The sequence below is a fragment of the Chanodichthys erythropterus genome, chromosome 19, assembly GCF_024489055.1.
Source record: "Chanodichthys erythropterus isolate Z2021 chromosome 19, ASM2448905v1, whole genome shotgun sequence".
Lineage (NCBI taxonomy): Eukaryota > Metazoa > Chordata > Actinopteri > Cypriniformes > Xenocyprididae > Chanodichthys > Chanodichthys erythropterus.
Genome location: NC_090239.1, coordinates 20844688 through 20912567, shown reverse-complemented (window position 1 = coordinate 20912567; position 67880 = coordinate 20844688). Strand labels below are relative to the sequence as shown.

The following is a 67880-nucleotide window of genomic DNA, read 5'->3' as shown; positions in this document are numbered from 1 at the left end:
CAGCATCTTGCCGCACAGCCGGGTCTGGCCACAACGCCTCGTCAACATCACAGGCAATATCTTCCCTTGCCAGACATCGAGGGAAGAAGCGCCTTGAGTGCCTTATCCATCCCTGAATTGCACCCACATCAATCTCATCACATGCCTCTTCCATGGCCTGCACAAGAGGCATGCGCACAAAGGGCTGCCGGTCGTATACCTTCCACCGCCATGCCGAAAAGAATTCTTCTATGGGGTTCAGAAATGGTGAGTATGGTGGGAGGTATTGCACGAGAAATGTTGGGTGGTCAGCAAACCAGTTTTGGACTGGGGCTGCACGATGAAAGCTCACGTTGTCCCATACTACAATGTACCGGTTTCTTTGATGGTCTGCATCATTCATACGCTCTGGTGGTATGAGAATGTTGTGAAGTCTGTCCAGAAATGTGAGAATATGGGCTGTGTTGTATGGTCCAAGTTTGGCATGACGGTGGAGGACACCATGCATATTGGAGATGGCAGCGCACATTGTGATGTTCCCACCACGTTGGCCAGGAACATCTATAATGGCTCTGTGGCCAATGAGGTTTCTCCCTCTTCTTCTGGTCTTTGCTAGGTTGAACCCAGCCTCATCTATAAAGATGAACTCATGTGGGATTGCATGAGCATCCATTTCCAGTACTCCCTGAAAACAAAGAACAAAAATCACTCAATATGGTGTTATCCAGTACACTGGGAAACAATGTTGTGTGTAGTGTACTGCAGTCAATATAGTACTTACATCCACATATGCTCGTCTGAACTCTTTGTTTCTTTGAGAGTTTCTCTCAAACGGCACCTTATAAAGTTGTTTCATTCTGATTTGGTTTCGCTTGAGAATGCGAGCCAATGTGGACAGACTAACTCGTTGAATGTTGTTGAATAAGGTGTTGTCTTGGATGATGTGGCTTTGAATTTCTCGTAATCTGATTTCATTATTTTCCAAAACCAAGTTTACAATGGCAGCTTCCTGTACCCCGGTGAACATTTGGCCCCTTCCTCCACCATGGTGTCGTCTCTCAGTCCTTTAGAAAAAATAAAATAAAAATATATATAGGGCTTGGACAATGCAGCCTAAATATTTTCCCCCACAGTAGAGTACATTGTACAGGAAACTTGTACAGTTCATGAATGGCTGATGTCATACACTAAGTAAACAGGTGTCACCCAACTGATACACTATGACATGGGGTATACTACATGTGTACTACATGAAATTTTGGTTACATACCTGTTCTCCAGTCTAAAGGTCCGGATGACAGAGGCGACAGTAAAACGGCTCAAGTTTGGCTGCACTCTCTGTCCAGCCTCACGCATTGTCAACCCATGGTTGATGACATGATCTACTAAGGTTGCTCTGATTTCATTTGAAAGTGTTTGTCTTCTTTGGCCATGAACTCCTCTACCTGCTCTACCCCTACCTCTCACTCTTCCTCCCCCTCTTATTCTCAACCTCCCTCTTCCTCTTCCTCTCTCTGCAATGTGTTCCATTGTTGTTGTAAAAAAAAAAGGTTCTCACCTGTGGTCTTTTCATAGTGCTTACATCCTGATTGAAGTGTTAACAATTAACCACTGAGGTGTTTGGCCAGGTGGCACATGTAATTGGCCAATTAGCTCATGTAGTGTCATTTTGAATGGCAGTGTTTTGAAATGGCAAACATGTGACTTTATGTCAGATTGTTGTGTCTTATGCAGAGAACTGTATTTAGTGAATTTAAAAAGTGCTATTTTGAAATGCAAAATGTGTGTAAAACAGAAAAGGTGTTTAGACTTTTGGAGACTTGAGAAGAAGTTTTGCTCTCTGTGTGTCAGTTTAAATAATTGTGCTGTGCATGTCATTTTAGTGTGTTATCAATTGGAAAAAACTGTAAACTTATGTTCAAATCAATAACATTATAGAAAACTGAATAAGACAGAAATATGCTACATTCCTACAGTAATATTTTAATAAAATATATTTTAAATCTTAAAATTAAATGCTATAAAAACAATTGAATTGTATCTGTATCAGTGGATGGTGTGTACACAAATTCTTGTATTTTGGAATTACTCAGTGCAAAAAAATAAAAATAAATAAACAACATAAAATGTCGCCGAATTCTGCATTGTGTCTGATTTATTCCAATAACATTATTGCAGTGAATTATAAACAGAAATGTGTCCTTGTTTTACACAAGAAAACATTGTATAATGCTACATGTTGTTAGTGTTTTTTAGGTAATTGTTTTGTGGGTGACAAAGTGTGTTTATCGGCTGTCAACCTTTGCTAGTGTTCTGGAAGAATGAGTTGATTTGAGACATGAATGAAGTGTTTTGGTAAATTTAGTGCATTTTGAATGTGAAATGAACTGCTTTGCCAAGCTGAAAGTTGGTTAGGAGAACTGTGTGAAGAGTTTTGCAAAAGTGACCTAAGTATTGAGAAATGTGTCCTAGCGTCTGTAAAAAACTGTAAATGACTACATCTCTCAAATTTCATGAATTCTTTTCTCACTCAGACACAACAACTGCCAAAACTCTTTGTACGTACAGGCCAATTTGCACATGCTTACATGCTATTTTCAAAACTGTTAAACTTATGTTCAAAACAATAACATAATACAAAACTGAATAAGACAGAAATTTGCTACATTTCTACAGTAATATTGTAATGAAATATATGCTGAATCTAAAAAATCAAATACTATCAAAGCAGTTAGATGAAACTGAACATCTACACAAGCATTCGTTTTTCAATTTCATTATCATTTCATTCAAAGAGGAAAACTTCGGAATAATTTTGTACTGTTATGTAAACATGGTTCATGTAACAAACTGCAGTGAATTATAAACAACAGAGAGTGTCATTCTTGTTTTATAAAGAAATTTAAAAAAAGAAAACATTGTATAATGATACCTGATGTTAGTGTTTTTAGGTCATTGTTTTATGACTGACAAAGTGTGTTTGCTGGGTGAAAACCTTTGCTAGTGTTCTGGAAGTATGAGTTGATTTGAGACATGAATGAAGTGTTTTGGTAGATTTAGTGCATTTTGAATGTGAAATTAACTGCTGTGCCAAGATGAGAGTTGGTTAGGAGAACTGTGTGAAGAGTTTTGAAGAAGTGGCCTAAGTATTGAGAAATGTGTCCTAACGATTGTAAAAAACTGTAAATGAAACTGAACACCTACACAAGCATTCATTTTTCAATTTCATTATCATCCATTCAAAGAGGAAAACTTCGGAATAATTTTGTACTGTTATGTAAACAAGGTTCATGTAACAAACTGCAGTGAATTATAAACAACAGAGAGTGTTATTCTTGTTTTGTTAAGAAATTAAAAAAAAAGAAAACATTGTACAATGATACCTGATGTTAGTGTTTTTATGTCAGAATTTTATGACTGACGAAGTGTGTTTGCTGGGTGAAAACCTTTGCTAGTGTTCTGGAAGAATGAATTGATTTGAGACATGAATGAAGTGTTTTGGTAGATTTAGTGCATTCTGAATGTGAAATTAACTGATGTGCCAAGATGAAAGTTGGTTAGGAGAACTGTGTGAAGAGTTTTGAAAAAGTGACCTAAGTATTGAGAAATGTGTCCTAACGATTGTAAAAAACTGTAATTTAGCAAACCAATGTAACTTGTGCATTTCAGTGTCACTAGACATAATAGCCATAATAGGTATTACAATCTGATTGGACCAATTGCCACTAAAATTTAATTGGACCATAGCCACTAAAATCTGATTGGACCAGTAAAAAAAAAAAAAAAAGAAAGAAAATCTGTAATTTCAAATACATTCTGCCTAACTCTGCTTAATGGGCTATACTTTTATATTTGAGGGTGGATCTTTTAAAGTAATTTAACCAACTGTATTAGAGTAGTACAGGGTGTAAGCAATCATAAGCATTACTAAAACATACTATATTGATCTCTCTTGTCAAGGCCCATTTTACTTGATCATTTTGAATATTGTCATTTAGGGGAAAAGGGGGGAAAAGCATTGTCAGGATGATGGGTCATAGTTATGGATCATCTGACTTAGTTTCCTAAAAAAAAAAGAAAAAAAAAGTACAACTGCAACACCTGAATGAAACAACCCATAACGTTTCATTAAAGATGTTATTTTTTCCTTTCTCCAGATCACATTTATCACTTTAATTCCCTTTAAAGATGAATACTCTTTGACAAAGATCACATATTGCACAGAATTCTACAACATGGATTTTATATCTTTTATTTGTTTGTTTTAATAGATTTTAATACATTCTAGTCTTTTGAAAGACAATGCAAAGACTGAAAAAACATTTTTCCCCACATAACCACAGTATCCTATAATTGTAAGAACTGAAAAAAATCAAACAGATCTGCAAGGTAAAAAAAAAAAAAAAAAAAAAATCAGAGAATCAATTATGCAACTTTACACATCGGGTCTTGGGCACTAACATTTTTATGCAGAAATCATGATGTATAAATTTTAGAACCAGCTGAAACAACAAGTAAGCAACAATCACATACAGTTGGTAGTCTTACAAATGGAATTTGTTAATCCAATGTATTATAAATATATACCGTATCTTAGCAAATCAAATCAAATCAAATCAAATCAGTAAATGACCCTATAAACATATTTACTTCATTCTAAGTAAGAGTAAATTGAAAAAAGTTATGGAGACTCACATTGTCATCCATCATCCACACTGGAACAAGGGTAACAACAAGTTAATTATATGTGTATGCACCAGTTTTCTGTGCATATAAATTCACAAATTAGCCCCATTTGTTTGTTTTTTATCACTAGTTATGTATCCTTGTAAACAGTTAATTTTTTATTACAAAGACATAAGCTCACAAAGATTACTCAGGAACTCATCATTCTCTTCATTTTCTGAAATGTTTGTAGAACTCTCGAACATCTCACCTTTCTTTTGATAAACAAATGCCAGTATTTCATTGGCTTCCCAATCCTCTTGGTTAACCTTAAGACGTTTACTGGCAATATTCTTCAGTTTCTTTGCACTTCTAGTCCCATCAATGGTTTGTGGAGCTAATGACAAACACTCCTGGTAGTGCCGGATTGCCAAATCTTCGCGTCTGTTACTGTACAGCTGGAACTGAGCATAATAAAAATGGACTACATGTAAATGTTCATTTTTCTCTTTTGCGGTCTTAAATGTTTTGTCAAACACTTCCTCTGCCTTGAGTAGATCACGACTCTCTCCGTAGTGAAATGCAAGCTCACACATTGCAAAGATAAAGGAAGCTTTTAGGGATGTTGCCTCTTCTAAATGGTATATTATTTGTTTTCGAGCCCTATCCACTTCCACCTTGCCCTTTTTTTCTACCTGCAAATTTATTTTCTTGGTCTTGTAGCAGATAGCCAGCTGATGATGTATGAAGCCTGAGTCTGGTGATCTTTCAAGTGCTTTCTTCAGAAGTGCAATGGACCTGTCTACAGATCCTTGATTCCTAAGGAACATTGCAACATATCTCATGATGTGCGTATGTTCTGGAGACCTATTCAAGGCGTTCTCAACCAGTATCTCAGACTCTTTCATCAAGCTCTTGGAACATGACAAAAGTTTAAGTCCTAGAAGGACTTTCATAACATCATCATCTGGGTTGATGTCAAGGGCTTGTCTCAGCTGTTTGATCGCAGGTGAATCCACAGTGCAAGATTCAGTGCGAGAACTAGTTTCAATGCGATACAGAGCAATGGCATAACCAGCATTCCACTCGCTATTTTCTGGATCCAATTCCACAGCCTTCTGGAAAAATTCTACGGCTCTGTCATAATATTTGCAAGAGAATTTAAGATAGGCCCATCCTTTCTCACCAAGCACCTCTGGAACAGATGAAAACTCAGTTGGAAATGTTTCCTTTATCTTCTGAAGCTTCATCAGGTAACTTTCACACTCTGTGTAGTTCTTCATGTGGTAGTTTATCCAGGCAAAATTTCCATAGGTGACAATTAGAGTCTTGTCACAGTTTTCACCAAGGTTTTTTCTAATGAGTGTCTCAGATTTCAACAGATGGTTTAGGGCCTTTTCTTTGAGGCCAAGAAGGAATTTGACATATCCCAAAGAGCATTGTGCTCGTGCTGCTCCTTCGTCCCCCCCTAGATCCAGCTTGTCCTGTTCTTCAAGTCTGCTGATTAGATTATCTGTGTCTAGTTCATCTTTTTTAATATCCCATGTGAAGTGACACTCCAGGTGATCCAGTTTCATTTTTAAACTGTCCAGGATTGAACTGACAAGATGAAATAAATTAAATTTAATATGAGCTAATTTGCTCTTAAATGCTAAAAATGTTAAAACATGCTTTGCTATATTACATAAAGGTATTTATATTAAATAAACAATAATTATTTTCTTTTTACTATATACCTTAATCATGTACTGATTACTTACCACACATTTTGATAAAATTAAATATAAATTAGCCATATAGTCAATGAAATATTGGGGGGTTGGGTGTTGGATTTAGCACTGATACTGTAGAGCTGTACACACAAAGGTTCTTTCCACCACAACTGTGTTATAGTTGCATTTGTGGTATTCAATTTAATTTAGTTTATTTGTATAGAGCTTTTAACCATTCACATTGTTCCAAGCAGCTTTGCAGACTTTATTTTATGAATTTATTGTTATTGCAAACACTGTTGCTTTACTACTTGTCCTAAACGATCAAAATAGTCAAATCCTCAGAGTGAGATTCAGAAATAAAACAGCACTCACCTCATTTCTGTCATCCTTTTTCTCTTTGCTTGTGAGAAATGATAGCCTACACAAAATTCAGTACATCTAGTGCCGTATAGGCTACTTTCAGTTTTTATTTCCTGAATTGCTACAACAGAAACTAACCCTAACCTTACCTAACCCACACCCTAACAGACAGCTTTTGTGACCAATGATAAAAGATCTTTCTCCACGCTTTTACCTTTCGGCACACCCAACTCCAGATACCACCTGAATGCAGTGAGGGAGTTAAATAATAAGTGCAGTCAAGACAAACAGTTCTCTCTAGTAGTGTATTGTTGTGTTTAGTTGTTTTCTTGATGTATCTATTGGCTCGTCTGAGATTAGCAACGCAGAACCGATCACCGGTGATCACCGCGAGATGCATGCCAGTTAGAAATGTGTCCCCGAGGGTGGGCCGCCTTGCTCTGATATCATGCCGACGTGTGTCAAAAACTATGGGAAGCCAAACACACCAAAAGTGGTACGAGGCAGCAGGGTGTTACAAAGCTCGCGCCGCGCTGACATGTCATCTGCGCGGATCAATGGGCCGAGCCGCGCGACCGACTCGTCAGCGCAGCGCGGACGTGTTTTCTAGCGCCACCCAATGGGCAGCGCGGCGCGAGCTAATCTCATCCAATAGTATCCAGCTGCAGACCCGCAGCACCAGTTTCAGAACCGCAGTTTCATGATGTCTACAGTATTTAACAACAATACTTTTAAATAAAGTCATTTTTCTGTTCATATAGGCCTAATATGCATAAGATATCATGATGTACAAAGAGCAAAATTTTAAAACAGCCTATATGCTATGCTATATGTCAATGAATGGATACAAACACAGTCGTGTATAGGCTACTGCGAGAATAGGCTACAACTACGCCGTTTTTATTTTTAAATTATTTTCTCCACGTTTTAAATAGGCTAATACAATGACACAGAGTTTGAGAAGATTTATTTATTATTTTTTTAATTAATTCAAACATATTAATACATGTGTAACATTTGACTGTATATTTGATCGTATTATTTCCTTCATGTTCAAATTGTTACACATAATACTTACATTATGTAACGTAGGCTATTTAATGTCAAATAAAAATAACCATTTAAAAAAAAAGCCTTGAACAAGTAAAACGTGTGTTGAAAACAAATAGGATATAAAACATTTCTAAAATAATAGGATTAAAACATATTTAAACTGCTCATAATAAAATAAAAACAAGCAAAAAACAAATAATCATCTTAAAACACTTAAAGATTATAAGCCCATATCATGGCATTTCTGCAGAAAACCCTGTCTTTTCATCCCTGAAAACAAAATGAATAAGTTTTATTAATATTTATTTAATATTAACACGATGCATATCTTTGACAAATGCAAAAAAATCTTTAATAATAAAATGTAAATGATTCAATAGCCTAGCAGACACTTAGTAATACAAATACTTAGTAATATAAATATATAAATATAAATTCGTTCACCACATCATGACAGAAATATCATACACTCACCATATACACCTTCTGATGTCTCATTGGCTTAAATGCATGTTTCACTTGTTCAAGGATTTGGAATGATTAAATACATGTAGGCTTATATTTTGACATTAAATGCCCTTAAATGCCTCTGTGTCTTTATATTATTTGTCAGAAGTTCACAACATGACCATAAGGAAATAATATCACATACAGTCAAGGGAGACATTTTTCTAGATGGTTACACATTTATTAATATATTTTCAAAATTATATGGTTAAAAGTATTTGTTCACAGTTTATACAAATTAGTTCATGCCTTAACAAAACATAGTTTGCATTATCGAATAACTTGGTAATTAAAACTCCTCTTTGTAGCTACATCATGATATCTTATGCATATTAGGCCTATATGAACAGAAAAAATGACTTTATTTAAAAGTATTGTTGTTAAATACTGTAGACATCATGAAACTGCGGTTCTGAAACTGGTGCTGCGGGTCTGCAGCTGGATACTATTGGATGAGATTAGCTCGCGCCGCGCTGCCCATTGGGTGGCGCAAGAAAACACGTCCGCGCTGCGCTGACGAGTCGGTCGCGCGGCTCGGTCCATTGATCCGCGCAGATGACATGTCAGCGCGGCGCGAGCTTTGTAACACCCCGCTGCCTCGTACCACTTTTGGTGTGTTTGGCTTCCCATAAAAACTTCTCGCGAGGGCGTGGTAGCCTCATCGGATTCTGCAGTCGAGCGCAGTTGCTCTCCACCGACTGCGCTGACCAAAAGCACGATGGGAAACGACTTGATGACAAGACAGCTTAATGCATATTGGTTTAAACAACCGTGAGGTATTGATCTCTTTTTAAAATGTTTGATTTTAAAACTCTAATACCATAATTTTATGTGTGTGAATTATGTGTGAATAAGTAGGCTACTTTGAGTGTTGTTCATTATGTTTATTTTCATATAAAAGCAACAGAAACGAGTGTGAATCCCGCGATCCGCCTTTGATCTCGTAGGTGTCTGATCCACTACGAGAAGAGACAACTGTCCGTCTTGCCTGCACTTTTTTCACCCCTCCCCTCACTGCCGCCGTCTACTCTCACCTACATTTCAGGCGAGGCTAGGCGCATCTCAAACAAGCCTTATCTTGAAACATGCATTTTTGATGCACGATGGGAAACGACTTGATGACGACACAGCCTATTGGTTTAAACAACTGTGACATATTGATCTGTTTTAAAATGTTTGATTTTAAAACTCTAATATCATTTTTTTTTTTTTTTATGTGTTAAAATAATGTGCGAATATTTCCAAACTCTAGTGCGATCTCTCTATGGGTTATGTGATTGTTGTCATTTATGAAAGAAAATATATAAAAACATGTCTATAGGCTAATTAAAGTAAAAATAACTGATGTCTTATGTTTGACACATTTTAGGGTTTTGTGCTGCAATACCCTGCCTTGTCAAACTTTAAATAAAACGAGACTAAACTATAATTTCCTATCATAATTATAATATTCTAAACAAAAATAACATTCTTTAAGTAGCTGCTGGCATGAAGACTGTCATCAAAATTAAGCTCCAAAGATTTATATACCAAAGGAATATTTTATTACCTTTTCGAAATAATCTATTAAGCGTGTACTAATATTTTCAGTTCCATTCGCTTGCGCGTTCTCTCAAGGACACGCCCACAACAGAAGGATATCAGGAATATTCAAATATTCGCGGAAACGCCACCCAGTGGAACAGAATATTTCAGGAACTGAATATTTTGTAACACCTGTTTGTTTATATGGCCGCGAGGGCCGGTGTTGTCATGGCACTGGGTTGAAATATGGATGCTCTAGAAACTGTGGACGCGCCAAATGTACTAAGCTGAGTAGCCTAACTTTTTCCTTTCCTGGACGACTTGGGCAACGGCCCAGGGAAAAACAAACAAACAATCAAACAAACGAATGCGCGATCGGGTTTTTACCGCTCATACAATGCAAAAGATAAAGGCGTGTATGCAGCTTACTCATATCGTAATAATAGTAGGCAAATAAAATATGGCCTATCACTTATGTTATGTTGCTACACTTTGGCCAACAATATTCATTTTTCTGTCCAACTAGCTTACATAACCAGACAGTAAAATGTGATTTTGTAACATGTAGCCTAACTTTTTTTAAACAAACGTAATAGCCTACTTTAATATTTTACTGTAAAGTTGTGCAATTTTGGGCGATTTTTGGTATTTTGTGTTATTTATTTGCCTCGATTTGTAATAATTTAAGTATATACATTTATATAAAATAGCAAAATTTTTAATAAAGATCTACATTTCTAAATTTCATTCATAGTGATAGACATGAAAAATGTGCCTGGCTTTAGTGGACGATTACTGCCATCTACTGGAAAGCAAACACTTAATTCATTTAAAATTAAAATAACATGCATTTTTAACTACAGCCACTAGATGGTTAGAGAATTAATCAATGGTTCACATTATAAAATCATTGTTATAACTATAAAAATAACTCTATATCAAGTTTTAGCATTTTATGTACTATCATTTGTATTATCATGGGTATTTGAAGATATTTTTGAAAAATACAATTAATTACAAGGCTGTATAGAACAGTACACTATTGCAGACTTATATACTGAGGTTTTAATTACATTCTTTTAATATAGTCAGTCGTGAATTAAAGTGGGCCGGTCTAAGGCATGAAACTCCAGGGCTTAAAATGAGTCCCAATCCGGCCCTGGAGTCAACCATCTTAGAGTGCAAAGAAGCAATCGGTGCTTTTACCGTGATACCGTGAGTGCATCTTTGCACACGGAGTTTTGCCATCACATGACTTTGCTACAGGAGGAATTAAAGTCCCACTTTGCGGATGTTGACGCATTATCCAAGGAGTTGTGGGTTTTGGATCCCTTCACATCCAGACTTGAAGATGTGGAATACCTTGGCTGTGAAGATGAGCTCGCTGAACTTCAAACTGATTCACTGTCAAAAAAGTACTTCAGGAGAATGGATTCAAATGTCTTTGGATAGTCAGGGGACCTGTTGTCACACCTAAACTCACAAATTATGCAATTACAAAAATCATTCTTCCTTTCAGTTCCACCTACCTCTCTGAGACAGCCTTCAGTGAAATTGTGGCTATAAAAACAAAGTCCCGCAACAGACTGGAAGTCCACAGCGATTTAAGACTGGCTGTCACTGGCATTACAAAAAAGGTTGGGAACCACTGGTCTAGTGGCTTAGTGTAGGGGAAATAGAATATACAGTTTGTACAGTATAAAAACCATTAAGCCTATGGAATGTCCCCATAAAACATAGAAACCCAACATGTGTTGTGTGTGTGTTTGTTGGTGGGCGAAAGCCACAATACTTCATCCATGTCACATACTATATTCTCTCTTGAGTATCCAACCTTTGATGGAAGCAGCATCAGTGTCTCCACATGCCTCCTCCATTGCCTGAAGAAGTGTTATGTTGACATAGGGACGACGATCATGCACTTTCCAGCACCATGTGGAGAAAAAATTCCTCATAGGGTTAAAAAATGATGAATATGGAAGCAAGTAGACAACAGAAAAGTTGTTCAAAACCTATGACTTGACCTTTGGCCTATTTATAGGCCTATTCTAAAGCCATGATTGGTTGGTGTTAAGTAAAGCAATACGTGTTTGCGCATGTGAGGAGTTAGTGTGAGGAACTGATGAATTAGTGTGGAATTTTGATTGGTTGTGTTTGAAAAAGGAAATTAATTTATTTCCTGTTAGATTTTTGAGTGTTACATAGAGAATTGTGTGTTGTGTTTTGCAAAAAGTGTTTTATGAAATTGAAAAATTAGTCAAAGGCCAATAATTAGTGTATGCGACTGTTGCGATCCCATCTGACTTATGATAGCTGCTTGAATCATGATAAAGTACTGTTCGCTGTTGGCCAGAGGAGAACTGGCCCCCGACTGAGCCTGGGTTCTCCCAAGGTTTTTTTTTCTCCATTTTAACACTTGTTTGCCACCTGATCTCACTTGTTGGAGTTTGGGTTCCTTGCCGCTGTCGCCTTTGGCTTGCTTAGTTGGGGACACTTGGCATTTGATATTCAACAATGTTTTGATCTGCCTGAATCGACACCTTTGTATGCAAAGTGAACTGAGCTGGATGATGACATCACTGTTTACTCCAGTGCTGATATAGATAAATTAACTAAATTAATAACTATTGATTCTTATAACGTAATGAATCAATACTGAATTTACTTAAGATGGATAATGACACCATTTTCTTTAACATCTCATGTGCAGCCAAAATGATATACTAGTTATCACTGTAAAGCTGCTTTGACACAATCTGCATTGTTAAAAGCGCTATATAAATAAAGGTGACTTGACTTGACAACCATTGTTTCTGTCCAACTACACATTGTTGATTTATTTCTTTTCTTTCATACTATGTAATACTGTATTCACAACCACACATGCTCACAGTAAAAAAAATAAATAGCTTGGTTTCAGTCTTGCTTTCGTGTTTACTGTGAATCTCTCTGCCAATTACTTTCAATCTTGTACAAAAATGTACATAGGAGCTCAGGAAAGAAGAGCTTTAGGTTTTGAATAACTGTGGGTATATGATCCAAAAATGGAATATTATTGCAAAGGTGTTTGCAACGTAAGACAAATGTTTGCTTTTGTGTTGTGTTTGTGATGTTTTGAATGCAGTGCTTCATTTTCCAAGAGATGTGAGGGATTTTGTATTTTTTGTGTGCAGTTCTTGGTTTTGTGTGTAAAGTTTTGAAAAATTGTGTAAGCAGTTGAAAAAACGTCTCGGTTACGTATGTAACCTTTGTTCCCTGAAGGAGGGAACGGAGACGTACGTCAGTAGTGACCGACGAATTGGGATATCGCTTAGAGAGCCCTATCAGCTTTGTTTGAACTAAAACAAGCCAATGGAATTGGCGTGCGATATTTGCATAATGTGCACCGCCTCCAACAGGTGTATATAAATAGGAAGCAGATGCAATCACACTCTGTTTTTCGCTGAGGAGACAACTGGTGTCCGCACAACAGCGAGGGTACAGAAACTGTGGCGACGGGACGTACGTCTCCGTTCCATCCTTCAGGGAACGAGGGTTACATACGTAACCGAGACGTTCCCTTTCAGTCGGTCACGTTCGCCGTACGTCAGTAGTGACCGACGAATTGGGATCCCAAGTAAAGGGCCGCAGTTATGAAACCCCTTCCAGTGCTCAACGCGAGCTCTAACCGCCCATAGTACCGGAGGACTGGAGAAGGGGGCGAGCTCACGCCAAGGAGTTTACTGCTGTTTCACCTCATACCCACTAAGTAAACTAGACTACACTGGGGAAGCGAACCCGAAGGGGACGCTGCGGAGGCCACTACCTATCCAATGGGGGAGGAATTTACGTGGAGAATGCACATATGGACTGGCCCGGGGGGCAGTACGCATATGGAGTCCCTGGGATGGCTCCACTTGGGTAGGGGGAGACTCATCTGACAGGTGACAGCAGAGCTGGCTCTGCTAAGGGAAAGACACGGGCTCGCCGTAGGGAGTTTAGACCCGTGGACAATTACACATATGGGACCGCTCACGTAGAGGAGTCACGACATATGGAACCCAGCCAACAGACAATGTCAGAGACGGATGTAGGCCTGGCATCAGACACTCCGCAATGTCCGAGCCGAAGGGGGAGGCGGAGGAACTCGACAGGGTTCGCCAAGCGGGGAACACGACTGGAGTAAAGATATGCACGTATCCGGCCCAGGGGGCGGGAATGGCATTGCAAGCCGACACTTAGAGCGGGTTCAACGCATCTACCGGCTAGTGGAAGCGAGTACACGGGAAGATACCGGCTCTACACGTAGGCTATAAAACCTAGCGAACGTGTTAGGTGTTGCCCAGCCCGCAGCTCTACAAATATCTGTCAGCAAGGCGCCGTAAGCCAGCGCCCAGGAAGAGGCCACTCCTCTGGTGGAGTGGGCTCTCAACCCAAGCGGGCAAGGCACGCCTTGGGAGTCGTACGCCAAGGCGATGGCATCCACTATCCAGTGGGCCATCCTCTGCTTGGAGACAGCCTTTCCCTTCTGCTGGCCTCCATAACAGACGAAGAGCTGATCTGAGGTCCTGAAGCTTCGCGTTCTGTCCACGTACACACGCAGAGCGCGGACGGGACAGAGCAAAGCTAGGGCTGGGTCTGCCTCCTCCGAAGGCAGCGCTTGCAGGTTCACTACCTGATCTCTGAAGGGAGTGGTAGGAACCTTGGGCACATATCCAGGCCGGGGTCTCAGGATGACGTGAGAATCACCGGGCCCGAATTCTAGGCACGCTTCGTCGACCGAAAATGCATGCAGATCCCCTACCCTCTTAAGGGAAGCCAATGCAACCAGAAGAACGGTTTTAAGAGACATTAGTTTCAGGTCGACTGATTGCAAAGGCTCAAAGGGATGACCCCGGAGAGCTGTGAGAACCAGGGTCAGATCCCAAGAGGGTACGAAGGAAGGGCGAGGAGGATTCAGTCTACTCACCCCCCTCAGGAACCTGACGATCAGATCGTGTTTCCCCAGGGACTTACCCTCAACTGCGTGGTGATGTGCAGCGATAGCGGCAACATACACCTTCAGGGTGGAGGGAGACAGCCTTCGCTCCAACCCTTCTTGCAGGAAGGAAAGCACGGATCTGACCGAGCATAATCGGGGGTCCTCTCGGCGAGAGGCGCACCATTCGACGAACAGGTTCCACTTCAGCGCATAGAGGCTCCTAGTGGAAGGAGCTCTAGCGGAAGTGATGGTGTCTACGACCGCTTGCGGGAGATCACTCAGAACCTCCGCATCCCGTCCAGGGACCACACGTGGAGGTTCCACAGATTGGGACGCGGGTGCCATAGGGTGCCCCGTCTATGAGTCAGGAGGTCCTTCCTCAGAGGAATCGGCCAGGGAGGGGCTGTTGCGAGGAGTGTGAGGTCCGAGAAACGCATATTTGTGCAGACCCTGGGGCCAGGGAATAGAACCACTGGCAATGGGCAGTTTCTGGGGAGGCAAACAGGTCTACCTGAAAACCGGGGGACACCGGGCGAACTGAATCGCATAGCCGAGTCTGATGGTGCAAATGAGCCAGCGGGACGGGCTGGGAAGCGCGATCCACGCCTCCAGACTCCGAACCAGTGGGACCAAAGGCACCACAGACGTACCGGGGGTGGGGCAGCGAGGCAGAGTACGGGGACCCGACTCGGACGGCCTGGAAGCGGCCCGGAAGCGGCCCGGAGTGTGGTCGGACTCTGCGAGGCAGCATTGCGTATGGGAGACGGCGCACGGGACGCGGCCTGTACCATCACACTGCCACCTGCTGGCGGAATGGGAGGGGGCTGCGAGCGGCGAGGCGGGGCCTCTCCTCCCGAAGAGCAGAAACCTTCCCCTCCAGGTCGCCCATCTCAGGGCCGAGTTTTCCTCGACCGCTTGCCACCTGGCTTGGCAGAGACGGGCTGGGCACCACGTCCGCGACCGGCACCCTGCTGTCTGGCTGGTGTAGGCTGCTGCTTTGCCGACTTAGCAGGGGCGGAGGAAGACGCAGGCGGGCGCCCTTGGCGACGAGCAGGCTGAGGCTGGGTGGAGGCAGCAGCGGACCGCCGTGGCATGACGTGTTTAATGGCCTCAGCCTGCTTCTGTGCAGCGGAGAACTGTTGGGCAAAGCTCTCCACTGCGTCGCCGAAAAGGACGACCGGAGACACAGGGGAATCCAGGAACCGATGTTTCTCGGTTTCCCGCATGTCTGCCAAGGTCAGCCAGAGGTGGCGTTGCTGGACTACCAAAGTAGACATCGCATGACCAACAGAGCGTGCTGTCACCTTCATTGCCCGGAGGGCAAGGTCAATGGCAGCGCGCAGCTCCCCAAGCAACTGTTGATCAGGCCCTTCCTGGGGCATCTCCGACAGCGCCTTTGCCTGGTAAACCTGCAAAAAGGCCATCGCGTGCAGGGCGGAGGCAGCCTGCCCACATGCTCTGTAAGCCTTCTCAGTCAGACCGGCTGAGAACTTACAGGCCCGGGACGGGAGGCGTGGCTCACCACGCCAGCCAGTGGCCGTTGGACACAACTGCATCGCAACAGACCGCTCGACTGGCGGGATCCTCACGTATCCCCTGGCTTCCCCGCCGTCCAGGGAGGTGAAGGCGGACGATGGACCAGGCCTTGCACGAACACTATACGGTGCTTGCCAAGACCTGGTCACCTCATCGTGCACTTCCGGGAAGAAGGGCATTGGGGTGGGACGCTGGGTTTGACCAGCGCGACCCCCCCCCCCCAAGTAACAATCATCCAGCCGAGATGGGCCGGGACAGGGTGGAGGGTTCCACTCAAGCCCGACACACAAGGCGGCCCGGGAAAGCACAGCCGTCAACTCGGGATCCGATTCGGGAAACGCTACCGTCCCGGAGGGCGGCAGCGCATCCGGATCTTCCTCCCCCGAGGACTCTGGCTCACCTTCGGATGCAGAGATCGACATCTGCTCCGCTGCAGGCGCACCAAAGGTAATGGCTGGACAGTCCGTAGAGGGCCCAGCGGAAACCAACGGCGGCACGATGGGTTGCGGTGCTGATGAGGCGGCAGGGGCCCACGGAGCGTTTCCGCTCGGCGGGGAAGCCCTAACCTTAATCCTCAGGTCACCCTTCCTATACATCGCCGAACCGTCATTCCGACCGGGGACGGATAAAACAGTCGAACGGGGCATAGGGGAGGGGACCCCCGCTTCCTGAGACTTCAGGAAGGAGAGTCTAGACCTCAGCACCGCGATAGTCATGTTCCCGCAATGGGAACATGAACCATCCACAAAAGCTGCTTCAGCGTGCTGAACGCCCAAACACGAGATGCAGCGATTGTGCCCATCAGCAGGGACCAGGGAACGACCGCACCCAGTAACGCACAGACGAAATGACATACTGTCAGGGTTCGTCTTTAAAGCTATTTTAGAAGGGGAATGTCAGCTCACTCGTGCTGAAGCACACAGGGAGTGACGCGATGTGCTCAGGTACACCACTCCCTGAACACACCGAGGAACCGGCCCAAATCGCAACACACACACACACTTTTAGAGTGTTGCTGTTAGAACAGCAGTTGAGAGCTTATAGCTCGGCTCCCCGAAACTCGCGACCTCGCTGGAGTGCCTTCACAACCAACACAAACAGCTTGCTGTTAATCCTCTTCTGAGGCAGTTTTAGTTTCACTTTTTTCTGAAGAAAAGAGTCTTCTGAAGCAGGACACCAGTGTATGGCTCCGAAGCGAAAGACAGAGTGCGATTGCATCTGCTTCCTATTTATATACACCTGTTGGAGGCGCTGTGCATTATGCAAATATCGCATGCCAATTCCATTGGCTTGTTTTAGTTCACACGAAGCTGATAGGGCTCTCTAAGCGATATCCCAATTCGTCGGTCACTACTGACGTACGTCGAACGTGACCGACTGAAAGGGAACCTGTAATATCCAGAGTATAATAATAGAGTCCATTAGAATCTATTATATTACTGTCTATTACAGAGGCTAAGATAAAATATAAATTTAACAAGGTTTGCAACTAATACATCTATTTAGTGAGTAGTACTTTAATATATAAAACTATAAAAAAGCGTTGTGTATGTGTATAATTTAAAACAATTTTAATAATATTGAATTAATAATAATATTTTAAGTGGCATTTGTAAAATTACAGTTTTTTTCAAATTGCTTATAGTTTTTGAGATTATGGCTCCATTTCTTAAAAACTCTACGCACAAAACACGCACACAACATGCAAAACGTCACACACATTTCTTTCAAAGGCAAACACTTAATTCAAAACTATTTTAACTATTCTAAAAATTGTGTTTCCCATTCAGTCGGTCACGTTCGACGTACGTCGGACAGACCGACGAATAGGAATCTCGCTAGAGAGGCCAATCTACTTCGAGTGTAACTAAAACGAGCCAATGCACATTGGCATGCAATCATATGCATCAGCTGCTCGCCTCGCAGCGCGGGTATATAATGAGCAGCAGGTGCGTTGCATCTTCAGCTTTTTCGCTTCGGAGCCGAACGGTGTTTGTTCCTGTTCTCTGCAAGCGAGTGTCTGCTAGAAGAAGAGTCAAGCTTTTTGGTTGAACTCCTCTTTTTTTTCCGAGTGCGGGCGAACAGCACAGCAGCGGGGTCGAAGTCCTCTCTTTTTCTGTTTTTGTTTCGTTTGCCGTTTTTGAGCAAATAGCTGTTTGACAGCGTCAGAAGGCTGTTCTCACGGCCGGTACGGTGCGCTTTTGAGCGCTGAAAAGCCGTTTTTACGGCTGGTAAGAGTGAGCGCCTTCAAAGAGAGAGAAAGCACACGACAGGCTGCACACAATCCCTGTCTGTGTTGCGGTGGCCGTTCCCCTGCGTGCTTCAGCACTTCTAAAAGAGTAAAGTCCCTGAAAGAGCATACACAAGTAGATTCGCGTCTTTTTAAAGACGACATCCTACTTGTGTTTCTGGATGCGGTCGTTCCTGTCCTCACTGACGGCCACGATCACCGTTTCACATGTCTGGGCGCGTGATGAAATGATGATCATGGGTGTTCATGTTTTCATATGAGAACATGATCACGTCGACACGCCGGTCGTGACTCTTCTTTCTCCGGGAAGCTTGAGTCCCCTCTGTTGTTGGCCAGCTGCCGCTTGTGTGTAAAAGCACAGCCGCGGGTCTGCCCGACACTCTGGGAGACCGTGGAGATCAACGAGAGCAAACCTCTCGCTCCTCTGCGTGTCGTGTGCCGTCGAGCTGCCGGGCTGCAGCGCGAGTTGTCACGGCAACCCAGCGCTCGCTCGGCGCTCTAGATGCGCGGTTCCCTTGCATAATCTCCATTGTAGCGCCCTCTCTGGTGCACCAGAAGAGGTCTACTTTGCTGATATGGCTTGGGTGACATGAGGTTGAGGGGTTCCTTCGGGGAACCAACCCCCTAGGGCCTCTCCCTCTCTAGCGCATTGCAAGCTGTGCAGTTTCTGGATTGGATTGCTGGTCCTTTTCAATAGGGGAATCTAGCATTTCATTCAGAGCTCCAGCTGAGGGACAGACGTCGATTGCAGCATCGGAGAGAGTGCTGTTATGCTCTGGAAATGAGGGTGACGCTGCCCACTGTAATGGTGTGTGCTTATGCTGACTCAGATTCGGAGTTTACAGCCATGCTTTCCTGGGTCTTCCAGATGTGCATGGAAAACTTGGCAGTATGGGGGTATATTGGTGCCATAAATATGGAATGCCAAAGGTGCCAGAATCTGCATAAGTTTTTCCTCTCTCACTACCCTCTTGGATGGGGTGGCTGTACACAGACCACACCCACCCTGCATGTGAGGCCAAGGCACTCTTTTTGCATGAGGGTAGTTCTGTGCTGGGGTTGAGCTGCGCTTGTTGACTAACCGTGATCAAAGTCACGGCGCAGGCCCTCAGCCAGACGATGTCCACCTCAGTGGTCCAGAAGTGCCCCCTGGCTTACCTTGTGAGGTGTGAGAGGTTGTCAAGCTAAATGCTTTCTCAATACTCCCATCTTACGAGGTGGCCTTTTCGGTGACACTGTCGAGGACTGAGCCCAGCGGTTCTCTTCAGTTAGAAGCGGATCGGGGAGCTTCCCATGACAAACCATTGAGTTCCTCTTGGGCCGCCCCTCAGTCTGCTCGTCGCCAAGGGTGTCGTCCCCTGCAAGAAACTCCGGCCCAGCAGGCTCTGCTGTATCCATTGCGGGGAGATTACGCCTCCCGTCTCTGCAGCTGTTTAACTGGTTGGTGAGAATCACCCCTGAGACGGGCGACCCAGAGATGGGTGGGGCTGCTCTTCCACCCCTGGAGGAGGGCCAGGTGGTAAATCCTTTATTGGGTTTGTTTCTGTTCCGCCACTGACCCAAGAGGCAGCGGTACCCAAATTTAAAAGAGCAGTTCCTCCATTTCCAGGTCTGAAGAGGGTTTGGAGAGCAGTGGGAGGAGAAAAACCTCACTACTCTCATCCCCCCTCTTCTGTCGCCAGCGGACAGCAGCGAGCAGCGAGCAGCGAGCAGCGGGCAGCCAAAGCCTCGACTGCTCCCTCTGTCCATCCGTGGAGTCAGGTAAGTGTTGCCTAGCACACTGTGACGCCGCTTCGGGCCGCCTCACAAAGAGAGCCCCCCGAGCCGCGTCCCTGTGTTCCACCTCGCTGCCCTGCTGCGGGTACACCGGTGGTCCCTTTGGTCCTGCTTGTACAGTCTCTGCGAGCCGGGTTAGCGCTCCCCAGTCCGTCTCGCTGGCTCCTTCGGACCATCAGGGTCGGCTTTGCGATTCAGTTCGCCCGGCTTCCCCCCCCAAGTTCAGGGACGTCCTCTTCACTACAGTGAAAGATGCCGATCCCCCTGTCCTGCGTGCAGAGATCACAGTCCTACTGGCGAAGGACGCGATAGAGCCGGTCCCTCCAGCCGATTTGAGGTCGGGGTTCTACAGCCCCTACTTCATTGTACCCAAGAAAAGCGGCGGGTTACGACCGATCTTGGACCTGCGAGTTTTTAATCGGAGCCTCCACAAGCTACCATTCAAAATGCTCACGCAGAAACGCATTTTCGAGTGCATCCGTCCCCGAGATTGGTTTGCAGCGATTGACCTGAAGGACGCGTACTTCCATGTTTCAATTCTTCCGCGACACAGGCCATTCCTGAGATTCGCGTTCGAAGGTCGAGCATATCAGTACAGAGTCCTACCCTTCGGGCTAGCCCTGTCTCCCCGCGTCTTCACGAAAGTCGTGGAGGGAGCCCTTGTTCCCATGAGAGAACAGGGTGTTCGCATTCTCAACTATCTCGACGACTGGCTCATTCTAGCACAGTCCCGGGATCAGTTGTGCAAACACAGGGATTTGGTGCTCAGACACCTCAGCCAGTTGGGGCTTCAGGTCAACTGGGAAAAGAGCAAACTCGCCCCGGTGCAGAGGATCTCTTTTCTCGGTATGGAGTTGGATTCGGTCGAGCAGATCCCGTCGCATGTCGCAACTCGCCCGCCATCTCCTCCTGTGGAGTCGGAAGCATCTGAGGTTGCTTTCGCGCCATTCATGTCCCCGGTGTGCTCAACCGTGTGGCCGACGAGCTATCACGAGCTGCGCTGCCAGGAGAGTGGCGACTCCACCCCCAGGTGGTTCCGCTGATCTGGAGAGAATTCGGAGAGGCTCAGGTAGTCCTGTTTGCCTCACCAGAAACCTCCCACTTCCAGTTGTTTTACTCTCTGACCGAGGGGACACTCGGGACAGATGCACTGGCTCACAGCTGGCCCCGGGGCCTGCGCAAATATGCGTTTCCCCCAGTGAGCCTACTTGCACAGACCCTGTGCAAAGTCAGGGAGGACGAGGAGCAGGTCTTGTTAGTTGCGGGTGAGTTCGGGCCGGGTGACAGCCACGTGGTACTGAGACCCCGGCCTGGCTATGTGCCCAAGGTTCCTACCACTCCCTTCAGGGACCAGGTAGTGAGCCTGCAAGCGCTGCCCTCGGAGGAGGCAGACCCAGCCCTGGCTTTGCTTTGTCCAGTTCGCGCCTTGCGACTGTACATAGACAGAACTCGAAGCTTCAGGACCTCAGACCAGCTCTTTGTCTGTTACGGAGGCCAGCAGAAGGGAAAGGCTGTCTCCAAGCAGAGGATGGCCCACTGGATAATGAATGCCATCGCCCTGGCTTACCAAGCTCAGGGCGTGCCCTGCCCGCTCAGATTGCATGCTCACTCCACGAGAGGTGTGGCATCCTCCTGGGCGCTGGCTCGTGGCGCCTCGCTAACAGACATTTGTAGAGCTGCGGGCTGGGCGACACCTAACACGTTCGCTAGATACTATAGCCTTCGTGTCGAGCCGGTCTCCTCCCGTGTTCTCGCCTCAGGTCAGAGGCACGGAGAGGCCCCGGCTTAGTGTCGGCTTGCTGCGCTACATGCATGTTCTATTCTCCAGAGAGTCCCTACGGGCAGACCCTGTTGAGTCCTCCGGTTACCCTTCGGCAGCCGACGTGGCGGAGCGTCTGGCGCCAGGCCTATACTCCGTTGTATCCTTGAGAACCGGATTTAGGCTGGGTTCCATATGTGTGACCCTACGGGGATCCCATATGGCTTTTTCCACGGCTGCTCCTAAACGAAGCCCGTGTCTTTCCCTCTGGGAGAACCCATCTCTCACAGAGTGGAGTCACCCCAGTTCTTCCATATGTTGTACAACCTTCAAGGTTAGTCCATATGTACTTATCCATATAACTCCTTCGGGGAAGGATATGGCTTCCGCAGCATTCCTTATCGCATGTAAGGCTACGCTTTCCCAGCGTTATCCAATTGTCGCACTGAGTGGGTTTTGGGAACAACAGTGATCGACCCTCTCTGTGTGAGCCTGGTCCCACCATCCTTTGGCAAGGGGGTTCAGGTGGCTCACGACAGAGCGCTGGAAGAGGGCAGCTCCTGTGGCGCTTTGGTAGGGATTACTATTCGTCGGTCTGTCCGACGTACGTCGAACGTGACCGACTGAATGGGAACGTCTCGGTTACATAGGTAACCCTCGTTCCCTGAAGGAGGGAACGGAGACGTACGTCCCGTCGCCACAGGCGTTGTCCTGCTGATGCTGCCGCCTGCTGGGTTCGGCTCCTCAGCGAAAACCTGAAGATGCAACGCACCTGCTGCTCATTATATACCCGCGCTGCGAGGCGAGCAGCTGATGCATATGATTGCATACCAATGTGCATTGGCTCGTTTTAGTTACACTCAAAGTAGATTGGCCTCTCTAGCGAGATTCCTATTCGTCGGTCTGTCCGATGTACGTCTCCGTTCCCTCCTTCAGGGAACGAGGGTTACCTATGTAACCGAGACGTTTTGTTTAGTAACTCTACACATACATAAAATGATTAGTCACATCCATGCAAACTACACACAGATGTGAAAAATGTAAAGCACTACTGTCGTGTGTCTTGTGTCTTTTGCTTGTTCAGTGTGCAGTGTTTGTCATAGCACTTGCATGTACATTTGCACAAATACACTGTATATACAGCATGTATGCACAACGAATTTTACACAGGTATTGAACTGAACTGAATCAATATTGAACTGACTTGAGCTGTATAATGATACTATTGGCTTGTTAGAGATCCTTTACAGCAGAATTTGAATGTGTTTCTTGTGAATCTGCTGTGAAACAATCTGTATAAATTGCTTTAGAAATAAAGCTGACTTTCTGACTTGGCTTGTATGCACATTCAGTATGTGTGTGTATATATATATATATATATATATATATATATATATATATATATATATATATATATACAGCTATGGAAAAAATTAAGAGACCACTCCAAGTTCAGAAATCAATGTTAAGTGGTCTCTTAATTTTTTCCATAGCTGTATATATATTTCACGAGTTCACACTTACAAATAAGTCAGGTAAATTAATTGGTAAACGTATTTGGCGTGCTGTCCGGGGAGAGGGCTCCGAGCTCGGTACTCGGCCCGAACACAGAGTCCCCCCCCCCCCCCCTTTTAGATTATATGAAGTAATCCAGAGAGTGTGAGGAGACGGGGTGGTGGAGGGATTCTGGAAACTGTCGAGGATCCTTGGGTGAGTTTGACTGTGATTATATACAGGCCTGAACTCATGCCGATTGGGTAGATACGTTGATTACAGATTGTTGACAGCTGGTTGAGATGATGTAATGATTAAGATGATGTGATGATTGGGTATCTTATTTGACTTGTTCCTCCTGAACTACGTTTATAAAACATCATATATACACACACACTGATTAGGCATAATATTATGAACACCTTCCTAATATTGTGTTGCTCCCATTTTGTATTTGTATTTATTATTTATAAAGCACATTTCAATACAACCGAAGTTGTCCAAAGTGCTGTACATTAAAATAGACAAATTACAAAATATTTTGCTGCCAAAACAGCCCTGACCCATCGAGGCATGGACTCCACTAGACCCCTGAAGGTGTGCTGTGGTATCTGGCACCAAAATTTTAGCAGCAGATACTTTAAGTCCTGTAAGTTGCGAGGTGGGGCCTCCATTCCTGAACCATTTTTGCTGTGTGGCAGGGCGCATTATCCTGCTGAAAGAGGCCACAGCCACCAAGGAATACTGTTTCCATGAAAGGGTGTCTGCAGCAATGCTTAGGTAGGTGGTACGTGTCAAAGTAACATCCACATGGATGGCAGGACCCAAGGTTTCCCAGCAGAACATTGCCCAAAGTATCACACTGCCTCTGCCGGCTGCCTTCTTTCCATCCTGGTGCCATGTATTCCCCAGGTAAGCGACGCACACGCACCTGGCCATCCACGTGATGTAAAAGAAAATGTGATTTATCAGACCAGGCCACCTTCTTCCATTGCTCCGTGGTCCAGTACTGATGCTCACATGCCCACTGTTGGTGCTTTCGGCAGTGGACATGGGTCAGCATGGACACCCTGACTGGTCTGTGGCTATGCAGCCCCATATACGCTACAAACTGTGATGCTCTGTGTATTCTGACACCTTTCTGTCAGAACCAGCATTAACTTCTTGAGCAATTTGAGCTACAGTAGCTCATCTATTGGATCGGACCACACAGTCCAGCCTTCACTCCCCACGTGCATCAGTGGCCCTTTGACCCTCTCGCTGGTTCACCACTGTTCCTTCCTTGGACTACTTTTGATAGGTACTGACCACTGCAGGCCGGGAACACCCCACAAGAGCTACAATTTTGTAGATGCTCTGACCCAGTTGTCTAGCCATCACAATTCGGCCCTTGTCAATTCGCTCAAATCCTCAGACTTGCCCATTTTTCCTGATTCTAACACATCAACTTTGAGCGTTTGTCAAGTCATGTCAAGTCACCTTTATTTATATAGAGCTTTTTACAATGTAGATTGTGTCAAAGCAGCTTTACATTGATAACTGGTACATTATTTTGGCTGCACAGCAGCTCTTAAAGAATAGTGTCAATGCAGGCAGATCAAAGCCCTGATGAATATCAAATGTCAAGTCAAATGTCAAGTGTCCCCAACTAAGCAAGCCAAAGGCGACAGCGGCAAGGGACCCAAACTCCAACAGGTGACATCAGGTGGCAAACAAGTGGCAAATAGGTGTTAAAATGGAGAAAAAAAAACCTTGGGAGAAACCAGGCTTAGTTGGGGGGCCAGTTCTCCTCTGGCGAACAGTGCTTTGTTACAACTCAGGATGCTATCATAAGTCCGATATGATTGCAACAGTCAAAGTATTTATTTCAGTTCCATCCAGTTGAGGATCGTATTCATCACGCCGGTATGGACGGTTGTTGAGGAACTGTGCCACTGGTTGTCGTGTTGCTGAGGCCTTCACAGGGAATAATATAGTTGACTCAATCTCTGCTGATACTTCAGGGCTGCGTTGTGGTCATGTCAAGGTGCAGGTCCTTGGTCTCACCTGGATACGGCCTGGATCCGGTTGACTACGGTAAACCTCGGGATAAACAGAAAGACTAATATTAGCGTAGATGCCATTCTTCTTCCGATGTAACAAATACATCTGGTGTTATAGGAAGTGTTCCTGGTTCCGGCTGACTTAATTTATGCAGCCTAATAATCCTTTAACGGATTTGAAAATATAAATTGATGCGTTATGTGTATGCCAGGTTAAAGACATGCGTTTTAATCTAGATTTAAACTGACAGAGTGTGTCTGCTTCCCGAACAATGCTAGGAAGATTATTCCAGAGTTTAGGTGCCAAATAGGAGAAGGATCTACTGCCTGCGGTTGATTTTGATATTCTAGGTATTATCAGCTGGCCTGAATTCTGAGATCGCAATAGACGTGAAGGACTATAATGCTTTAAGAGCTCGCTCAGGTACTGGGGAGCTAAACCATTTAGTGCTTTGTAATGGATGAAGGTTTGTGCACGAAGGCACCTCATGAAACTGATTTCAGACTTCTGAAATCTGACTTCTGAGGCAGTGTAACAGTTTAATGATCTACAGCAATATAGCGCGAGCTTTGGTGAGAACTAAACATTTTATTTCTATTTTATATTATATTTATTTTATTTTATTCAATATTTAATTACTACATTTCTCGCTAGAAATGACATCAAAAGTGGAAAATGTTGGTCAAAAATATACATTTACTCAAAAACTGGCCAGCAAACGCAACCTTCGGACGCCATTTTATTTTTTTAGCTCAACTGTCACAGAATGGAAAGCACAGGATTGTGGGATATCAAAGGCAGCTAAGGATATATCTATGCTGCCTTGAAAAATCGATCAGATGGAGGTATCTCAAGAAACAGGAAGAGAAACTAACATTGGAATCTGACATGCCTTGATGCCTTCCTACCTTGAAATGTGTCCTCCGAAGGCAGCTTTTTCCAGTTTTCTGACGCAGCCAAAATGTTCACTTGCTCCCTAATATATCCCTGAGACTAACAGGTGCCGTGATGAAGAGATAATCAATGTTATTCACTTCACCTGTCAGTGGTCATAATGTTATGCTTGATCGGTGCATATATATATATATATACTATAAACAGAAATGCAAGTCAGAATCATTCTAAGTGAACTAATTATGTATAATAGTCTTCACACAAGATAGTTAATCGGGAAATGATTGTGGTATTTAACTGCAGTGTTTGCTAAATGAAACACAAGATCTGTTAGTTTTGCAGACTTGGTCTGAAGATTCGGTACACAAGTGAATGGTTTAACTGAGTGGGTCTCAAGTACCACTTTTATTGTGTAAGCAATTTGAAAAAACCTGTAATACCATGTCACTATGTAAAATTTCTTAACACAAAAAGCACAGAAAAGTTGTTTCCTGCCACAAGATGTTTTATTTGTCAAAGTAATAATAATAAACTACATGCTAACAAAAATTATAATTGCACTTATTTCCAACATTCCTACAATGTGTTCCCTTATATTGACACATGAAAGTACTCATTACTCACAACCAAAATTACCTTTAAATGAAACCGCAAGAAGCAACTTGTCAAAAGGGAAGGAAACTGAAAACCCACAAATACAAACAGAGAAAAATTGAGTAAAATATACAGCAGAAGACGCAAGTACAACTGCAATCATTATGAATCATGTTTAAGACTCACAGGGCTGTATTAGTTTTAGTCTCCATTTTTGTAGTTTTTTTTTTTTATTATTATAAGAAGAATTACTCTCTGGAGCACAGATCACCTTAATTTCATTTACAGTTTGTCTTGATTGCTAACACACTATAACTGATTCATTTGACACAATTTCCCAAACCATTTATTCAATTCTCAAAACAAAGACACATTTCTCAAAACTATAAACACATTTCACTTGTTTTCACACACATTCCAATTTTCTTAAGGATTTCTGTAAAAGTACACAAAAATTGCCCTTATTTTACAGTGGTTTAACCTTGTTCTCATTCAGAAAACACAAACACGTAGTATAATTAATTCAAGTGTCACTTTGTAAAGTCAAATAGCACACATTTATCCATCAGTAGCAAAAACAATGATGATTTTTTCTACAGTGTACAATACGTATAGGCTACCTTGAATGCAAAGTCGCTTAGTATAATAGCATCTGTGAAATGCATACATGTAAATGTAACTGTGAGAACATGTTGACATTAAATCTACACAACTCTATAAAAATGTATTTGTCTAACATATGCAACAAATAGACTAACAAAGCTGAATGTGTGGAACAACTGAACTTTAAATGTAACTATAATTTTAAAGCTTTTTTTCTACATTTTCTTTTCTACGTTTTCTGTTTACAGTAAAAAAAAAAAAAAAACAAAAAAAAAAAAACATCTTACTTGAAATTCCTGACTGGACACTCATTGCTGAAATAAAATAATAAGTGAATGTCAATTCCGTTAATGAATTTTTGTGTACAGTTACTGACGATTAAAGGTGGCCCACTTTATTTAGCACATTTACAGTTTTTCTCGATTGCTTAAACACTATAACCAAGCTTTTGAACTAAAATTTCAAAACCATAACACCATTTATCAAAAAGCACACCCAATTCCCTAAACTATAAACACTATTTCCCTGTTTTATCACATGAATCAGATTTGCTGATCTGTCACTGCAGAACTGTAGACACAACTCATTTCTCATTATACGTCATGTTGTCATTTAGAATGCACTATTCAGTATTGATCACTCAAGTCAGCATAACTTGAGCTCAATTAGCACACAGTTACCCACATGGAAACACCAGAAGTCAACATTTATCACACACCAATCAGAACCTTCAATAGAGAGATAAAAGAGCCAGAGTCAGTTCATTCAGTTTTGGAACAATGGATATATAGAGAGACGTGACTGAAAAGATCAAGGACACCAGAGAGGAGGAGGAGGAAGAGGAGGAGGAAGAGCAGTAAGGAGTGGAGGAAGAGGTGAAGGAAGAGGAAGACGAGGAGAGCACGAGGATGCGCATGAGGTGCAAGGAGACAAGGAGTCTTCGTGCCACAAGTTGACCATGTCCTTGTCCATGGTATGACTAGGGAGGCTGAGCAATGAGTACAGCCAAACTTAAGTTGCTTCAACATCACCTCGATCATAAGAACCTTCAGGGAGGAAAACTGGTAGGTGTACCTCAGTGTACTCTACAATAACTTCTGAGTGCTTTACTTTGTTACAACACATTTTATTGAATTGATCTCACCAGTGTGTAAGACTATGTTGTAGTGTGTTTTTTTTTTTTTTTTTTTTTGAGGGCTTGTGTGTGATGTCTGAGGGCAAAGTATGTTTTTTCAGCAAGAGTGAATGGTTTTGAGTGTAGAGCTTCATTTTGACCTGAAAATAGGATGTTTAGGGAATTGGGTGAGATGTTATGTATTTGTGTTTACTTTTTTGAGAATATGAGGCATAGTTTCAAGAAATGTGTTTAAGCAATCGAGCAACTGTAATACTATTACAGTTTTTCTCAATCGATTTGACACATTTCTCCAAAGAATTGTAACTGCTCTCAAAACAATTAACACAGTGATCTAAACACACTCTTTGCCAAACAGTTCAACTTTACTGCAAGATAAATATTTTCCAAACAGGTTTTGTTATATGGGTAATTGTCAGCTTCAAAAAAAGGCATTTTTAAAAAATCTTTTTGAACTGATGAAATGCATATGTTTGAGTAACAAACAATGTGTTTAAACAAGTTTCACCCAGACAGCAACATAGTGTGGCCCAGATCTGGTATTTATGGATTACACACAGACTAGATGTGGGCCGGTTCTGGGCCGACAGTATATTGCTGTCAGGGTTGTCACATAACATTTCAAAGTGTTTAAATTATTATTATATTATTATTATTTTTATTTTTTTTGCCAGATGGTACAACCAAATATGTGTAAATATATATTATATCATTGTACCACCTGACATGGAAAGTGTACCAACCTACCTATACTTGAAATTAGCAGTTTTTATCAGTATTTGAGAGAGATATCCTTTTCACTCTGCCACAATGATCTATTGATTTCCTCTGGATGTTGCATTAACAGGCTTAATGGTATTACCTTGTCCTCCTTTGAGGTTTGGCCACACTTTCAGTGTCATACTGCATTACCCAAAATGATCTCATCTTTTCAAAAAGCAGCATACCTTTCATTCAAGTACTTTAATTGGCTTACTTTACCTGAATTCATCTTCCTGCATGTACTTTCAGGCGGGAGTGAGCATGCATGCATAGTTCGGGCATGTTTTATGAAAATTACTAGTTGTGGGGACACTCTCAAATGGAATCACTTGGATTCATCATCAGGACTCACCAGGATCATTAATGAGGTTAAGAACCATTTATGAAATGTATGTGCATGCACATGTTTTCTGTGCACAGAAATACACAAATAAGGCCCATTTTTAACCATTAATTGCACATTCTTTAAAGCACTCACTAAGATTACTGATGTATTCATCATCATCATCATCATCATCATTGTCTGAAGTGGCTGCATAGCGCTTGGTGTCCTCAAACATTTCCCCTTTCAAATGATAAATTAATCCCAGTATTTCATTGGCTTTCCAATCAGCTGGGTTAACCCTGATACATCTCTGAGCAATGATCATCAGTTTCTTTGCACTTCTTTCCCCCTCACTAGAATGTGGATTCATTTTCAAACACTTTTTGTAGTGCTCGATTGCAAAGTCCTCGCGTCTATTACAGTACTTCTGGAAGTCAGCATAGTAATAATGTACTACATGCACACTATCATTTTTCTCTCTAGCTGTCTTAAATGTTCTGCCAAACAGTTTGTCTGCCTTGGACATGTCACCTCTCTCTCCGTATTGAAGTGCAAGCTCACACATGGCAAAGATAAAGGAATCTTTCAGAGAAGTTGCCTTTTCTAAGTAGTAGATGCACTGATTTCGTGCATAGTTTACCTCACTTCTATTACCTCTGTCTTGTTCTTTCTGTAAAGTTATTTTCTTGTTCTTGTAGCACATTGCCAACTGATGATGTATGAAACCTGACTTTGGTGATCTTTCAAGTGCTTTCATCAGCAGTGCAATAGACCTGTCGACAGATCCTTGATTCCTTAAGTATTTCCCAACATACCTTATGACATGTGGATCATTTGGAGAGCCATTCAGAGCTGTCTCCATTAGTTTCTCAGACTCATTCATCAACTTTTTGGAACATAACAAAAGTTTAAGTCCTAGAAGAACTCTCAAGGTATCATCATCTGGGTTGATGTCAAGGGCTTGTCTCAGCTGTTTGATCGCAGGTGAATCCACAGTGCAAGACTCAGTGCGAGAACTAGTTTCAATGCGATACAGAGCTGTGGCATAACCAGCGTTCCACTCGCTATTTTCTGGATCCAATTCCACTGCCTTCTGGAAAACTTCTACGGCTCTGTCATAATATTTGCGAGAGATTTTAAGATAGGCCCATCCTTTCTCACCAAGGACCTCTGGAACAGATGAAAACTCAGTTGTAAATGTTTCCTTTATCTTCTGAAGCTTCATCAGATAACTTTCACACTCTGTGTAGTTCTTCATGTGGAAGTTTATCCAGGCAAAATTTCCATAGGTGACAATTAGAGTCTTGTCACAGCTGTCACCAAGGTTTTCTTTAATGAGTGTCTCAGATTTCAACAGATGGGTAAGGGCTTCTTCTTTGAGTGTCTCAGATTTCAACAGATGGGTAAGGGCTTCTTCTTTGAGGCCAAGAAGGAATTTCACATATCCTAAAGAGCAGTGAGTTCTTGCAACACCTTGCTCCCCCCCTCGACCCATCTTGACCTGTTCCTCAAGCCTATTGAGGATATCTGTTAAGGCCAGATCATCTTTTTTAATGTTCCAAGTGAAGTGACACTCCAGTTGATCCAGTTTTGGTTGTAAACTCTCCTGGGTTGAACTGACAAGAAAACAAATGAATTTGTTAAAAGAATAAAAACAACTCATTAGAAGACTATTACACTTTGTAATAAAATGACATATTATTAAAGGGTTAGTTCACCAAAAAATGAAAATTCTGTCATTTATTACTCACCCGCATGGTGTTCCACAACCGTAAGACCTTCGTTAATCTTCGGAACACAAATTAAGATATTTTTGTTGAAATCCGATGGCTCAGTGAGGCCTTCATAGCCAGCAATGACATTTCCTCTCTCAAGATCCATTAATGTACTAAAAACATATTTAAATCAGTTCATGTGAGTACAGTGGTTCAATATTTAATATTATAAAGCGACAAGAATATTTTTGGTGCGCCAAAAAAAACAAAAAAAAACTGCTTCAGGAATTCACTGAGCCATCGGATTTCAACAAAAATATCTTAATTTGTGTTCTGAATATTAAAAACATTTTTGGGTGAACTAACCCTTTATGTAGGGATAGCAAAGAGTGTTTTTGTGTGAATTTATTGTAGTTTTTTTTTTAAATTGTTATGACTTCACCTATGTGAACGCCCATAACCATTACCCATTTCGTTTTAATTCAATTCAATTCTGTTATTTACTCATGTTGTTCCAAACCTGTAAGACTTCCGTTCATCTTCGGAACACAGGTGAAATGTTTTTAGTGAAATGAAATCTGAGAGATTCCTGTCCCTCCATTGACAGCTACGCAACTGCCACTTAGATGCTTAAAAAAGTTCATAAATAGATTGTAAAAGGAATTCATATGAATTGTGGTTTAGTCCAAATTTTCTGAAGAGACACAATCGCTTTATATGATTAACAGATTGAATTGAGGCTTTTATTCACATAAAAACATTGATCAGCGAACATAAACAGAAGCTCAACCAAACCTGCTTGATGTGCGAGAACAAACCCCTTGCAGAAGCTCAAACATCTTATGTAACACACAAGAATGAACTGGTTCTCGCACACGTCAAGCAAACATGCTTAAGCTTCCATTTACCACAACTGATGTGAGAGTTGATGAATGTTTATATGTGAATAAAAGTATAAATTCAATCTGTTCATCATATAAAGCAATTGTATCTCTTCAGAAAATTTGGACTAAACCGCTCAATTCTTATGGATTAGTTTTACGATCTCTTTGGATTTTTGAAGCATCAAAGTGGAAGTTTCATAGTTGTCAACGGAGGGACAGAAATCGGTCGGATTTTATTAAAAATATCTTCATTTGTGTTCTGAAGATAAACAAAAGTCTTAAGGTTTTAGAGCGACATCATGATTGAGTGATGATAATAATATGCAATAAAAATATTGTTTGTTTATTCAATATTGTTATTAATAATAATAATGATGATAATGCCTCTGACAAAAACATCTGTCTGGAGGTTTATATATAGCTGTAGCGGCAGTGCGGTAAAGACAGAGCATTCCACAATAATTAATTACATTTATATACACTTTTCTCACACTCAAAATGCATTAGAGTGAGAGGGGAATCTCCTGAACTCCACAAGGAAACAGAGTGATAATGTCATGGAATGCTCTAAGACTTGGGGTAAGATCCTCATGCAGCTTTTATTAAGAGAAATCCAAAATCATAGTCACAGCCAGTAAAGAGTCAAAATCCATATAAACAGTCGAAAACAAAACCAGCAGGAAAGAAATAATCTGAAAAAAGGGTGCTCAGAATTGCAGGTGACAACAGTTTAAACCTCAATGAAGATGACAGAAACAAACAGTGTATAAATAGGCAGAACAGAACTAAATGACATGAGTGAAAACAGCTGAGTGCAATGAAGACATGATGATGAGTCCGGGACAAAGGGTTATGGGAAATGGAGTTTGAAATTGTAAGACAATGTCTGGGGTGGAGTGCCCTCTGGTGGCTAACCAGGACACTTCAACTGGTGATCATGACAGATAACCCAAAGACATTAGCAGCAGATCCTTCAGTTCAAGTCAAACTTGTTGGTCCAGCACATCCCACAGATGCTCAAATGGATTGAGATTTGGGGAATTTGGAGGCCTGAGCAACACCTTGAACACTTCATAATGTTCCTCAAATCATTCCTGAGCATTGTGTGCAGTGTGGCAAGGTGCATTATCCTACTGAAAGAGGCCACTTCCACCAGTGAAAACCACTGTCATTAAGTGAAGTCAAGCCATCTTTATTTATATAGCGCTTTATACAAAACAGATTGTTTCAAGGCAGCTTCACAGTGATAACAGGAAAAGTAGTATATTCGTAAAAAAAAAAAAAAAAAAAAAAAAAAAAAAAGAGAAGCCATGCTCAGTCAGAGGGGCCAGTTCTCCTCTGTCACTGGATTGTGGTTTGTCCCTCCTTGGATCACTAGAACTGATTGTTTGCTTACCATCTAATCTAACCAGAGAGCGCTAATCAAAGCATTTGATTAATCTAATGAAAGAGTGCGCCCCCTGCTGAACTCACTAACATTTCTTCAGCGTCAGTTTTTCAAGAAGTTTCCCATGCAGGGATTTGAGACCCAGCCCTGCTTAGCTTCAGTATAAACAAGGAGAAAGCTGCAGCTATGACTGAGGTTATGAGGTGGTTATGCTGGTTATGAGGAAGGGTCTGTCTAATTAGCCATTAAATTTCTTCCTTTTTTTTTATTTTTATTTTTTATACATGGAGCCTAAATGAAAGGTTTGTGTGGTTGTTGTAGCATATCAAATTAAGATTAAGATTCAGATGATACCATTCTTTCATTAAACAACTTATAATTTCTTACCCCATATTTGTTTTGTCTGTAAATTGTATTTTTACATGGACACTTACAAATTTACTCGATTAAAAACATTGTTGATATTAAATTAGCCATGCAATTTGACATTTTTGGAAAACATTATGAGAATTTTCATACAATAGAAAATGTGCTCCTTGTTTCCTACCACTGTACTGTTGTTGTTATGCTAGAGTTTGAAGTTTGAAGTACTGAACAGAGTATCGTTATTTGAAACTCGACTGCAAAAACATCAGCTATGCATTTTTTGTAACATTATGTCTCTCCCTCAGGTCTCCTCGAACAGAATTCAAAACTTTCCAGCCTGTTAGCATTAACTTTTGTAATTTAGCTTCATAATCAAGACAAATCTTTAGTTAATATATAAACGGTATTCACCTCATCTCTGACATCGTTTTTCTTGTTGCTTGTGGGAAATGATACGGATCGCTCTGTTGTACAAGCTCAGTAGGCAGCGAAACACTTTCGTTTCCTGAAAGATGCGTCATGCCCGTTCAGTTTCCTGCACGTTTTCGAACCCGAGCACTGTCGATGCCACAGGGGTGTAGCTACCAGGGCGCTGGACACCCCTGACATCTGATTGGCCACCCCGGGTGCCACCCCAAAATTGAATTCGATATACTGGCAGTTTGATGCTGAGTGAAATTTCATTTAACATCTTGTTAAAAGAAGCATTTATTTTGACTTGCAACAAATTGTTCGTGTAGAACGTGAATATACCAACGTTAGTTGCCGGTGTTGTGCCAGAGCGCTTCTCTCTTATAGTTTTCCATTAAGTTACATTATATTTGTCCCAAATCGTTGTTAGTGTAGGCTAGTCTACAAATGAATTAACCATAGGCTAGAATGTTTGGACATTTTTTCCAATAATATTGTTGGCTGTCTGTGGTTTAAAAAATTCTAGGCTACGTTTCATATATATAGAGAGAGAGAAGCGCTGCACGAGCTCGCGGCCACATGCGAGAGACGCGAGAGAGTTTTTTTTTTTTTTTTTTTTTGATAATGCATTGTGAGAATGTGATATGGCTTACTTGGTGCGATCATCAAATCGTTGTTGTAACTAAATAAATATAGTCTGACGCTCTGCATGTTTCAGCACTGTTCATTTTCAGTTTCAATTCTCATTCTCAGAAAAGGCTACTCTGCAAGTGTGTGTCTGAGTCGCTTATAATTTGCATTTGGGAACGCAACATACGCAAATCATCTTCCCAAACTCGAGTTAGGGTTAGGGGATAGAATATATAGTTTGTACAGTACAAATATTATTTTGTTTATTGAATGTCCCCATAAAACATGGAAACCCAATATGTGTGTAGTAAAATTCAAACAAATATTATGCCATCCCAATCACCCTTCATTTCCATTTAATTTTAAACATTTCAATTCAAAATGGTAGCTACAAATTTACCAATTTATTCCCAGTTTCCCCCTGGTGATTATGATGAATTATGTGGTGGCATTTATGTACTCTCTCAAATATGATCATGATCATAATATGATTTGAAGCAGCATTCTGGCCATTCTGGTTCTCAATAAACTGGCATAAAAAAAGACAAACTCATTTAACTGAGCACAACTTTGATTAGGGGCAAAGGCAAGACCTCACAAATGCACATGAACTCTTTGTTTTCTTTGAGACTTTCTGAGTTGTGGGCATGTCAGTTAAATAATCACAGTGAAAGCAAACTATTACTAATCAGGCCCGGTTCTAGGATTGAGTGACTGGAGGGGGCATTTCGAAAACTTGGTGGGGCAGCATAATATGATTTATGATTCATAGGTTTATGATCCCCCTACCCCCTTTTAACTACTAAACAGTTTCCTCCATTTTTCAGATTTTTCCGATTAATAACCGCTTCAAATTTAATATTAGCTAATCACAAAAGTACTTTCTATAATTCTGAAATTGAAACATTTGTTTTTTGACTATTTAGTTAGTACAACTGTTTAATTGGACTGTTTAGAGACTTTTGGTCTAAGATACGAATGGCTTAAAATTACAATTAATTTGATTACTTTATTTTCTAAATATTACATAACTTTTGGTATAATAATGGAAGATGAACACATTCAATGTCTACTGAACAATATTTTCATTTTGGGAAAATGTTATATTCATGTTATATTAATTTACTGTAAGTTCCTTAAAACAAAGCCATTGTTTTCTGTTTTGCAGAAAGAATTTTGGATTTACTCTAAATCTTTAAGAATGGTAAAATTTAAAAGTGGAAGAACACAACTTGGTTCATTGAAGAAATGTAAACCATTAGAAGACCTGGTTACATGATTCTTTCCTTTTTCGTGTTTTATTATATATTGTGGACTATATGTAAACATCTCATAATAATACATTTTTGTTGCAGTGCCAAAAAAACAAAAAAACAAAACAATTTTTGATCTCACTTATTTATTTTTTAAATTATTGATATTTTGCAGATTCTGAAAGGTGTTATCACATCAAATAATAGGCTACTATTCAACAAATAGCGCAATATGCTGATAGAATATTTTAGAGCTGAACATAACTTAGCAAAACTATTTTATATTTTACTATAATAGTTACATCTATATATATATATATATATATATATATATATATTTGTTTTTAATTTATTAATTTTCAAGATTTTTCAACGCTATCTCACGACCAATTCGTACTTATTCTACGAGGTGGCTATTTCGTATAAATTCATACGACATCACTCGTGCGAATTCGTACGATTTGTCTAAACCCCAGTGACGGTTAGGTTTAGGGGCGGGGTTTGGGGTAGGTCATTCGTATGAATTCATACGAATTTGTCAACTCGTAAAATACATACGATTTAGCAAAAAACGTATGAATTAGTACGAGTGAGGTCGTATGAATTCATACGACTTAGCCACCTCGTAAAATACGTACGAATTGCCGTGAGATCAGGTTGGATTTTTCATGACTTGGAAATCACATTTTTAAAATTCCAAGCTACATTTCCAAGTGTTCCATGATCGTGTAATGTATTAACGGTGTGTGCGCGTTTAAATATTGACTAGTGCATTTATAAAAGAGCTGCATGTCATCTGCTCAAGTGATTGTCAATGGCCGTCTTGAGAAGTGATCAGATAAGGTGTGTCTTGGAAAACTGCTTAGAAAAAGGATATGGATGAGGACATGAATGCTTTTTACAAGTTGAAATCTTGTAATTATGGCAATTCTAGCATGGTGTGAGTGAGCACCTGAAGTGCTGAGCATGTCTGGCTGCAAGGCGCGCCAGAAAAATTTGCGTATAAACTAATTTAGTGTTTATATATTTTTTTACATTTTGAGTGCTATCACAAAAAAATTTGTATCCTGGGGATGTTGGAGGGGCACAAGAGAAATCTGGGGGGGGCATTGCCCCTCCGGGCCCCAACCAATCCCCCCCCCCCCCCCCCCCCTCCCCCCCCAACACTCACAAATAATTTTAACATTAATTTCAGCACTTTTGAGGAAGAACAGCTATAAAACCTGCCAACTTGCCAATGATAAAACACATAAATATTGTTAGAAAGAACAATGTCAAATGCAATAGTCTTATGTCCTATTTCTTTTTCATTAAGGTCCAGCAGAAATTGTGCCACAATAAAAAACAACACTTGAGTTTACAATGCAGAATTTGTGCCAGAATGAAATATGATCCAATCATTCTACACCTCAAAATGTAATCAAATCTGCAGTGCATAGCACTGTGTTTACACTCTAACAAGTTAAATATTAAGGGCATAACTGAATATCCGTGGGTGAGGCTGTCATTTGGATATTATTGATCGAGGTCTCTGGATGGTATTTAAAGGTAGCTTTTTCCAAGCAAATGTTTTATTTTACAAGTGCCTGATTTATGTTTTCTTTTATGCAGGGCACATAATTAAGTTTTTCACTTGTTCACTTCAAGATGTTCTGATGTATGGAAAAAAATTCATTCCACGTTGAAATGCAAGCATTAGATTACATTATCTAAGGGATTTGAAAGGAAATTATTCATCTTTGTAACAGCTCACATTACCTATGTTTTAATCTGTATAGACAAGAAAAAAAAACTGACAATCAAACAAGCATTATATACATCATGGATTTTATTTCAACTTTCAAACTCTTATAAAGTGCCTTTTGGATAAAGTATCACAGTTTGACATACAGTTAAATATTTTACAATATATTAGGCCTATGTTAGTTTAATCTTAAAGCATAAAGATATATTATATATATATATTCTGACAATATTTTTTTATCTCCATTATACAGTCATAAATATCATAAAGTGCCAATACATGAAGCACACTCAAATGCATATTGCATAATTGTGTAATCATATAATTTGTGATGACTTTACTGTAAGGACAGCCTGAGTGCACTAAGGTTACTGAGGAACTCATCATTGTCTTCATAACTCAGAGCTTTCTCATAGCACTCAATGGCTTGACGTTTCTCTCCTTTTTCCTTATGAAGGAACCCTAGTATCCCATAAGCCTCCCCTTCCTGCGAGTTTCTCCGAATCCGTTTCTCAGCGATCTTCCTCAAACTGCTGGCACTTCTCTTCCCTTCGACTGATTTCGGGCTCATCTTCAGACATTCTGTGTAGTGTTTGATAGCTAACGGCTCACATTTGTGGCAGTAAAGCTGGAATTCAGCATAATAAAAATTGACCACATGCAAATTGTCATTTTTCTCTTCAGCTGTTTTGAATGTGACCAGAAACAGCTCCTCAGCCCGAGACATGTCGTGGTTCTCTCCGTACATCAGTGCTAGATCGCTCATTGCAGAAATAAAGGAGGTCATCAGGCTGGTAGCCTTTTCTAAATGGTAGATGCACTGATCACGAATCTGTTGAACTCTTGACCCCTTGGAATGGTGACTTTGTTCTTGCTGAATTTGGATTTTCTTCAGCTTATAGCAGAGAGCCAACTGATGGTGTATGAAACTTGAATTGGGTGAGTGTTCAAGAGCTCGCTTCAACAGAGTGATTGACCTGTCCACAGACCCTTGATTCCTGAAGAATTTCCCAACATATCGAATGACATGTGGGTGATCTGGAGATCTTTCTAAAGCCATCTCTACCAAGCTTTCAGCTTCTCTGTACCTCTTGTAAACAACCAATCGCAAACTTAAGAGAACCTTGAGAACGTCATCATCTGGATTCTTGTCAATGGCCCTTCTCAGTTGCATGATTGTAGGCGAATTCTCCGAATTGGACTCCAAACTCTCGTATTCAGTACGATACAGAGCAATGGCATAACCAGCGTTCCATTCACCTTCATCTGGTTCCAGTTCTAAAGCCTTCCTGAAACATTCTTTGGCTCTGTCGTAATATTTGCGTGAGAATTTAAGAAAAGTCCATCCCTTCTCACCAAGCACCTCCGGAACAGATGAAAACTCTTTTGAAAATGTTTTGTTTATCTTCTGGAGCTTCTTCAGGTAAATTTCACACTCTGTGTAGTTTTTCATGTGGTAGTTTAACCAGACAATGTTTCCATATGTGACAATAAGAGTCTTATGAAATTCATCCCTATGGCATTCCATGTGGAGCTCCACGGATATCATGAGGTTTTTATGTGCCTCCTCGTGAAACCCCAGAAGGAACTGGATGTATGCCAAAGCACTGTAAGTTCGGGCAAGTACTTCTTTCTTTCCAAGAATCTGTTCTTTAATCTGTTCTTCCAGCCTGTTGATAACATCATTTAGATCTATATCATCTTTTAATAGAGCCCAGGTGAAGTGGCATTCCAGCTGGTGAAGTTTTGTTCTCAAAGTTCTGTCAGGTTCCATACTGAAAAAAAAAAAAGGTAAATATATAACAAAGATAAATATAAATATATAAGATAACTAATTCCCATATGAAAAGATTCTGCATATTTGAACCCTTTAGAGCAGTGACTATTTTGAGATCCATCTTTTCATACTGAGGACAATTGAGGGACTCATACACAAGTATTACAAAAGATTCAAACATTCACTGATGGTCCAGAAGGAAACATGATGTATTAAGAACCAGGGGGCATAGACTTTTTGCATTTGAAGATCAAGGTAAATTATACTTAATTTGTCTTCCGGTAAATATGTAAGTATCTTATGTTGCTTCCGAAGGGCAGTACTAAATGAAAAAAAATATGATATTAAAACAAAATAAGAAAAATTTGGATATCCTCATCCTGTTCAAAAGTTTTCACCCCTGATTCTTAATGCGTTGTTTCCTTCTGGAGCATCAGTGAATGTTTGAACCTTTTGTAATAGTTGTGTTTGAGTCCCTCTTTTGTGGATATCAAAATATACAATCCCTGCTGGAAAGGGTTAAAATATGCATATAAGATGCTGGAAAATCAAAGAATTTGCAGGACCAGGAGAATTTTTCTGAAGAATGTTGGGCAGTTTAACTGCTCAGGACAAACAATAGAATCACAAAAAAAAAAAACAAAAAAAAAAAACAGACCATCCAGGTCATCCACACAGAAAAAAATCAAGGGGGTTATAGTGGACTATATTATGTAAACATTTTATATAAAATATCTTATTCAGAACAGTACTAAATAAAAAATAACAAATAAAATAATTAATATTTTGCAGACCAAAGTAGATATTAAAAAGTACATTTATCTAAATTGTTTTTTTATAATATACTTTGGCATTTGAAGTCTAAGCAAAATATATTTTCAATTTGAAAAATATATATTTCTGTATGCTGTGCTGTTTACTACAAATATGTATCACAAATTTTAAATGTATGAATATATAAAATATAAAAAAAACATATTGAAAGATATGTAGCATATATAAATAATTTTGCTAAAAATATATTGTAGACCAACTGCAAAATCAAATTAATTTGTTGTAGGCATGTACTTACCTCATGCTGGATGTCATGTCTGTACGATAAATGTTTCAGAAGTCTCATGAGGAAGGTGCAGCAGGCTTTATTGTCCTCTCCTAGAAATGGGAGGGTCAAACTCAGAATGGAAACTGAAACCTTGGCTGAAGAAAGATGGAAAGAGAGAGCTAAAGGCTGCCTCAATTGTTCTGTGATATTTGCTAGTCAAATAAAGGATGGTCTATTCCCAGCCATGCATCTGGTGTCTGCATCATCTTTTATCTGTTACTTTCTGATATCTGTTTAGCCTCACAGAAAAGCATGTGAACTTAAATCACTTTAAGTTAATTTTGATTCAGATGTGACTGAATGTGGTGATGTTTGATCAACTGGAGTTGATTCTCTTTATTTAATCCATTCATTTCCATCAGTTTGATCTAGTGTTGTCATGCTACTAAAAATCAGTATTAGTACTAATACCAAAGAAATTTCATGATCCTTAAATACAACTCTATAGCTTAACTAAACCATACCATAAACAAAAGCACTTCATATAATATACAGTATATATATGTGTGTGTTTGTTTTATATATATTATATAAGAGTGTTTTATTTATTTATTACTTTTTTTGCATTTTATTTCTGTTTTTTTTTTTTTTTGTAATATTTTAGCTTATACATGACATTACTGCAAATTGTGTGCCTCATTTGTTGATAAATGGATAAATGTAAATAAGTTAACATTAATAGCTTTATATTCTTTTTTTCTTTTTCTTTTTTGTGATAAATATATGTACAAGCAAAACAATGTATTAAAATTTTGGTCCCTTAGCAAAGTTTTTTGACAGCTCCTCCTCAGAGGATTGCTGCTGGGCTCTATGAAGATACTCCTTTGCTTTGAGTCTCCAGCTTGTCTTCAGAAGATATGAAGGCCAAAATCTCGTATGCTTCTCTGACTTTCTTCTTAGTGTTGAGATTCCTCTCCGCAATCAGCCTGAGCTTCTGGCCAGCTTGTTTCCTTTCATAGGTGGTGACTGGAATCATATAAGCTGCCTTGAACTGGCCGACTGCTTTGTCTTCATCCTTTTTCTTGTAAAGCAAGAACAAACCATAGCAAGTGTGGCAGTGCTGCTTATCGGACTCACTGAGAGCTTTGTCATCTATCAGGCTGATAAAGATCTTCTCTGCCTCGCCAAGTTGCCGGTTCTCCCCATAGGCCTCAGCTAAATTCACTTTAGCATAAATATTGTTAGGCTTCAGCTCTACAGCCTTTGAGAAGTGCTGGATACATTCAGCCATTTTAGAGGCTTTTTGAGCAGCAGGAATGCGCCTTCCGGTCCTCCTCTCCTCAAACATCTGAATAAGCTGTTGTTTATGGCAAAGGCCAATTTGATGGTGCAGAAAGGAGGAATTTGGCGCAAGCTCTACTGCCCTCTTGAGAACAGACAGAGAATCTTTAATGGAGCCCTCTGCTCTGAAGTATTTGGCCACATATCTGGTTACTTGTGGAACATCAGGAGACAACCTGAGGGCCTCTTTTATAAGGTTCTGGGCTTCCTGTCTCCTTGACCTCTGGAGTTTCAGAGCCAAAAGTACCATGATCTCAGTGTTTGTGGGCTCAAGGCTGAGAGCTTTTCTAAGCTGTTCGGTGACACTTCCAGTGTCTACTGCTTTGTTCATGCCATCTAACCTGTAAAGCACTATTGCGTAGCCCACATTAAACAAAATGTTGTCTGGTTCTGCCTCAAGAGCCTTAGAGAAACTCTCTTTTGCTTGCTCATAGAATGTTCCTCCAAGTCTCAGAAAGCTCCAGGCTTTCTCACCATGTACTACGGGCAAGCTGCAGGAGTAATCTGATGAACCTGTTATATCTTTGCATATACTTTTCACTTTGTTTAAGTAATCTTCTGCATCATTTAGCCTCTGTAAGTGATAGTTCACCCATGCAAAGCTGGAGAATGTCACCAAGAACTCAGCTTTCTTCCGTTTGTCTTCCTTTAATGCCAATTCAGCATTTTGAAGGTAGTCCAGCGCACTCTCGGTTTTACCCTCCAAGTGGCTAATAAAAGCCAGAAGGTTGAAATACGTGCCATGATACTTTTGTGGACAAAATTTGATCCTATCATGGAGTTTTTCTGGTAAGTTGCTCAAATCCCTTATGTCTGATTTTTCTACACCCCATGTAAAAAGACACTCCAGCTGCCTGAGCTCCGCTTCCATGTCCATGCTGAAGACATGAGGAAAAGAAATAATAGTAAACAATGTCTGGGGAATTTGCAAGTTAGGATTAACAATATAATTTTTATAAATAATAGCTCATGATTTTGCGAACCTAGTTTAGATATGCTGAAAATATAGTAGACCTAACAAGATAGCCAAATGAATAACATACAAATGATAACATTCTGCTATGCGGTCAGGAGTGTTTTAGACATTTTTGCTTAAGATGATTTAGCACATGCGTAGGCAATAGGCCTAGACTACATTTTAACTACATGTTTAGATGATAAATGTGTCGCAATAGGTGCTATTCAGTGCGTGTCCTACCTCATTTATTCAGTGCTTCTTTCCGTTGAAACTGCGCGTGTACTGAAAGATTCGATGTCAAGAAAACGAAAGTAAAAACAGAGGCAAGTTTCGTTTTCGTGATACACTGTAAAAGAAGACGTGTTGTTCTAAATCACTTTTGATTTTTAATTTGTCATAAACGCATAGGCTAATGTAGGCTATGACAGTATAGGCTATAGTCTGTTTATTGTCCGTATGTCCAAGGGCGTAGATTTGGTTTCAACATTGGGGGGGTTGAGCGTTGGTATGCTGCATGTTTTTTTGTTTTTGTTTTTTTATTTTAAAAAAATCTGTTTTATGTGTTTTATGTAGGCTAGTGTTATTGGATAATCTATTTCTTCTCTATCTATCTATCTATCTATCTATCTATCTATCTATCTATCTATCTATCATAACTTTATGGAATTTATGTATAACCATTCATCAAATTCTAACATAACAGTGATTCTAAAAAGAAATAAATTATGTTATATATTGAAACCGCCAGTAGATGGCAGCGATTCGACTTTTTAATGAGTGAGCTACTTAAAACGTTAATTCAGCCAATTCGTTCAAAAGTCAGATTAATTAAGGAAGAAAACAAACTTTTGTCATTGATAAGACGCTATTGAAAAATGAAGTGACAAAATAGATGGCTGTTTTAGTAATTGGTTACAGTTACACTGATAGTTAGGCTATGGCTAAATTTCAATGGATTAGCTAAAATATATGTGTACTTAGCTATTACAATGTTTTCATACCTCCTTCTCTGAAAGTGCAACGCGCGTTGGCTGGGCGTTACCAATCGGTTCACTGGAGGGGGGGTATTTTTTTTGACTAATTTATTATGACAAACACATATTCGATTATAAACAAAATTATTGTTACAAAATAAATGAACTTTACATATTTTAGTATAGATCTACTGTGATTTTCATGTTGAAATATTGGGGGGGGGGGGGGGGGGGTTTTAAATTATGGATTTTAATATTGGGGGGGTTACCTCCCCCCCATCCACCCAACAAACTACGCCCCTGCGTATGTCGGTTATCTATCTGAATGAATGAATTAAAGTAGGGTGAATTAAGGGTTATTGGGACATAAGATCAAATGGGACAGTATAACTATATAGAATTTATTTTCTCACCTGATGAGTGAAAATAAAAACTTTTTTTTTTTGCTAAGCCCTACAGCTGTAAGACCTCATTGGTCTAACATCATGTAGGTGGTCGGGGCATGCATCAAGCAAAGCAGGAAGTTGACCGTGAAATGCATGAAAATGACATAAGCTTTTGGTAGTTTTAATAAGGTCCTAAAATTGTCATAGCTATATTGTACAAACTGTTGATAGAAACATGAATAGAAGAAAGCTGAACAAACATAAACATGGCCTTTTAATGATGATGAACAGAAAAGGAAATATTGCCTATAAAATTATATCAAAGTATGTAGGCTAACTAACATGTGCAATACAGTAAATATGCTTACATACCCTAAATCAATGGAAAGATGTGCTGTCCCAATCATCCAAACATTGTGTCCCCAATCACCCAAATGTTACCAATTATTATTATTATTTTTGTTTTTTTGCTCAGTTTACAGAAAAGTGTATGTCACACATTATTTCATTATAACATGTTTCCTCCTCAAATGGATAGTTAACATCTTCAGTATTACAGAAATGTATCATGTGTTGAGCTGAAGTTTTTCATATGACAAGAAACCTTGCACAAGGCAGAAATTCAAAGACTGTCCCAATCACCCTTAATTCACTATAATATAAACAGCATTTAAATAGATACATTTAAATCCCCACTAAGACTTCATACATTTTATTTTTCATATATCACACTGTAAAATTTTCCCTGTAAGGTGAAAAATAAGGTGAAATTTTATTAGGCCTTTAGTAGGCTATTTTTTTTTTTTTTTTTTTAATGTGTAGTTTTAGTTAACTATACTATTTGTTTGTTTGTTTATCTTTCTATTACACATTTGTCTAGCTAGCACGTTTCAGTGTCTGCAGTAGCACCTGCTTGTTATAAACAGCAGGCGGCGGTGTTACCTGTTGATACTGAATTAACTGTCTCACTGTCAGTCTCACTGCTATTCCTTGAGGTTCTCTACAAATGTTAATGTGACGCACGGAAATTTGATCTTAAACTTAATATTTTTGTAGGATTGATGAATATTTTGTCAAGTTTACAGTACCAAAGTGCGGAATATAAATATGACGTGGGACTGGGCGAGATATACTCCTTGAGCTGCTATCTAAACAGAATAACTGTAGCTACAGTGTCTTTGACTAATGGTAAGTTCGTTTACAAGTTCTGAATCTTACCTTACTGTTTTTTGTTTGTTTGTTTGTTTGTTTTGTTTTGTTATTCTGTCTTTCCATCATCGTTTTTAATTATACATTTTTTTGTAGTAAAGAAGTTTTCAGTAATTTCAGGATTTTTATATTTACGTATTAGGGTTTGTAATTAGCTATCTGATTAATCTATAAGCTAAGCAGATACCCCCTCTGAGATCTTCACACACACTCGGTTACCACAAAAAAAAAATTTCCTGGAAATTCCAAAAAGGAAGGGCCATTTAGAGCAGAGAGAGAGAGAGAGATCAGAGCAAGTTAGAAAGGGGCGGGTCTTGCTCTATAAAAGCCAAAAGTCATTGTGTTTCATTCAGAAACAGAAGTTGGTAGAAATGGAAATGTTTGGACTACAGCGCATCTGGAAATGCATTATGCAGTACGAGACCATGCTACGGTCTCCATATTTCCCAGTGCTCTTCTCTATTACAGTCTACCTAAGCTTCTGTCTGCCTTTTGTCGTTCTGGATGCCCTGTCTCCTAGGGTACCACTGATAAGGAGATACAAGCTTCAACAGAAAACCAGCGTGTCTTGGACTATGATTTGGAGCTGCCTCGCGCTGTCACTCTACAACCATGCTGTGTACATCTTCCCGCTGAGTGTCCTGCACTGGTACTGGAGACCGGTCAACTACCCAGCGATGGCACCTGGGGTCCTGCGAGTCGTCTGGGACCTTGCAGCCTGCCTGCTTCTCTTTGACTTCCAGTACTTTGTATGGCATCTTCTGCATCACAAAGTACCCTGGCTCTACCGCACTTTCCATAAGGTGCATCACAAGTACACATCCACCTTCGCCCTGGCCACTGAGTACTCAGGGGCTTGGGAGACTCTGTCTCTGGGTTTCTTCGCTGCAGTGAATCCCATGTTGCTGGGGGTTCATCCTATGACAGAGATGCTTTTCCATATGCTGAACATGTGGTTGTCAGTTGAGGACCACTGTGGCTATGACCTGCCATGGGCGACACACAGACTGGTGCCTTTTGGACTGTATGGAGGAGCTCCACACCATGATGTCCACCATCAGAAGTTCAAGTCCAACTACGCTCCATACTTCACTCACTGGGACAAGCTCTTTGGGACCCTGCACTCTGAATGAACTGAACAACTGGAACAAGCTACATGAACTGATTTCATTTGTCTTTTTTGTAAAAAGTGCATTATCATTCTGTGAATGAATACCCTTGACTCTAAAACTTTATAGTTCATGTGTTAATATATTTCTCTATTTATTGAACACCTGTATTTAAGTGTGACTGTGAGAAAAATAAGAGATATGAATACGCTATGTGTATAGACTATATGAAGCACATGTGTTAACTTTAACCTGTTTTTTATTATTATTATTTATAAACATGTTTTGATACTAAATGTTTTGAATCATGAAATGTGTGTGAAACATGAAGAACAACATAACCAACGGCAATAAAGCTATGAAGTAAATACTATAAATACAGTGTTTGTGTTTACTTACATTTTGCATAATAAGAATACTTCAAAAAAAAGTTTAAAGTTCAAGTTTATGAATAAAGTCTCAATAAAGTGATATGCAGAATACATAATAAAGAGAAGAGACGTTAGAGAATAAAATGAAGTTAGCTAAAATAGTTCAATATTAAAATAACTTAATATTAATAATTTCAATTGTGGCATCATAGTCTTGGCAGTTGTGGCCCTGGAACTGTTACCAGATTACCAGAAGTAAGAAAAAATAAAAAAATAAATTTTTGATAGTAAATGTTTTGTATCATGAAATGTGTGTGGATCAGCAAGAACAGATGCAACAAAACTAACGGCAATAATGCTGTGAAGTAAATACTATAAATACAGTATTTGTGTTTACTTTCATTTTGCATAATAAGAATACTTCAATAAAAATATGTTTATAGTACCATTCTATGAATAAAGTGATAATATAGATAAAAAATAGAATAAGAGACATTAGAGAATAATAGAGAATCAAAAGAAGTTATCTAAAATAATTCAATATTAAAATAAATTAATATTAATAACTTAAATTGTGGCATCATAGTCCTAGCAACTGTGTCCCTGGAACTGTCTCTATTACTACAAATAAGAAATATTTTATCAGATTCCATACATTTTAATTTTGCTATAAAATTTTCCCAGTAATGCAAAGATGCATATCTTAAAAAGCTAAAATGAAACTCTCTGAAATAATAAACATCTGTGATTGACTAGACATGTGTTATGATTAACTCCAGTTCCCGCTTACACCCCTAGAGAGTGAGCACACATCCTGAAAAAGACAATGGAAAATGTCCAAAGTCAAGGGAGAATTCCTATAATTCCCCTTATTCCCATCATACACCACTTGAGTTCCAAGCATAGTTTTGTTTTGTTTTTTTTAGATTCAGTTAATATTTTGTATTTGATCTGACATTCAATGGATGGTACCTTTACACACTTAACCCAGATATTCATAGATTTTTAACTTAATTTTTAAGGCAAAAGTGTGCAAATCTGGGGCCACTGTATATAGACACACTATTATTTTTAACTCGCTTCTAATCCATCTGTTTTCCATACAGCCCCACTTTAATGTTCTTGCACATTTTCTTTTTCCTTTTTTTATTGTCACATGTAAGCAGTCACATTTTTACACTATAATGAAAAGCAGCAGAATTTTCAATCAGCCTCGTGGAACCTGTTCATCTTCATACATGCTTTTCTGTCCTATACTTCTAGCGGCCTGTGAAATTACCTTAAGAAATTGGCTACCTTAATACACTCCTATGAGTTTCATGTGTGGGAAGAAGAATGCTTAACAGTAATTACAGTGTGTCACTCAACAAGAATTTGAGAGGAAATAATCGATTTAAATGTACATCTGTCAAGATTGTCATCACTGTATACTTTGTTTTTATGATCCTGAAAGAGATCTCACGTGTACATATTTTTGTTTATCACACAAATGATGTAACAGAACTTTTCACTAAAAATAAAAGCATTATTGGACAGAATTTTGGTGGACCTGTCGATGATCTAACATATTTGAACTGTTAAAATCTGTTTTTGCCATACAATGTTCTATTAATAACATAATGGAAAGACTAACGTTCATCAGATTAACCTCTCCAGCATTGGTGGCCAATAATAACAGAGACGGAGCTCAGGGTCAGAGACACAAAGACAAAACACAATTACTGTAATAACACACTTAAAAGTAAATTAATGTAATAAACACTTAGTGAATAACATAATAAAACTGAAAACACCCAGATGTACATAAATGATAACAAAAATAAGAAATATAGCTTTTTTTAAAATTCTAAATAAATGTGATGTTTCATGCAGGGAATTCTGGGAATGCTTTTCCCATGAATTATGGGGATTCATGCTTTTTACTTAAAAAAAAAATGATTCATTTCAACAATATTTTACTGCAAATGTGTTGTCTTCTTCAATATAATACAAATGCATACTTTTTAGTGCTAACAAACATTTTACAGTAAAATTATGTGTATTATCTTATAAAATATTACATTGTTTTAACCATAGTTTATTTGATAAGGTTTTTACATTCTATTTTATTTAAAAACACTTAAAGTGTAGTTTATACAAGAACATTCCAATAAAAAATGTACAATTTAATACATGGTTTGAGATAGTATTTTTATATAGGTGTACTGCAATAAATTCTGAATACCCATTAAAATAGTTAAAAGAAAAGAGATTATTGATCGTCTTGTCTGCTATCTGTATCTGTATATACCCAGGTATGTGGTTTCCCGATGTATGGGGTACTCCGATGTTAGGTCACATCCTTTTTAGTAGACAAAACCCAGAGCTCTGTGAAAAAAGAAAAGATAAAATCAGTTCTGATATTAATAGTGCCTTATCATACAATAGGAAACTAAAATCAGTACACCAAATGCATGTGAAAGTTTGATGTTTTTAGCACCAACAATCACTGTGTCTGCTACAGGAGACATGGATAGCTATTCTTATCCAAAATGTCCAAAAGATGATAAAAAGTGAAAGAGGAAAGAGAACAAGAAGAAACAGCAAAAGTGAGAGTAAGCTAAAAAGTAAGTTTCCTCTGAACACAAAACACATCCTTCTCATGCTTGCATAATATTCAGAGAACAAAAGGCTGGACTTTGATCTTGCCTTAGGGGATACTGAATCAAAACTACATATTGTGCAACTTCCTTTACAAGTACAGACAGACAGAGTTTTGTAAAAATGAGATCTCGTTCCTACTCGATTTTCTTGGTTCCAAGCTGTGGACAGAAAGAGATGCATTATAAAGATTTTTAGATTTTGACATTTAGACATAACCAAACGCATATTTTGATTACAACTTCATTGTGTTTCCTAGTACATGTATTAGCGATGATAATGTTAACCAAGATCAGTCAGAAAATTATTAGGTTTAACCCAAGTTGATGTATCCCTCCCAATTTAAATATTTTATTATAATGATTGACGTTGCAATGTAAGGATCCTGACAAATGTTGGCCAGGTTTAATCTGTTCCATCTAAGAGGTATTTGGCTTGATAAAGGTTAGTGACCCCTTATCTAATGTGTACTGTGATGCTGAAAGAGGAAACATCTCTCACATTTTCCACTGCAAGATAGGGATCGATGGGTAATGGGTAGTTAGTCCCCTATATCTGGTTATGTGACTTGTAGAAAATGTCAGAGCAGAATTCTTGAGTATTGGGGTTTTGTTGTGGGCAGGAAACATAACTTAACGACCTCAGGGGAAAACACTGTTGGCTCGACCAAAGTCTAACTAAACTGTGGTGTGATTTGACAAAAAAAAAACATAAACCAAAAATGCTCTACATTACATACTTGAGGGAAATGAAGACAGAGATAAAACAGCAGTTTTCAGATTGTGCAGTGAGGGTAATTTTATAATAAAAATGAGGCATTTGTGCTTAGACAATAATCAATAGAAAATGTGTAACGCTTGTGTAATGTCCATGCACAAGGGGGTTTCCAGAGTCAAGACCAACTTGCCTCAGGCGTTTATGTTCTATAAAGTAGGCAGCCATGTTTTATTCACCTTATTTATCAATGGCGAAATAAGCTATTTCATGTGAAAGTGCAACACATATGATTCACTAGCCAAAAAACAATACCAGTTTGCAACATACTGGACTGTTTTTATACAGCTAAAATAACTGGAAATAGCTGACATCAGAAATCTTGCATATAGTTAAAAATGACCTCATCTGCTCTTATTAATATTAATAATAATAATTAATAATTAGGTGAATAGACTGAACTGAGTATAATCCAGGGAATGTTCAAGTTAAGTGAGGAGATAATTATGACCACCTGACTGACTGACATCAGTTCCTTTTTTTGAAATGAGGAACTTGTGACGTGAGCAAGATGAATCATCATGCTTCCGGACAAAAAAGTGAATCTGCCAAAAAGTTTCATTGCAGTTAAAAGTGCTCCTGCATGTAAAAAAAAATATTTTACTCATTTTACAGGCCAGAGGACATTTTACTCTCTCTATTGGCAGCATATCAGGAACAGTAAATCAAGTTTCTAAAGGCAGTTTAATCATCAAAAAAGTAATTTGTGGACTGATTGATAGAGTCTACAGAGGTATCAATTTTAAAATGTTTGAACATGTTTACTTGTTTGATTATTCAAATTCAGTGTAATGAAAAACACTTTCACTTCTTGAGAAACATTTGACCCTTTAAACATTCATGAATGTTGTAAAAGGATGCTTTGAGCCATATCAAAACAGACAGCAAGTCTGGAACATGCACATGCAGATGCACTGAAAGAAGGCAGACTGATCCTAAGATACAAACATTTGAGCGCACTATGTGCATTCTTCATGCTTAGTGAGCTGTCTAATCACAATTCTTTCGTAAGTGTGATCTATAATAAAAAGATATATCATTACAGGATATGAGCCATGCCAAATCTTTAATGCACTCCATACAACAGCTGGTCGTTATGAAGGATTGGATTTTCTCAGGAATGGCAGCATCATAATACATGCGTCATAGCGGTAAGCTCAATAAACCATAAGTATCAAATATGATGCAACATGTTTGAGGAATGTTTATTTGTACATCTCTCAATCATCATTGTATTGCATTGCATTATACTGTATGTTTTGCTCCCCACAATGAAAAATAAAGAGCATTGATCATTAAACTAACTATTTAAATTTCATCTTAAGACATTTAATGGGAGATATAGAGTGATAACTGATATTTATATGCTTTTATGCAAGTAGTTTGTTACACTGTTATAAATATGTCATTACTGATGTATATCTTACTTTTTGACAATATAAATAAAAGGCATTTAATTAGCGCCTAACTGCTTCTCTTAATTCCTATGGAAGAGGTAAGGGTGTCCTTAGTTTTTAACCCATGGCTTTTCCATCTTGGCTTTACTTTTGTTAAATAAATAATGACAGAGTGTGATATGTGTTGTTATTCATCTGAGGTTTTATTTTCCAAATTTGAAGACCTGCCAAGGACCAGATGATTTTTTTTATTATGTCCTGTTACGGAAAACCATGGAATTCAATGGGGTGTCTCAACTTTTTCACACGACTACATGACTGTATATTATATGTATATATATATATATATATATATATATATATAATATATATGTGTTACATCACAGAAGGGACAGAGATGGACTGAACAGTTAGATGAGCTTTATTTGAAAACCAGTATGAGTTGTGGCAGAAGTGCAGGTGAGTGAGCAGTGTAGTAGAATGGTATCTTGCGATGAATGGATGATAACTGAGTCTTTGTGGTTAACAGGTACCGGGAACCTTGGAGCTGGAAACGCTGGAGATACTGGAGACGCTGGGGTTGCTGGAGATACTGGTGGCCGTCCTCTTGCACGTGGGGCAGGTCTGTCAGGGTGATTTGCGTGGAAGGTGAGTAGCAAGTTGGGATCGAGGATGTCGTTCCTGGGGACCCAAGAGCGTTCTTCAGGGTCATATCCCTCCCAGTCCACCAAGTATTCCAACTGGCCACCCTGGCAGTCCAAGATGTCCCGTATTTCATAGGTGGCTCCGTCTTCTACGATGAGTGGAAGGGGGGGTTCGGCAGCTGCCACGTCAGGCCCTGTGGAGAGAGGAACCGAGGGATGGTGAGGCTTGAGAAGAGATACGTGAAATGTGGGGTGTATGTGGTACTGTGAGGGGAGTTGTAGCTTGTATGTCACCGGGTTGATCTGCTTGAGGATCTTGAACGGGCCAATGAACCTGGGACTCAGCTTTTTGCAGGGCAGACGCAGGCGGATGTCTCTTGTCGACAGCCATACCTTCTGTCCGGGCTGGTAGGTGGGAGCGTGAGAGCGACGTAGGTGGGCCGTCATCCTGCGTCTGCGCAGGGCTCTCTGCAGATGGTGCTGTGCTGAGTCCCAGACCCTCTCGCTCTCTCGGAACCAGTAATCCACAGCTGGGACATCCGATGGTTCCCCGGTCCACGGGAACAGTGGGGGTTGGTAACCAAGCACGCACTGGAATGGAGTGAGTCTGGTGGCAGGTTGACGCAGGGAATTTTGTGCGTACTCGGCCCAACCCAAATACTGGTTCCAAGAGTCCTGGTGGTCGTGGCAGAAGGTACGGAGGAAGCGGCCAATTTCCTGGATCTTTCTTTCCGTCTGCCCGTTCAACTGTGGATGGTATCCAGATGATAGGCTTACGGTCACACCTAGGAGCAAATGGAAGGCTTTCCACACTCGGGTGATGAACTGAGGACCTCTGTCTGAGACGATGTCTTCTGGGATCCCGAAGTACCTGAACACGTGATTGAATATAAGTTCAGCTGTCTCTATGGCGTGGGTAACCCTCTTAGTGGGACTAGACGACATGACTTGGAGAAACGGTCGATGATTACTAGAATGCAGGTGCAGCCCTCTGATGCGGGTAGATCCGTTACAAAGTCCACTCCTAGGTGTGACCAGGGTTGGTTAGGAACGGGCAGAGGATGGAGCTTGCCGGATGGGAGATGGCTCTTGGAAATGGCGCACTCCCTGCTGCCCTGCACGTACCTTCTGACATCAGATGCAGGTTCAGTGGTGGTTTCTTCAGGAGCGTGAAGTCGAGAGAGAGCGTCTGCTTTGACATTTTTTGATCCAGGATGATAGGAAATGGTGAAGTCAAACCGGGAGAAGAATAAGGCCCAGCGTGCTTGTCTAGGGTTTAATCTTTTGGCGGCTCGTAAGTATTCCAGATTCTTATGGTCTGTCAGCACAAGGAACTGATGTTTGGCTCCCTCCAACCAATGCCTCCACTCTTCTAGAGCCAACTTCACGGCTAGGAGTTCCCGTTTCCTATGTCGTAGTTGACCTCCGCCGGGTTTAGCTTGCGGGAGAAGAAGGCGCATGGGTGGAGACTACTTGGTGTCCTCTGCTGCTGAGACAAAACGGCTCCCACTCCTGTGGTGGAGGCGTCCACCTCCACGACGAAAGGGAGGTCCGGATTAGGGTGGACGAGGAGGGGAGCGGTGGTGAAGGCTTCTTTGAGGCTTTCGAAGGCGTTGGTGGCAGCTGGTGTCCAGGACAGAGACTTGGGCTGGTTATGGAGCAGGTTGGTGAGTGGATGGGTTATAGAGCTATAATTCTTGATGAACCGTCGATAGAAATTGGCAAAGCCGAGGAAACGTTGGAGTTCTTTTATGGATGTAGGGATTGGCCAGGTCTTGATGGCGTCCACCTTCCCCTCGTCCATCCGGATGCCACTGTAATAAATGATGTACCCGAGGAAGTGAACAGAAGGTTGATGAAAGGAGCACTTTTCGGCCTTGAGGAAGAGATGGAACTGGCGAAGTCGTTGGAGGACCACCGCAACGTGGTGGCGATATTCGGCCAGGCTCCGGGAGTATATCAGGATGTCATCGATATAAACTAGCACGAACTTGTGGAGGAACTCCCAGAGCACCTCATGTATGAAATCCTGGAATACGGAGGGGGCGTTGACCAGGCCATACGGCATAATGAGATATTCATAGTGGCCGGTGGGCGTGATGAAGGCGGTCTTCCACTCGTCCCCCTCGCGTATCCGGATGAGGTTGTACGCGCTGCGGAGGTCCAGCTTCGTGAACACAGTGGCACCACGGAGATGTTCCAGGGCCGCTGGGACGAGAGGAAGGGGGTAACTGAACTTGATGGTGATCTTGTTAAGGGAGCGGTAGTCAATGCAGGGCCTCAAGCCTCCATCCTTTTTAGCCACAAAGAAGAAGCTTGAAGCAGCAGGGGAAGTAGACGGGCGGATGTATCCTTGAGCAAGGGCCTCTTTGATGTATTCCTCCATGGCCTTCTCTTCCAGGATGGAAAGGGGATAGATCTTACCCCTTGGCACTGGCTCACCCTGTAGCAGATCGATGGCACAGTCCCATGGCCGGTGTGGAGGCTTTCTGCGGTGTGGAGGCTTTCTGCGGGCAGAAGACGTCACTGAAGGGGGCGTAGCATTCTGGGATCTCGGTGGAACATTTCTCAACTGGACTCTCGATGGAGGTGGTGCAGATGGCTAGATCATGAGAGGATGTTACCCGAGGAACTGGAAGGTCAGAGAAACATGCGTCGCCCCACTTCAGGTTCTCGCCGGTTCTCCAGGAGATGGAAGGGTTGTGCTGCTCCAACCAGGGACGCCCTAGAACCACGTCAGAGGTGGATTCCTCCAGAACCAGCAGATGGATATTTTCTTGATGGAGTATGCCGACATGTAGTTGAATGGGACCCACACATCGCACACATCTTCGGCTCAATGGTTTTCCTGTGATTGAGTTGATCTGATAGACAGTCGGAGAGGGTGAGGTCTTGAGTTTGAGCTGCCTGCAGAGGGCGCCGGAGATGAAGTTGCCGGCTGACCCTGAATCGAGGAGCGCCACCACTGGAAGGGAAATACCGGCAGCAGTAAGGTTGACAGTGGTGAGTGGTTTCATCTTAGTGAGTGAAGGAATAATGGCACTCACCATCGGTCACGGGGGACGAGTTGGGCACGCCGAGATGATGTGCCCAGGTAAATCACAATACAAGCAGAGGTTCAGGGTCAGCCGTCTCTGGCGCTCGGAAGGGGTAAGGCAAGAGTTCGACATGCATGGGTTTGTGGGCTGGTTCTGGAGGGCTGACGGGTTCTGGTCGGTGGAGGAGAGGTGGAAAAGTGACTGGTCCTGGTGTTCTTCTATACATGACTGCATACGAGAGGCAAAGCGGATGGACAGCTGGATGAATCGCTCGAGGCCGATAGAATCCTTGTATGCAGCAAGATGCAACCGCACCCGAGGATCCAAACCTTGACGGTAGGTGGTTATGAGGGCTTGTTCGTTCCATCCACTGGATGCGGCTAGCGCTCTGAACTACAAGGCATAGTCGTTAATAATCATTGAACCTTGTTTGAGATTACACAATTTTTCACCAATAGAGGAGTCGTTGGAGGGTTTACCAAACACCTCCCGGAAGTGGGTCACGAAGGAATCATATGATTGAATGACAGGACCTTTTTGAGACCAGATGGATTCAGCCCACTGCAACGCCTTGCAATTGTGAGATGATGAACGCTACCTTGGATATATCGCTGGGATAGAGGTGCGGTTGCATCTCCAGGACTAGTGCACACTGCAGGAGGAAATCGCTGCAGTCCTCCGCCGATACTGAGTAGGGCACTGGTCTAGCCATGGGACTGGCAGGTGCTGACGGAGAGGAAGAGGTGACGGTGTTTGCGGAAGTGCTGGCTTGTGGAGGTGGAGGTGCGCTGGTGGTGAGTGTTCGTCGGAGAACGTCGACAAGTTCCTGGAAGGGATCCGGGGAGCTCATACTGGCCTCGCGCTGTTATGGTCCATTCTTCTGTTACAACACAGAAGGGACAGAGACGGACTTGAACAGTTAGATGAGCTTTATTGAAAACCAGTATGAGCTGTGGCAGAAGTGCAGGTGAGTAAGCAGTGTAGTAGAATGGTATCTTGAGATGAATGGATGATAACTGAGTCTTTTGTGGTTAACAGGTACCGGGAACCTTGGAGCTGGAAAAGCTGGAGACGCTGGGGATGCTGGAGATACTGGAGACACTGGAGACACTGGAGGTAGGGAGCACTCACACGGAGAGGAGAGAACACACGGGGAGATTCTTGGAAGCAGGTAAGTAGATCGTGGGGAGTCCTTAAGGTAAGCATACAGGTAATGTTAATGCAAACGAGACCGGACATCGAGTGGTGTGTGTGAGTGCTCTTTATGCAGACAGTGATGAGGTGCTGATGAGGTGCAGGTGCTGGTGATCAGTATTCTGGTGATTCTGGTGCGCTGTGATTGGTGAGCGGTGAGTGAGGAGATAATTATGACCACCTGACTGACTGACATCAGTTCCTTTTTTTTTTAAATGAGGAACTTGTGACGTGAGAAAGATGAATCATCATGCTTCTGGACAAAAAAAGTGAATCTGCCAAAAAGTTTCATTGCAGTTAAAAGTGTTTTTAATGTTAGTTAGTTAATGTTTTTAATGTTTAATTGTTTGATTATTCAAATTCAGTGTAATGAAAAACACTTTCACTGGAAAAATTCTTGAGAAACATTTGACCCTTTAAAAATTCATGAATGTTGTAAAAGGATGCTTTGAGCCATATCAAAACAGACAGCAAGTCTGGAACATGCACATGCAGATGCACTGAAAGAAGGCAGGCTGATCCTAAGATACAAACATTTGAGCGCACTATGTGCATTCTTCATGCTTAGTGAGCTGTCTAATCACAATTCTTTCGTAAGTGTGATCTATAATAAAAAGATATATCATTACAGGTCATTACTAATGTATACTGATGTTCATCTTACTTTTTGACAATATAAATAAAAGGCATTTAATTAGCGCCTAACTGCTTCTCTTAATTCCTATGGAAGAGGTAAGGGTGTCCTTAGTTTTTAACCCATGGCTTTTCCATCTTGGCTTTACTGTCATGACTTCGGTCTGATTTGCCCAGTTTTGTTGTCTTGTCCTGTGTCTGCGTGCCCTGTTGTCTTCATGCTGATCTGTTGTTTTGACAGCTCTCCATGTGCTCTGCTGTCAGTGTGGCGTTTTTCCCCTCCCACTCGTTACCTTATCTTCTATTGTGTTCTCTGTCACACCTGTTGCCACTTATCCCTCATTAGCTTTCCCCTATATTAGATCCTCTTGTGCTCAGTCTTTTGTCAGACCGTTGTTGTATGTTTGAGCCAACGCTTCGCTCTTGACCTTCTCTTGTTTGTCTTGTCTTGCTGTATCGTGTATTTAGACTCCAAGTGCTGCTTTGTTTTATTTATTTTGTTTTGATCAGTTGTTTCTCATTCTGCCAGACATTTTTGTTCTTCTCCCTGCCCTGACTATCTTTGTGTCAGTTGAGACTTGGATGTATCGCTCCAGCCCCTCTCAGCAATCTCAACACTCTCTCCTGGAGAATTGGTGAGATTTCGACGCTGCGTCACTGTCAACGCTCTGGGCAGAGTGACTTCCACGCTGCGTCACAAGCGACGCTAGGACCTTGTTTTGGACATTCTCTCTCTTTTGTTTGTTTTCTTTTTCCCCCTGCGCTCAGTGAGAGCAAAAATAAACTTTTCTGTTACCTGCAACTGAATCCGTGTTATTGCCTGACAGAACGGTCTGACCAAAGATGGATTCAGCAGGTGCAGACCAAGTCCGAACTGCAGTAAGTCAACAGGGAATTCTTCTGGGACAGCATTCCAGTCAGTTAACTGCCACTTCAAGGGAGGTTGAGTGCCTGACAGCTCAAGTAGCGGATCTCAATCAACAGATACATGAACTCCAGCGGGAAGCTTTGGCCAGCAGGTCAGCTGCTACTTTTGGCCATGCTCCATCTCATGCTGAGCCTGAACCCCATGCCAACAATCCGCCACCCTATGACGGGGATCCCAACTCCTGCCGGGCCTTCTTGTCCCAGTGCTCTCTTGTCTTCGCACTCCAGCCTCGCCGTTATGTTACAGAGAAGTCCCAGGTAGCATTTGTTATCACCCTCTTGAAAGGAAGGGCCCGTGACTGGGCAACGGCTGTGTGGGATGCTCGAGCTTCATTTTGTGCAACATTCAAGGACTTCCGAGCTGAGATGATAAAGCTATTTGACCGCTCTGCTCAGGGCGATGAGGCAGCCTCCCAGTTGGCACGGTTGAGTCAGGGCAGACATTCTGTTACAGACTACTCAATCCAGTTCAGAACTCTTGCGGCCGCCTGTGACTGGAACGAGGCGGCTTTACGTGCAAGGTTTCGGGAAGGGTTGAATGACGACATCCTGGATGAGATCGTCACTCACGACCTGCCTCATGATTTCGACACCCTTGTGGAGCTGGCGCTTCGTGTGGAGGGGCGTCTTCAACGTCGACGCCAGCGGTGGACAACTCAATCTTCCTGGATGGTGGAGGAGGGTGTCTCCGGTGCTGCTTCCTGTTCCTCGTCTCCTTCAGTGGACCCTGAGCCTATGCAAGTGGGGCGTCTTCGACTCACCCCTAAGGAGAAGCAGGATCGTTTGACTCGAGGCCTGTGCCTCTACTGTGGGAAGCCAGGCCATCGAGCTATCCGGTGTCCTTTAAAAGCCGGAGCCCATCAGTAACCCGGGGGATCCTGGTGGGCACTACTCCTTGTCATGACTCCCCCATCTCACATACACTGTTAAAGGTCTCTGTTCAGTATGAAGACACTGTCCATTCCTGTTCTGCTCTGATCGACTCGGGCGCCGAAGGCAACTTCCTGGATGTCTCTGTTGCGGCATTGTGGGGTATTCCTGCCATTCCACTTTCCTCTCCTATCTCTGTCCGCTCCCTCAATGGTCTCCTCATTTCTTCCATTACCCACACCACACCTTCCATAAGTCTTATTGTTTCTGGCAATCACCGTGAGGTGATCGAGCTGTACCTCCTAAATTCCCCGGGCGCTCCCGTTGTTCTTGGACACCCGTGGCTGGTGCAGCACAACCCTCACGTGGATTGGTCTGGTAATTCTGTGTTCTCTTGGAGCCAGTCTTGTCTTGCGTCATGTTTGGGTGCTGCCTTGTCTCCTGTCTCTGTGTCTTCTGTTTTTCAGGTTGAGGAGGTCGATCTCACCGGAGTCCCGGAGGAGTACCGTGATCTTTGTCAGGTCTTCAGTAGGTCCCGGGCCACATCCTTACCTCCTCATCGACCGTATGACTGTGCCATCGATCTCCTCCCAGGCACTTCTCCGCCCAAGGGTCGTCTGTATTCCCTATCTGGTCCTGAGAGAGAGGCCATGGACAAGTATATTCAGGAATCCTTAAATGCCGGCCTCATCCGTTCCTCTTCCTCACCCGCTGGGGCTGGGTTCTTCTTCGTTAAGAAGAAGGATGGCTCCCTGCGACCCTGCATTGACTACCGGGGTCTTAATGACATCACCATAAAGAACAGGTATCCTCTGCCTCTGATGTCATCAGCCTTTGAATTGCTACAGGGAGCCAGGGTCTTTACCAAGCTAGACCTCCGTAATGCCTACCATTTGGTCCGCATACGCGAGGGGGATGAGTGGAAGACAGCATTTAACACCCCAACGGGACACTTTGAATACCGGGTTCTACCCTTTGGGCTCACCAACGCCCCAGCTGTCTTCCAGGCCCTGGTGAACGACGTGTTGAGAGACATGGTGAACAGATTTGTCTTTGTGTACCTTGATGATATTCTCATCTTCTCTCCCTCCTTGCAGGTACACACTCAACATGTCCGTCAGGTGCTCCAACGGCTGCTGGAGAACCAGCTTTACGTCAAGGCGGAGAAGTGCGTGTTCCATGCTAAGTCTGTTTCGTTCTTGGGGCATATAATCTCAACGGAGGGGATCAAAGCCGATCCTGCTAAGGTAAGGGCCGTGGCTGAGTGGCCAACCCCTGACTCTCGGAAGGCGCTGCAGCGGTTCTTGGGGTTCGCCAACTTCTATAGGCGATTCATCCGGAACTTTAGCCTGGTTGCTGCACCCTTAATAGCACTCACCTCACCTAAGGTACCGTTCAGATGGAGTGCCCAGGCTCAGGAGGCCTTTGATGATCTTAAGTCCCGTTTCATTTCTGCTCCTGTTCTTTGTCTTCCAGATCCTGAACGGCAATTCATTGTTGAGGTGGATGCCTCCGATGTCGGGGTAGGCGCGGTCCTGTCCCAGCGGTTCCCCAGAGATGGGAAGGTGCACCCTTGTGCCTTCTTTTCTCACCGTTTGAGCCCTGCCGAGCGAAATTATGACATAGGTAACAGGGAGCTGCTGGCAGTCAGGCTGGCTCTGGGGGAGTGGCGCCACTGGTTGGAGGGAGCAGCGCGGCCCTTCTTGGTCTGGACGGACCACAAGAATTTGGAGTACGTCCGTTCGGCCAAGAGGTTGAATGCTCGCCAGGCCCGCTGGGCACTCTTCTTTGGCCGGTTTAACTTCTCCCTCTCGTATCGGCCAGGCTCCAAAAATGTCAAGCCTGATGCCCTTTCTCGTTTGTTCGAGGATCCTGGGGAGGAGGCGGCCCCTAAAGCCATTCTTTCGAGGGAGATGGTGGTGGGGTCCCTTTCCTGGGATGTCGAGCGGCGGGTGGGGGAGGCCGTGCGGAGGGAGGAAGTTCCAAGGGGGTGTCCAGGGGGTCGATTGTTTGTGCCAGCTGCGCTGCGCCCTGAGGTCCTTCGGTGGGGGCATGAGTCCAGAGTAGCCTGTCATCCTGGGGTTCGGAGGTCGCTGGCTGCCATCCGTCAGCGATTTTGGTGGCCATCCATGGCCCAAGATGTCAGGCAGTTCGTGTTGGCTTGCTCAGTGTGCGCTCAAAATAAGACGTCTAACCAGTCTCCTGTTGGTCTGTTACAGCCTTTACCCATTCCCTCTCGTCCATGGTCACACCTGGCCCTTGATTTCGTCACTGGTCTTCCCCCGTCGAGAGGTAACACCGTGATTCTGACGGTGGTGGACCGTTTCTCCAAGGCGGCCCATTTTATTCCCTTACCTAAACTCCCTTCCGCCAAGGAGACAGCGCAGGTGGTGGTGGACCATGTCTTCCGGATCCATGGTCTTCCGGTTGATGTGGTCTCCGACAGAGGACCACAATTTGTCTCCCGGTTTTGGAAGGAATTCTGTAGACAGATCGGGGCCTCAACGAGTTTGTCTTCAGGTTTTCACCCCCAGACCAACGGGCAGGCTGAGCGAGCCAACCAGGATCTCGAGCGAGCTCTCCGCTGCCTGGCATCACATAGTCCGAGCTCCTGGAGTCAGCAGCTACCGTGGGTCGAATATTCCCACAACTCCCTTCCGGTGGCGTCTACGGGTATGTCTCCTTTTCAATGTTCTGTGGGTTATCAACCTCCCCTTTTTCCTGCACAGGAACCCGAAGCCGCGGTCCCGTCTGCCTTGGCCTTTGTCCGTCGGTGTCGACGCACCTGGAGAAGGGCTGAGGAGGCCTTGGCCCGGGCTTCCAGACGGACCAAGAAGGCGGCTGACCGTCACCGGACTCCGGCTCCCCAGTATGTTTGCGGTCAGAAAGTATGGCTATCCACCAAGGACCTGCCTCTCCGGGTGCCTTCTCGGAAGCTGGCACCCAGGTTCGTTGGGCCATATTGCATCACCAAGGTCCTGAGTCCGGTGGCAGTACAGCTCAAGCTTCCTCACACTCTTGGTCGGGTTCACCCTGTTTTTCATGTGTCCAGGGTCAAGCCTGTGTTTAGGTCTACTCTTAATCCTGTTGTTTCTTCCCCTAAACCCCCCCTCCCTCGTCTAGTGGATGGCTCCCCAGTTTATACTGTGAGAAAGCTTTTGGACGTTAGACGCCGTGGTCGGGGTTTCCAGTATCTGGTGGACTGGGAGGGCTATGGCCCTGATGAGAGGAGTTGGATTCCGGCTCGGGACATTCTGGACCAGACTCTGATTGAGGACTTCCGTCGGCGACGAGGTGAGCCCCTCCCGGTTGCGCCTGGTGGCGCTCCTGGGGGGGGGGGGGGTACTGTCATGACTTCGGTCTGATTTGCCCAGTTTTGTTGTCTTGTCCTGTGTCTGCGTGCCCTGTTGTCTTCATGCTGATCTGTTGTTTTGACAGCTCTCCATGTGCTCTGCTGTCAGTGTGGCGTTTTTCCCCTCCCACTCGTTACCTTATCTTCTATTGTGTTCTCTGTCACACCTGTTGCCACTTATCCCTCATTAGCTTTCCCCTATATTAGATCCTCTTGTGCTCAGTCTTTTGTCAGACCGTTGTTGTATGTTTGAGCCAACGCTTCGCTCTTGACCTTCTCTTGTTTGTCTTGTCTTGCTGTATCGTGTATTTAGACTCCAAGTGCTGCTTTGTTTTATTTATTTTGTTTTGATCAGTTGTTTCTCATTCTGCCAGACATTTTTGTTCTTCTCCCTGCCCTGACTATCTTTGTGTCAGTTGAGACTTGGATGTATCGCTCCAGCCCCTCTCAGCAATCTCAACGCTCTCTCCTGGAGAATTGGTGAGATTTCGACGCTGCGTCACTGTCAACGCTCTGGGCAGAGTGACTTCCACGCTGCGTCACAAGCGACGCTAGGACCTTGTTTTGGACATTCTCTCTCTTTTGTTTGTTTTCTTTTTCCCCCTGCGCTCAGTGAGAGCAAAAATAAACTTTTCTGTTACCTGCAACTGAATCCGTGTTATTGCCTGACATTTACTTTTGTTAAATAAATAATGACAGAGTGTGATATGTGGTGTTATTCATCTGAGGTTTTATTTTCAAAATTTGAAGACCTGCCAAGGACCAGATGATTTTTTTATTATGTCCTGATACGGAAAACCATGGAATTCAATGGGGAGTCTCAACTTGTTTACATTAGTCACATGACTGTATATATATATATATATATGTATGTATACACTGAACAATAATAAATGCATCTTAAATCAAGCTTCTTTTTTTTACAAACCCCCTGCAGTGCCATCACAAACCCTAGTTTGGGAAGTCCTGATGTAATCTTTAATGCACTTTGTGTTGTTTTTCTTTTTCTTTGTGTTTTTATATCAATATGGTACATGATTATCCTACTCAAATCAATGTGATAAACTAGGTCAAAAGTAATACATTAAGTCAAAAGTAATCTAAAAGTAATAAAAAATAGTCAGATTATATTACATTAAATGGGTAATCATTATGTTACTAACTACAATTTTGTGTCATGTCATTTGGAATAACTGACTACAAGTTGTTAGTAATCTACCCAGCATTGGCTACTAATAGGACCTACCTACAATAATGAAAAATAAAAATGGCAAACAGTTATACAGGTAAAATATAGGGACTTCAGATCAGTGGAGTAGTCATCCTGGCAGCCTATAGTTGTCTCTGCGTTTTAAACTGGAATAAAAGAAAGTTTTTAATCTTTAAATAAATTATTTTTCATTTTAATATAAGTATGGAGGTGATCTGCACTCCTGATGTAAATGTCTTCTGCAGTCAGTAATGCCTTTTCTTACATCTTTCACATAATAAATCATAAACTTGTTGTTGAGTGGATTAGAGGCACATATAACAGAAATGGCAAGTTGAGTGAAGTAGGAAATTCAAATTGGGGAACCTAATGACTAGAAAACCACAAATGAAAATGGAAAACAATGAGAGTGAGGTGGAACAGCCTTAAGCACTTGGAATATAACCGCAATGGAATATATAAATATAACGTGGGTGACTTGAAAACACCATGAGATTACGCCCAGTTTAATTATAATAAAACACTAAAATAAGTGAAACACTCCTTAACTGACATATTGAGTGTTACCTTAGTCAGCCTTAATAGGCAATTTTTACTCTCACAGAGAGTAATCACTGTATTGGTTATATAGAGTTTATGCAGCCGGCCACTAGTGTAACTTCTCACTTCAAGTGCTGTAACGGTGCAAGGATTGTTAAAATCATTGAAACCATTTCACAGCTCTGGGGGATCTTTTCTCTACAAGACACTGATTGACATATGTGAGATTGATGTTTAATGATATAACCATAATCCCCTGTAACTAGTTATGTGACCTGTCACAAATGTTAGTACATTCACCCCCAGTTTCACAGACAGGAATGCATAGACTAAAATGCATGTTTAAGCAGTTTTAACTGAAAGCAACTTGCACTGACATATCTTAAAATATGTTAGAGCCATTGTTTTGTCTCAAGATCCACACCAGTAATGTTTTTTTCTATAGGTATGTTTATAAAAGCTACTTAAATACCCTAATAATTGAAATAAAGCCTAATCCTGGATTAGCCTAAGCCCTGTCTGTTTTTTTGTTTTTGTTTTTTTGTTGTTTTTTTGACACATATCCAAAAGACCTCAGGGGGAAATCGCATAACGCCTTAAACTGAGGTGTGAGCCAACAAAAATAATTTCACAATAAACTATCAGATAAACTGCTGGTGAATGAGTGCAGGGTTCATCACCCAGAACAAATATTTCCATCAAAAGCTTTATTTCTGCTTTTTCCATCCTTTAGGGCAACTGTGGAAAAACTGAATCAGTTGTGGCCTTATGAGAAAACATATTTGCAAAGCCATGGTTGTGCCATCAATCATCTGAAGAAACAACTTATTTGTCATGTTTCTAATTAACAGTAAAACATATTCCATCAATGTGAAAAACACAATTATGTGGTTAATTAAGGTGAGAGCAGCAAACTGACCTAAAAGACTATATTTTTCATTATGGAGACTTCAACACTCTCAGAAAAAAGGAACAAAAGCTGTCACTGGGGTGGTACCTTTTCAAAAGGTACACGTTATGTACACTTTAGGAAGTAATGTGAACCTTTACAGCAGCAATATGCAATCTTCAAGTACAAACGTGTGCCTTTTGATACCACCCCAGTGACAGCTTCACCTTTTTTTTTCTTTATCTTTTATTATTCTTTTAAGTGATTAAAATTGATTAATTGAAATTAATGGCTCAAATGAATCAGACTTTCCAATACTATATTAGACTACAGATTTCCAGACAAGATGTGGAATTACCATCTAACCAGCAACCCACTGCTACTTCAAACCATGCTCTCATAATCTCACTCTGACTGTCTACCTGGTTATGTTTAATTTACATACATCTCTAACCACCCACCGGATCTTGCATTTTAAAAATGTTTATTTGAATATCATCAGAATACAGCTGTATCACTATAAAACCTCATGTACTCATTTATTTATTTATATTTATCACTGGTTTCCCCCTATTGTTTTATGTTATCACACAACACCTTGTATTATTAATGTACATCTGTGTCAAATAACTCAAACTGATTTTAAGGGCCATTATACAAAACACCATTTTCAACTAAAAACATAAAACTTTTTTTTTTGGTCATTCATTTACACAATAACAGCGGTTTTGGGGGGCCTGAAAATGCAAACTTTTGAAAACCAGTTTCAAAGTGCACATTTTTGAAAACTACATCACTATCATTTCCATGTAAACTACAAAAACGCAAATTTGTGAAAACGGTGACGTCAAGCGCATGCATATTATGTGTTCAGTATAGTTAAGTACTGTTTCTTTACAAAGTGACATCGCAAACTACTGTTTTTACTTTTCTGTTTTTAGTACATTGTTGTCTTGTAAATGTACCCTTAGAATTAAATTACCTGTAATCACACCTGTTATTGAACCTTGTCTCAGGTATGAGGAACTGAATCTATCCCTGATAAGCAGCCTGTGAAAGAGACCCCATAGAAATGAGTCACTTGTTTCAAATAAGTTCACATTCTTCAGCTAAATGAAGATAAAATGTGGTCATATTTCTGTTGAAATTCTATCTTCTATTGAACTACTAACTAAATAGTTTTACTAAACAAAGCTAGTCAGACTCATAGGGTCCTTAACATCGGTGTGTTTTTTGATTCAACACTCACCTTTTATCTTGTAAAGATAGTTTTGCACCTCTTATGTTAGTCCTTTTTATTGCGTGATATAAGGATGATGTAATTTTGTAGGCTAAGCTCAAAATTTATATCACCTTGATTCCCTTTACAAAAAAGCCAATAGGATTTTTCCACTGACTTTTGAATGTGAACAACAAAAGTTTATGACATTTTGGTCTGGTTCACATACAGGGCTAAGACAGGATTAGGCCTTAGTTCAATTAGGACATTTAAGTAGCTTTTATGAAAGTGCCTTTAAAAAAGGAAAAAACATTACTGGTGTGCATCTTGAGACAAGACAATGGCACTGACATATTTTAAGATATTACAGTACAAGTTAAAAACCTCAAAGACGCATTTTATTCTGGGACTAGGCTTAAAGGGATGGTTCACCCAAAAATAAACATTCTGTCATCATTTACTCACCCCCAAGTTGTTCCAAATCTGTATAAATTTCTTTGTTCTGCTGAACACAAAGGAAGATATTTTGAAGAACGTTTGTAACCAGGCTGCGGGGCACCATTGACTTCCATAGTAGGAAAAAAATACTATGGAAGTCAATGGTGCCCCAGAACTGTTCAGTTTTCCTGTTCAGAGTGCTAATACCACAAAAATGTGCTTAGCCACATGTTAGCAACTGCCTTTTTCAAGACACAGCTTACAAAAAACACGAGTGGGATGATGTATTTTATGTTGTAGAATAAAACATGAACATATATTGAGCTTGAGTTAATCACAGACTTTATTTTAGGCATTTATCCAAAAAACAAAACAAAAAAAAAACACTGACTTCGGGACGATGGAATAAGAAGTTCAACATTTTTTCTGGGTTTAGTTCCTACAACACTCTATAGATTTGGTCTATAAAATAGCTGTTTGGCATTCTTTGTAAAGTGAATCTACTTTAGAAATGTGCAACATTTCATAATCAAATAAGAGACTGAAAGAAACATGCAGAGAGCTGAATGGTTGATAGAGTGTAAATAATACCAATATGAGTCAAAGCTTCCTTGTACAAACTT

The 67880-nt window shown here is 41.5% G+C and overlaps 4 protein-coding genes across 6 annotated transcripts; 1 reads left to right on the top strand and 3 right to left on the bottom strand.

Moving 5' to 3' along the window:
- Positions 1 to 4312: 4312 nt before the first annotated feature.
- On the bottom strand, positions 4313 to 6829 carry LOC137008000 (interferon-induced protein with tetratricopeptide repeats 5-like). Its single transcript, XM_067369775.1, has 2 exons — positions 6732 to 6829; positions 4313 to 6243 (listed from the first exon to the last, which is right to left on the bottom strand). Exons 1-2 carry the CDS (start codon positions 6743 to 6745, stop codon positions 4827 to 4829), a joined length of 1431 nt encoding a protein of 476 aa, XP_067225876.1. The 5' UTR covers positions 6746 to 6829; the 3' UTR covers positions 4313 to 4826.
- Positions 6830 to 27012: 20183 nt separating this feature from the next.
- ifit11 (interferon-induced protein with tetratricopeptide repeats 11) lies at positions 27013 to 34823 on the bottom strand. Of its 2 annotated transcripts, XM_067369225.1 has the most exons (3): positions 34699 to 34803; positions 31687 to 31823; positions 27013 to 31551 (listed from the first exon to the last, which is right to left on the bottom strand). In XM_067369225.1, the coding sequence occupies exon 3, from the start codon at positions 31428 to 31430 to the stop codon at positions 30054 to 30056; it is 1377 nt and encodes a 458-aa protein (XP_067225326.1). In that variant the 5' UTR covers positions 31431 to 31551; positions 31687 to 31823; positions 34699 to 34803; the 3' UTR covers positions 27013 to 30053. The 2 variants fall into 2 exon arrangements, with proteins under 2 accessions (XP_067225326.1, XP_067225325.1); XM_067369224.1 differs by lacking the exon at positions 31687 to 31823 and having other exon boundaries at positions 34699 to 34823.
- Positions 34824 to 38406: 3583 nt separating this feature from the next.
- LOC137007943 (interferon-induced protein with tetratricopeptide repeats 5-like) lies at positions 38407 to 44500 on the bottom strand. 2 transcript variants are annotated; one of them, XM_067369660.1, is made up of 3 exons: positions 43684 to 44463; positions 41175 to 41254; positions 38407 to 40100 (listed from the first exon to the last, which is right to left on the bottom strand). In XM_067369660.1, the coding sequence occupies exons 2-3, from the start codon at positions 41189 to 41191 to the stop codon at positions 38663 to 38665; spliced, it is 1455 nt and encodes a 484-aa protein (XP_067225761.1). In that variant the 5' UTR covers positions 41192 to 41254; positions 43684 to 44463; the 3' UTR covers positions 38407 to 38662. The 2 variants fall into 2 exon arrangements, with proteins under 2 accessions (XP_067225761.1, XP_067225762.1); XM_067369661.1 differs by lacking the exon at positions 38407 to 40100 and having other exon boundaries at positions 41197 to 43363; positions 43684 to 44500.
- Positions 44501 to 46352: 1852 nt separating this feature from the next.
- ch25h (cholesterol 25-hydroxylase) lies at positions 46353 to 47509 on the top strand. Its single transcript, XM_067369662.1, has one exon. The coding sequence runs from the start codon at positions 46384 to 46386 to the stop codon at positions 47143 to 47145; it is 762 nt and encodes a 253-aa protein (XP_067225763.1). The 5' UTR covers positions 46353 to 46383; the 3' UTR covers positions 47146 to 47509.
- The last annotated feature ends 20371 nt before the right edge of the window (positions 47510 to 67880 follow it).

Bases quoted from the DNA above. Each gene is read 5' to 3' on its own strand.
- ch25h (XM_067369662.1), top strand. From the start codon at position 46,384: ATGGAAATGTTTGGACTACAGCGCATCTGGAAATGCATTATGCAGTAC.
- ifit11 (XM_067369224.1), bottom strand. From the start codon at position 34,808: ATGACGCATCTTTCAGGAAACGAAAGTGTTTCGCTGCCTACTGAGCTT. The intron at 31,552-34,698 runs GTGAATACCGTT...TTTTCTTGTCAG, and splicing joins AAAACGATGTCAGAGATGAG to TTCAACCCAGGAGAGTTTAC.